Source organism: Dermochelys coriacea, chromosome 13 (genome assembly GCF_009764565.3).
Source record: "Dermochelys coriacea isolate rDerCor1 chromosome 13, rDerCor1.pri.v4, whole genome shotgun sequence".
Lineage (NCBI taxonomy): Eukaryota > Metazoa > Chordata > Testudines > Dermochelyidae > Dermochelys > Dermochelys coriacea.
The window spans coordinates 7,933,689-8,005,777 of NC_050080.1; the positions used below are offsets into that span (position 1 = coordinate 7,933,689).

Below are 72,089 nucleotides of genomic sequence, written 5' to 3' on the forward strand. Positions count from 1 at the left end.
GGAAAAGTGTTTTTCTCAAATATAAAACAGTAATAAGCAAAAAGTTTTTGATTATTTTTCAAGGAGAATCGATATATGGTGTGGAATTTTTAAGACACCAATTTTTTTTGTCAGTTTTTTTCCAGGCCTATGTTCCTGCACAATTTTCCAGCAATGCACTGGAACCAAATTTCCCCTTTGTGCAGAGTTTTGCGTCATGTAATTTGGTTACAAAAAAGATGAAAGAATTGTTGGCATAATTAAACAACGTGGATTTTTTTAAAAAACAGGGTTTAATACGTCAATAGTGATTTAATATCTGTCATGCTTGGGTTATTTTTAACGATAGATATTCAAACTTGGTCTTAACGCCAGATGAACCTAACAATCAACTCATCACAGTGATTACTGGAGCTTCTTAAAGAGGCAACCCCATATCCAAAATATTGGTGAGGGAAACTATATTCCTACACAAGGTACATTTGGAACACAAAGTCAATTTGAACATAGCTTCAACAGTGCAGGAAGCTTTTAAAAAGTTGGATTTCTTCCAGATCTTAATTTATGTGATCATTAATACAAATGTATTCCAAATATATTAATCATTTTAAAAAATGTTATGGCTCTGATTCAGGAATGAATCCCTAAGAACATACTTTACTTTAAGTCTTATTGCAGTGCCTAATATTAAGCATCCTTCCTAAATAGGGATGCTTTCTTGTATTGGAGACAAATTATCAAAATGCAGATTCAGATACAGTATGAGTGCAGAATCATATATGGGCCAGATCCCAAGCTGGTGTAAATTGGCGTAATCCCACTGAAGCCAAGGGAACTTTGGTGTTTTATACCAACTAAGGTTCTGGCCCATAGAATCCTAATGGAATCTAATTCCATTAAAGCTGGAAAAGTGATCACCCAGCTGTGCTCTCTGCCAGTGCAGGATTATTCCTAAAGTACAATTTCTCCTGGGATTTCCAGTTTCAATCCCTAAAACCCCAAAATATCAGCATTAAAGCCAAATATTTGAGAACTGGGGTTTAAAAATATAAAATACTGAAAACCATCAAAATTCACAGCTTTGCAATGTTCATATTTTGGGGAAAAGAGTAAACTGAGAATATAAGCTCTTTGGGGGCATAGACCATCTTTTCATTAAAAGATTATATGTGTGTGTGTGTTTACAGTGCCTGTTGCAGTGGGGCCTTGATCCTGGATTGGGGCCCTCTAGCAGCTATCACAATATAAATAATAATAGCTGAAATACCTAATGTTGCTTCTTCCCAGACAGAGCAAAAAATTAGTCCCCTTCTGGTGTAAATTTCAAATCCTGCTGCTGTAATGTTCCATTTGGGACACATGCTGCCATGACCTCAGAAGGGTTATCCTACAGCGGGAGTGGGAAACCCTGGCAGTTTTGACTCACACTTTCCCTGGTATTCCTCCATTAGAGGGGTTGCATTTTCCCCAACTCACAGAGCAGACAGGCCTGGCATTTGTCAAGTTCCTGAAACCAGCGCAAGACAGCCCTTCTGCATGGATGCTTTGAGTGTCCTCAGTGCCTCCTAATTTGTTAATATCACGTCTTCTACAAGAGTGGTGCTCCCATCTGTCTCTGCCTTCAAACACCATTCCCAGGAGTTGGTGTAGAGGCCCTCACTAGATGCAAGGGAAACCAGAGGCTGCTGATATTGGTACTGTCAACATTAACTCAGACCCGAAATCCCCATGGGAGAAGGAAGAGATGTTGCAATGGGTAACCTGGAGAGCAGAGTGAGAAAACCCACCCTTGAAAACAATCACTGTCCAAGATGATTATTGGTGTATTTTCAGCAGGGAACCATAAGCTGTGTACTTGCATGGCAATTTCAGGAGAACAGAGTTAATGTTGCCACAGAATTTAGGGGTTGCTGCCATAGACTTGGGTTCCATTGTGCCAGAGACCAAAGAGCCTTGCATATAGTGCTCTGTTTATAATATTTTTGGTCACCACTCCATTACAACCGTATAAATCCAAGCAATTCCGCTGATCTTAGGGGATTCACTCTGGAGATGCCCTGATACAACAGAGAAAAATGTGGCCCTTAGTGGCAAGTGTTTGTTTAATAATATGAAATGAAATATTATTGGCCCTTCCCTGCTAGTATTTGACTTTGTGTCACCATCAGTGAATAAAGCCAGTAATTTGTTTAACCGATTTCAGGAAAAGTCAGTAAGGAGTCTAGTTCTTTTGTCTCTAGACTGAGAGCTAAGGGAAAGCTATAATAAAGCCATCCAGAAAATGACAGGTTACAGGGCTGTGAGATTTGGAAACTGATTTCTCTTGAGTTGACTTATTGTCATTTGCCAGTGGCAGAGATGTTGATGTGCATCCTCTGTTGTATTTTATATCAGGACCCAATTGAGCTTTCCTGACTAGGCACTCGTGCGTGAAACTGGAAGACTGACTAATGCCAGCGATTCCATGAGCCATGTGGCCTTGAATGTTAATACTAATTTGCTTAATACATTGCAAAATAAACATCCTTTGGGTTTTTTACCCAAACATACAACTCAAAAGGTGAGGTAACCAGAGGGAGAGTGACCCTGAATCACATGGCTGACTCATTATAAAATGAATGGTTTTTTTCCAGGAGGTCGGGAGGAAAGAATGACCAAAAACATGCTAACTTGTCTTTTGTGCATGTTCTCGGATGGAAATCTCTTGTGGTGCATCACTCTTTGCATTTTGCTTCGACTAGAGAGACATGAAATCAAACATAAATAACATTTACTTTTATTCTTTATCCTCCAACCTGTCCCAGAGCACTTGGAGCCTTTACTAATATGGCTGTGTCGAACTTCTACTGCAAGCCAGAGAATCATAGAGTTTAAGGTCCCTGTCTGGTTGTGCCAGTGTTCTGAAGAAGTTACTATCTCGACGGAACATCCACTCAGTGCTAGCATTTTAATCCCCTCAGTCCGCTGCCCAGCTGTTTCACAGTGCTGGGTGAGGCTAAAGCTTCATCCTTACCACTGGACCTTGGTATGTTCCTGTGCAAAGGGGGCTCACAGCATGGGGTGAATTTCTGTTGCCTACTGCAGCAACTCCAGGTACATGCAATCTAGTGACATGAGGACAGGATTTTAGCCATCATGCGTTGCAGTTTCAGCCAGCGCCTTTAATGCTGGTTTTTTTGTAAAAAGAAAAGGAGTACTTGTGGTACCTTAGAGACTAACAAATTTATTAGAGATCTGATGAAGTGAGCTGTAGCTCACGAAAGCTTATGCTCTAATAAATTTGTTAGTCTCCAAGGTGCCACAAGTACTCCTTTTCTTTTTGCGAATACAGACTAACACGGCTGCTACTCTGAAACCGGTTTTTTTGTAGTATGTGTGTGTGTATGAAGAGGTGACAATGAGGACAGAAAGGGCCCAGGCCTCATGCCTTGTGCACAGAACCTGAGTAAATGTATTTTGTGCAGGGTGGCTCCATACCAGCAGGGGAATAGAAGACAGAACTCCCCTCCTAACCACCACCGTGGTTACAGAATGACAGGAGAGCTGCTTACTCTACAGCCCAGTGCTCCCGGCTTGTGACTGTTGCAACCTCTCCAGCTGCTGTAATCCTCTTTCCCTTTTGTGTGTGAGTGCAGATTAGTGCACCCACATGCTTACAGTTCCACGGGCCACCCCCATTCCATCATACCTATCTGATCCCTCTACGCTGCTGTTAGTGGGGGCCTCCCTAGAGCAGAGCTCCAGACTATTTAAGGGGTGAAGGAGAAGAATCTCTATCTTCTGACTCTCCACCCCACTAAACAGTGCTTTCGCTATATCCGGGGCCTTCTGCATCCTGCCACTGGGCTGGGAGCTTTGTTCCTTTCGAAAGCAGTAGCATCTTCTTATTCCAGTGCAGTCCTGACCAAAGCAGCTGGTTCTCTCTATTCCCAGCTCAGTTTTTGTTCAACGTTACCAGGCAGAAACTTCATTTTTACTCAACAGTTCCTGCCCAGTTCAGTGTGTAATTGGCTTTCTACTTCCCTTTTGGTGACTAAACAGTGAACATTGTAACTAGTGTTAAAAAAAAAAATCTAAATCAAACTGGAGGAGCAAAAAGACACAAACCCATCCAGCGTTCCTTCCATTGACTCCCTGAAACAGAAATGATGCCTCTCTCCCATTTTTATCTCCCAGCTGCCACAGCCCGGAACCTGAAGCTGCTTCCTCCAGCATATTGAGTTTTGTGCCTTTAGCCCTGGTGAAGGGACAGTAGACAAGGGTCCTGAACCTCAACTGGTGTAAACCAGCATAGCTCCATTGACTTCACTGGCCCTCTTTGCTCGGCAATTATATTCAGTCATTCTTCTGGAAGAATAACAAGCTTGCTGCTTCATTTTTTGCTGCTCTGCATGTAGTTGGTTGTGTTTTCATAACAGCTTCCTGCTTTCATTTGTTTTTAGTTCAGATCTGAGAAGACTGCCGCTGGGACCATAGAGCATCTAGGAATGCTATAGCACAGGACACACAGAAGGACACCAAAGGCAAATGTAACTGTGCCAGGGAATTTGGGCTGAGATTTTCAAAGTTGTTTAAAGGATCTGAACACCCAATTCCCTTTAATTGTAATGGGGAATTGGACTTCTAAATTCAGTCAGAAAATTTGAAAACCTCAGGCTTTAAGCAAGTAAAATGTCACTGCACAAGCTGGAGCTCAGCCTGGACACATGGCTTAGGACCCCAACTCTTCCTTAAAGTTCGGTGTGATCTTTAAGAACCACTGTAATCAGGACCTTCGCTTTACATAATCCTCTACTAGAACGAAATTCCATTCTGTGTATATGACGGGACCAGGGCCACTGGGTCAAACTACCATTTATGTGGGGTGCTGTTTTTCATATTGGCTTTAAAGTAGTTGCTTGGCAAAAGCCTCTCATGTACTGTGCCATGCTCTCCTTCACTTCACTGCATTGAATTATCACTTTGTCAGATTGAAAAGAACAACCACATATAGCCCAAGAGCAAACTGTCTAAGCAGTTGACTCTTTCTCCTGCAGTTGCTGCTAGGAGTCACTGCTCCCACTTGTGCAGAACTGTGAGCCTTAGTTTTGTCATAGTTTTCCATTAAATGTGGTGTCCGGCACTTTAAGGCAAAGGCTGGCAATTCAGAGCAATGGAAAGGTCAGGAAAGTTCTTCCTCCTCCACAGTCTGCTTCTTAAACTCACCCATCAAGCATAGCACTTCAATCAATAATAGAGGCAGGATAAAATATTGGTACATTCAATGGAGATTCGGCCCAAGATTTTAGAATACATTTTATTATTGGATAAGGGTTCTAGGACCCTGTGAGATGGGAGAGACCCGGAGCTCAGGCTGCAGCCTGAGCCTGAATGTGTACATCGCAATTAAACAGCCCATTAACCCGAGCCCCGCAGACCTGAGTCAGCTGGCACAGGCCAGCCATTGCGTTTTTAATTGCAGTGTAGACATACCCATTGAGTGACATCCTGGCCCCATAAAGTTAACAGCCGTTTTTCCATTGACTTCAGTGGGCCAAATTTCACCCTTCTTTCTTCATTTGTTTTGATTTGCGTTATTCTTCCAGGGCCTGATCCTATGGCCCATGAGTCCTTTACCCACTGAATGAGACTACTCAGATGAGTAAGGGCCCGCTCCCATGTGAGGTTTGCAGAATCAGACCTCTATTTTATTTGTTTATTTTTGCTCTCGAAAGCACACAAGAAACTCACCTCATGGGCCGCATACAATAACTATGGGGAAACATTTCAAACTGTTGTGATTTACATGCTTGAAAGGCCCACAGTGCTTTGGTTCAGCTGGCATCAAGGCAGTATATTAATTCTGCAAGGGTCCTGTCCAAACTTACATTGATTCTGATTTTGTTGAAAATCAGCCATTAGCTAAGAATTACTACCAGCATTAACGGAAATGCTGTAGTGATCATTAATTGGAATTAATGGATGGGTAGTTTTTATAGGAGATTTGAATGAAGGCAATATTCCCCTCAAAAACCATTTTATTAGAAATTGGCTTGCCAGCTATAAATGTGGTGCCACAACAAGCCATTCCACAATGCTTTATCCATGGCCTGATGTGTTTTTAATTAAGGAAGAGCAAAACACGTAAAAATGTTTTCATAAAAAAGAGGCATATAACAAATAGCTATTTATTTATTGCATAATGGGAGCCATGAAACAGACAAAGAGACAGTGCTTGGAATAGTGATGAAAATGCTGCACCCGTTCATACAGGGCACCCCAAATATTTTTAGTGTGGGAGCCCAGGAAATATTTGCCTCCCTGAAAAGTGCTTTATCTATTTCCACTCTAGATGTTTGAACAGGGGGAAAGAAAATACTTATCTCTACTACCCTTAGGACAGAAGATAACCCCTTTACCATCACCAGCACCACTATACACACACTCTTGGCCAGATCCACAGCCCCATCTCTATCATTTCTAGGGTAGACCACAGCACATGAAAGAATGGGGCTAACTCCTTAGTTGGTGTAAATCATCCAAGCTCCACTGAAGTGAATGAAGCTGTGCTGGTTTACACCTGCTGTAGTTCTTGCCTCATGGCCTTTCTCCATATTGCTCGAAGTGTATTACAAAGATAGGGCAGTGGTATTATCCTCACTTTGCACTTGGGAAAATGGAGGGATGGGTGGTTAAGTGACTTGCTCAAGGTGACAGAACAAGTTAGTGGCAGAGCCAGGAGCTCAGCAACCTAAGGACAAAAATCCCTCAGGGGAAAATAACATATTCAAATAATCCCTGCAACGTTTCATTGTAGCCTTTAAATGAACCCAATTGTCTTTTTTCTTTTTTAACCCTTTGAATGCTTCAGCTAATCTTTCTAGCGGCTTTCTGCCCTGGGCTCTCTTTTGATCTGGGAGCTCATTCATTGACCAGCTTGTGTTTCCCATGAAAAGAAAGACTTCCACTGTGCTAAAGGCAACAGCTGTATGCCACATGTGACTTCTGGAGATAGGAATCCACATGTGACACACATGAACTTTGCATGAGGATTTTATTTGTCTCATTGGCACACGTTTCAAATGTGATGTGCCTGTGAGTTTGAAAGGACGAAGAGTGAAACGTGTGAACCACATGAAGAAGATGCATGACACATGAGGCAGATTTTAGAAACAAAGAGGGCCAGAACAAGTGAGGCATGCAGTTAAAAGTGCAAATCGGGAAAATGCATATACCAGTAGTTAATTATGGCAATTTGCACGTACATTTTAAGTGCATAGTTGCACATGCATTATGCACAAACTCAGTGAAAATTTGGGCTTGTAACCTTCATACTGGAAATTCACATCAACCAATTTCCCGGAGCCATGGTTTATGGTAGAAGGTAGAGATAAAAAATTTTCACAAACCCATCCCAATCATGTTCAAGGATGTACAAAACACTGGGGGTCTATTTTGAATACAAATCTCTCCTTTTCTCTTTCTGCTTGGTCACACCCCCCCATTTACTCTGTACCACTGTACTGGTTTTGGAGTAAAACACATACACATATATATGTAAATAGCAATGTGTATTCAGCTAATTAAAATCTCCAGGTTAACCTAATGTAACCGGAGACATGCAGACTAAGGTAGGTTTCTGCAAACATACAACTGCATATGAACATCAGATATGAAAGGGATATGAAGAACACATTGCTTGCCCTTAAAAGAACTGATGGCCTGGGCAGGGCTGGAATTTTCTTGTGGGGCTTCCTTCAGTAAAACATTAGCAGTTGCCACCATTTTGATGGCTCCCCCAGCAGTAACAACACAGTGGCACAGAAAGACAAGAGACATACCAGATGCACTCTGTCTGTCCCCGGCACTGCATTGCAGCTCCACCCCGCATGGCAGTCATTCGCTCCTCTCTCTGTACAAAAGCCAGCTATGTTTCAGGCAGAGAAAGAGAGCACAAGAGAAATAAAACTGTTCTGTGATCAGAATCCTCATTAAGGACAAAATATTGGAATATGCCATATTAGAAATGCCATTACCATTAATACCGACACTACAACCCTGGGGAATTAGGCAAGTTTACATAGCAGCTGTACATAAAATTTGGCTCAGTGAACTCCCTCTCCACCTTGTTTGAACATGGTGATGACAAATTGCTTGTGTACTGTACATTGTTCTTGTTTTTTTTTAATCAAGCTATTTGATCCAGTGATTTATTTGCGTGGCAGGAAAACCACACAAAGTTCTTGGAGCTGCAGACTGAAGTTAATAGTATGTTGTAATATATTTAGCCAATGATAATGCAAAAACCACAGACAAACAAATATACACGGCTGACTTGTAGCTATATCAGGAAGAGAGTTTGGATGGAGTTTCCCCATGCAAGGAAAAAGTATAGTCCAGCATATCAGACGCTGGACCAGGGTTGGGAAACTTGGTTTCTACTCTATTCTATTGTATGCCATGCTCATCACCCTAGTATCTGAAGTTCTGTTCCTGACTCTTCCACTCACTTGCTGTGTAGTCTTATGAAAGATATTTAATCACTCTGTGCCTCAGTTTCCCTATGAGAGATATGGGGTTAATCATGCTTGCCCATCTTTGAACAGAGTTTCGAGAGCCATCAATGAAAAGCACTTGAATAGAGGTGATGATAGAAATAATACAGCTACATATTCTGTGATTGTTGTTGTTGTTATCTCAGTTTGTTCGGGAAGCTTTCTTTTAATGCACCATATGTTTTCTGGATGAAGCATTACCCTGTCAAAGGCAGCCTGCAACAAGAACAGTCAATAAGTTCCCTTCCCCCACAGCACGCACATGTACACTCTGCTCCACATTCCTGATGTGGAAGTAAAAAGGCCTTTTGCGAGCCAAACTCTCTCAATGGAAAAGCAACCTCACAACGAGACATGTCCCAGGAAAAGGCAATGGTGGTGGAAGGTGCAGTGATGTCCAGGGTGAGATGTTCAGGGATGAAACCTTCTCATTGGATAACACTGAATAAAATCTTGTGGCCACAAATTAAAAAAGACATTTGAGTGGGATAACAATGGGAAAGTGACATGAAAGCAGGTCTTATGATGGGATAGCAGAGGTGAACTCTCTTGTGGTAAAAAGAAAAGGAGGACATGTGGCACCTTAGAAACTAACAAATTTATTTGAGCATAAGCTTTCATGAGCTACAGCATAATTAAAACCTGCTCTGTGCATTGAGCTGCATCAGCCAAGAAAGTGTCTGATTTACATATAGTCATATGACATCACAATGAAGCAGGGGGGCTGGAGTGGGACCCTACTTCAGACCCAGGCCCAAAGAATGGCCTTTGTGCCAAGAATAATATTAACCAGTCATTTTTAAGCCTCTAGGCTGGATTCTGCTCTCAGTTACAATGGCATCAATCTGGAGTGATCCCCCTGAAACCAAGGGACCTGGTAGTTTAAATTACACCTGGCATGTAGGTAGCATGGAAATGTTCTTGGTGGATGTATGTGGTGAAGCAGTGAGACTCTCACTGACCTGGGGTTCCATGGGTGTATGAAACTAGTGTAACTTGCATAATAAGGAGAAACCAGGGAAGGCTGTTGCACAGGGGCTCTCAAACTGGGGGTCGGGACCCCTCAGGGGGTTGGGAGGTTATTACCTGGGGGGTTGCAAGCTGTCAGCCTCCACCCCACTTTGCCTCCAGCATGTAGAATGGTGTTAAATATATATAAAATGCATTTTTAATTTATTAGGGGGGGTCGCACTCAGAGGCTTGCTATGTGAAAGGGGTCACCAATACAAAAGTTTGAGAATTACTGCACAAGAAAGCTACATAGGAAGAGATAAAGCAGCCCTTGGGCTCTAGTAGGTTGCTTTTCCTGAGGCCTGCTTGCCTGCCTGCCCCTCCCTTATTGGTGTGAGAATTGCACTTGCTTTCCACACCCGCCACATGCCAAATGGCACAGGTCAGCACTCAGCCACATTCCCACCGAGATTACACTGGTGTGGTCAAGAGCAGAACTCAGCCCCACGTGTGGCCGTGTAAGTCACCAGTGAATCTGGCCCATTCGTTAGGCTTCTGTGGGGTCAGACCTCCAGCCCAGCATGTCTCCTCAGCCACTTCCAGCCCACCTCTGTGGGATTCTATCCCCATTATCACACTGCTGTTGTCAGCCCCGTTCTATCTTAAGCGCCAGTGATCCTGAGCTGGTTTGAGCTGACCTGACAGATGGAGACATTGATATGTCACTCCTGGCCTGGCTGCCCTTTCTCTCCCTAGACAACTCTGCTGGGAGCTGTGAAACTCCCCCAGTCTCTGCAGCCTTCATCCCTCCACTAAAGCTCATTCAAATAAGCCATAAAATGGCACAAATCCAGTGGGATCAAATGCTTTTTTAGTGTCAGCCTTTGCTTTTAAAGTATTACAATGACAGAAAGACAAGGGTACACTGTGTGGTATTCCAGTGCCTGTCAAGCTGGCTGCTATCACTAGAAAGTGCTCTCAAGTTTCTTGGCAAAGAGGGGAGGGGGTGGCCAGCAACAGGGCTAAGGGTGGGATCTTTACCACCAGGATGATTAGCTGATTTAGAGCTAGTGTTTCTGATACATCACTGTTGACAGGGATGCACAAGGAAGTGGACTGAGACAATCAAAGCAGTTTCACACAGCCACCTATGAGCACTGAGGTGGGAAAGCCTTCAGTTACCACTGCCCTGGACTGGACTCAAACCTGCACTCTTATAGCTAAGAAGCTGTGTGTCCAATTACCGATTTACTACCAGTCCTCCCAAGCCGTAAGATGGGGAGGAAAGGAGCCTCTGGGGATAAGGAGGGTGCTTGACCGGTGATGGGAGAAGAAGGGAAACATTTGCGGAGGGACTTGGGCTGTACTGCATAGCAGTAAATGGCAGCAGCCATTTTACTATTGGTCCTAATAGGTATATGAGAGGCAGTGTAGCCTCTAGTGGATAGAGCACTGGAGTGGGACTCTGAAGACCTGGTTTCTGGGTGACCTTGGGCAAGTCATGGCCTCTGTCGGTGCCTCAGTTTCCCCATCTGTAAAATGGGGATAATGATACTGACCTCTTTTGCGAAGTGCATTGGCATGAAAAAGTGCTCCATGAGAGCTGGTTATTATTTTATACCATATTAAATTTTGGAATGTGATTTATATGAAGAATACAGCAAAACTGGGAGGATTTTGTATGATCAGATTATGAGGTGTGTGTCCATCACAGCCCTAATGTAGGTGTGTACTGTGTATATAATACAATGTACTTGATTGATCTTTGCAGATTAGCCACTGGGCCAATGGGGCCTTTGCTCAGGGGCCCCGGCCAAATGGGGGGACCCCAGAAAAATGGTCGACCCCAGGCCCCGACCCACTCCATTTGCTGGGTGCTCCTGCTGAGGAGTGGGGTCAGGGCACGGAGCTTGCCCCGCTCTGCTCGCCCAACCCATGCTCCAGCCAGGGAATGGGGCAGGGGTGTGGAGGCTTGCCCTGCTGAGCTCACCTGGAGCTGCAGATGAGGCATGGGGGCTTGTCCCGCTCCACCTGCCTGGTGCTCTGGCACGGGGGGGGCAGGTGGGCAGAGTGAGGCAAGCCCCCACTCCCCAACCCCACTCCCGAGCTGAAGCACCGGGTGAAGCAGGGTAAGCCCCCACACCTCGACCCGATTTCCCTGGCAGGAGCGCCCAGGGGAACTGCAGGCTGAAAGGGTAGGGAAGGGCCACCACTTGCTCTGGCCCAGGGGCCCCACAAATCCCTAATCCGCCCCTGTTCGTTGAATATGTTGGGGAAAATGTAGCATGATTGTTTTCAGCCGCATGACAAACAGTTTAAACATGTATTTTAAATATTGTTTTCCTGCAGGAAAATGGCTGAAGTAAATTAACAGCTGTGCCTTTAAAAACTCTGGTGCAGACCTTCATTTGGGGTAAATTGGCATAGATTGCTTGGCTTAAATGCCCATTTGTAACAGCTGGGGATTTAGCCTGCTATCTTCTGCCAAATGAGAGAATTGTAAATATATATAACGTGTGTGTATCTATCTATGAATAATGTGTCTTTCCATATCAAATGGGGAGCAATTGACAGCAAGCAACGACCTGGAAACCACTGATAAGAATGAACTGCGGGTCCAGTATTCCCCACACCCTGTGATTTATGAACTCAGAATTAGCTGCCTCCTGTTCAGAATGAATCAGCCAGCTTTCTTCTTTCTGAGCACTCCGCCAAAAGTGTGCCAATATCATACATGTTTCTAAGTGGTATTTGACCTGTCATTGATCTTTCGGGGCCAGGAATGTTTGCTAAAGGATTTCTTTTCTGGCTCAAAGAGGGCAGCGTAATTTGCGATCATGTTCGTTTTCCACTTGCTTTTCATTTGAGAGAAATGACCTTTCTTGCCTGGCTGCTCAGTCAGGGTCATAGTTGCAATGATGTCAAAGCTTCTGTCTGTTTCTTTTAGATCTGTCATTGGCTTTTGATACCCTTGACCGGGAGGCAGCTCCGGAGCCTAATGGGGGTGGATTAGAGTCATTCTTGAGCACCTTTGTTCCTTTCTGTCATAGGGCTCAACATGGAGACACACCTGATGGCCATTCAGTAACTTTGCTACAGGATAAAGAGACCCACTTGCTTAGATGTGCTTTTTGGGGGAGCACATTACATCTGGGCTCTGTGATCTCCACTGGCTCCCATTTTGCTTCTGAATGCAATTCAAGGTGCTGGGTTTGACCTAGGAAGCCATTAAAGGGTTTGGGCCCTGTCTGCCCTACATATGGTCTCTCTCTTCGTATGTTACTATGGCAAGGTCAGGCTAACAGCTTTCTAGTTTAAAAAGGGGGCTGATGGTAAGATACTTTTGCTGAGTTACCTTTGATTCTGGAAATTACTTCCCTTTATAGTGGACCATAAGCTAAATGTGTTACAAAAAAAGGAAATATCATTCTGAGGTGTATTAGCAGGAGTGTTGTAAGCAAGACACGAGGAGGAATTCTTCCGCTCTACTTTGCACTGATTAGGCCTCAACTGGAGTATTCGCAAAAAGAAAAGGAGTACTTGTGGCACCTTAGAGACTAACAAATTTATTAGAGCATAAGCTTTCGTGAGCTACAGCTCACTTCATCGGATGCATCCGATGAAGTGAGCTGTAGCTCACGAAAGCTTATGCTCTAATAAATTTGTTAGTCTCTAAGGTACCACAAGTACTCCTTTTCTTTTTGCGAATACAGACTAACACGGCTGCTACTCTGAAACTGGAGTATTGTGTCCAGTTCTGGGTGCCACATTTCAGGAAGGATGTGCACAAATTGGAGAAAGTCCAGAGAAGAGCAACAAAAATTATTTAAAGTCTAGAAAACATGACCTATGAGGGAAGATTGAAAAAACTGGGTTTGTTTAGTCTAGAAAAGAGAAGACTGAGAGGGGACATGATAACAGTTTTCAAGTACATAAAAGGTTGTTACAAGGAGGAGGGAGAAAAATTATTCTTCTTAACCGCTGAGGATAGGACAAGAAGCAATGGGCTTAAATTGCAAGAAGGGAGGTTTAGTTGGACATTAGGAAAAACTTGCTAACTGTCAGGGTGGTTAAGCACTGAAATAAATTGCCTAGGGAGGTTGTGGAATCTCCGTCATTGGAGATTTTAAGAGCAGGTTAGACAAACACCTGTCAGGTCTAGATCAGTGGTGGGCAACCTGCAGCCCACTGGTCTAGATAATACTTAGTCCTGCCATGAGTTCAGTGGATTTGACTAGATGACCTCTCGAAGTCCCTTCCAATTCTATGATTCTATGAAAGCCTGGACCTGTTGACTTTTGGGAAGGGTAAGATCTTCCTTTTCTCCCTGGTTTTAAAGAAAAGGATTGGTTGAGGAGGGTTTAAAGAGGCAATTGATTGCTAGTCCTGATAGTCTAGGTAAGAGTTTGCCATTTGATACTGGTTTGTGGTGTAAGATTTATAAGGGTTTTTATATTGTACATATGCTGAGAGTGAAGGTTAAGCACTTAGGTCCTCATCCAAAGCTCACTGAAGTCAGTGGAAAGACTTCCGTTGATTTCTGTGGGCTGTGCATCAGTCCCTTATGGGGAAAAAATCTAAAATAATAAAATAAACCCAAGTTAGTTATCCAGCATATGACTGTGCTGAAAAGATGCTCTCCTGGCACATGCACAAATCAAGATTCCAAGAATTATTTAAACTATCTTGCTTTCTCTAAAAGGATAATCAATATGCCCAAAGTCAATGCATCAATAGTTATCCGCACAAAGAGAGTACGGTAAAGAAATGTGCCCCAGGCATACTCACTTGTGAGATATTTTTTCTTTTGTTGCATAACATTTTAGTCTCCTACAGAATGTCTTGCATAATAATGGTAATTAAGTAGTAAGATGATGATGTGGAGCCTCCATCACTGGAAGTTTTTAAGAACAGATTAGACACACACCTGTCAGGGATGGTCTAGATAATTCTTAGTCCTCCCTCAATGCAGGGGACTGGACTAGATGATCTACCGAGGTCCTTTCCAGTCTTATATTTCTATGATTCTATGGTCTACTCCAGGAATCGGCAACCTTTGGCACATGGCCCATCAGGGAAAACCGCTGGTAAGCCGGAATGGTTTGTTTACCTGCAGCGTCCGCAGGTTCAGCCAACTGCAGCTCCCACTGGCCACGGTTCGCTGTTCCAGGCCAATGGGGGCTGCGGGAAGCAGTGTGGGCCGAGGGATGTCCATTATTATGCAAGACATTCTGCAGTTGGCCGAACCCGAGGACACTGCAGGTAAACAAACCGTCCTGGCCCGCTGGCTGCTTTCCCTGCTGGGCCACATGCCAAAGGTTGCCGATCCCTGGTCTACTCTATAGTGAAAGTAAAACATATACACATCAACAAAAACTCAGCCTCAGCTAGATTTGACCTCATAATCTTTTAACCGTATGGCAAAGATTTTATTCACTAGACTAAGGTTAACAGCCTTGATAATTTGCAGGTGTTAAATTAACCACCAAAGACGGCCCATTTCATAAGTGCCGCAGAAACATATTGAAAATTACACAGAATAATAATAAAAAAATTGAATTGAAGGGCTAGAGAGGGTAAGAAAAAGTATGTTATTTTATTCATGTAAAGCACTACATGTTCATGAAATGTTAGGTCTATTGGCATTATGTAAATTGGCATCGCTTCATTGACTTCAATGTAACACCAGCTGAGGATCTAGTCCTGTATATTTATCTTCTTCAACCAAAATCCAAGTGATGAAAAACAAGGAGTTTCCTACTTCTTGGGACTCTGTTCCTCTATAACAATCACACTAAGTAGCTAGAATGAGCTGTGTGACCTTAAAGGGAGCAGGTTTATGTAAACACCCATAGGGACACATTTTCAAGGAAGAGCCTTAAATAGCGGCCATTGTATTTGCATGTGCTCCTATTTGCATGCTCAGAATGGGTAGGCAGACAGCAAGCACAGGCAGACTGTAACTGCTCAGGTGCCTATACAGATGCCTTCTTACATGTAAATATTATACATGTAATAGTATAATAGTATAATACATGAAAATAGAAAAGTGTGAAAATGCAGTCTGTCTGAATGCCATTTGCAAGATTGGCTCAGAAAGGGTAAAGCTGCTAGACTGGGTACCATGAAGACCAATGACAATCCCCTAAATTTGCCCATCATACTCAGACTTGCATGAATAGTGATAGCAGTGCTCTTCTTCTAGTCTTTAAGTCTCTATCCTGACATGGAATACTTTTTCACTTTACCCATTAAAAGGTTTTCACTACCATGAATGATTCACTGACTTTTGGTCAGCACACTGATTCACATACGTGTGTGTGTGTTGCTCTATCCCTACCTTGGAGAGATTTTTGATGATGGTACACATCTGACTTTTATCTGGTTTATTGATCCTGAAAACTATTTTGTTAGGCCATCAGGGTTCCAGCTATTAACATATACAGGCAGCACGTCAGGAATCAGGACCTTCAGCAGAGCTAGTCTCTAGGCGGTACAGCTGGCCCGCAGCAAGCTGTCTGATTGGCTACAGGGGCCAGCAAGCCAGCCCTTAAACCAGGAGCACCAGCCTGCTCGCTGCTCTGTACTCATCAGCTTTTGCTCCTGCTTCTGACTACTGACACTGACTCTTTGTCTGACCCTCATCCTAAGTTCCTGATGCCCACTCTGACCACTAGGCTAGACTGCCCTCATCCTGGTCAGCTGACATAGCATCACCAACTAAAGGCAGTGCCAAGAGCATCTAAGGTTGCCCATTTCTGCCATAAGAATGAGGCTGAAGCACAAGCCTGCATGTCCAGTTCCTTCCCGCCCCTCCCCCCGCCCATTTGTTCCTGAGGTCAGATATTTATCTCCATTAATCCAAGACGAAAACTTTTCTCCTCAGGATATTCCATAGCATCCTTTTACAGTAGACTGTACCTGTTGCAGAGCTATCACAAAGAAATTCTGAGGCTTAATGAATTTTTAAGGCCCAAATGGTTGTTACTTGAAGATAATGATCTGGAGTGACTCTGGCAAAGTCTGAGAGCTAAAGCAGTGTAAACAAGATCAAAATCCAGTCCAATTATTTTATGTAGAGAAAAGAAATCCAGAGCTGTAGAGGCATGTATATTTGTGACTGCAACATGTCTGATAATCATTTATTCTACTAGAGCCAGCTGGAGTTTTATTTGAACAAACTTTTTTCTAATTGAAAAATGGCCTTTTGTGGAGGAATTATTTTTTTTAAATAATAGACAGTCAAAAGTTTTCAGACAAAAGGTGTCTATTTTAAATATACATAAAATATTTTATTTCATTTACCAAGCACTGACTTCCAAAATGTTGGGGGAGGGGTGAGTATTGAAAAGAAAATTTGTGAAATATTCTGGCAAATAAAACAATTTCAAAAAATGAAAGAACGGTGAGTATAAACCCTAAGGAAGGCGGGGTCTTATTAGTCTGGTGCAGACAAGTATAACTAGGGGTTACGGGATAAAATTTAGAAAGGGAAAACAGGCTGAATAGCATGGAAATATTTTTGATGGTGAGATATTAGATTCTGGAATAGTCTGTCCAAGTATGTAATGGAAGCCACAGTTAGAGATACTAAAAATTAGACTGGACAAAACACTGGAAAATGTACTGGAGAGAAGAGTCATGTCATTGCTTTTTTGGTCTTCAGTTTCCATGACTGCCTGCACACACAACCACAATATATAATATTTTCCTATTCCTTAGCACTTACTAATAAACCTGGAAGTTACTAAATTATTGCAATCATAATTACTACATAATGTGCAGCAGTAAAATGTCATAATAACCCTCTCCCTTACAGAGAGGGAAAAAAATAACCTTGTATTTTATTTACCCTGTCACCATGTGAAACTTGCCTTACAATGTAATTACATGGTCAGTAGTTACATTGCTCTATGGTTGACAGTCCCCTGTAAACAAAAAAATAAGACCAACAAATTCTACCTGCAACCATTCAGATACTAAATACAGAGGACAAGTCTTTCAAAACCACTAGAGCCTAGGATAGTGTGCACACAACTGCATGCCTAATTTCAGCGCCCAGTTATCGTGTTTGTGCAATGCAAATCGTCTACAATTGGCCCTGTGCAAATGGCTTCTCTTTACTGTGCAATTACCTAATTTACACTCTTAGTCACCATAACGATATGCATAAATTTGGTGTGCAATTGCTTGATGTTACTATGATTATCATAGCATCATCTACAGGATCCCACTCATTACGGGGCCCCGTTATGTCAGTCGCTGTATTTGCACATTAAAAAAGACAGTTCCTGCTCCAAAGTATATAGACAAGACAGACAAAGGAACTATTAGCATTCCCATTCTACACATAGAGCAATGAAGTGACTTGCCCAAGGCTATGCAAGAAAGCTGAGTCTAGAACTCAGATTGCTTGAGACTGAGACCACAGTCTTAAACACAAGACCATCCTTCTTCTCAGCTGTAAGTTTGCTTGTGGCCGCTACACTCCGTAAGTTTGAAAACCTGACCTGTAACATGCAGTGGGAATGGGGGGGGGAGGGAGTGAGGGATAATGAGGAGCTTTATTTATTTATATGACCTTAAAAAGATGACTCCCCCGGAGTACCGTAACATGACTGATGGAAGCTGACAGGGCAGTATGTCCTGGCTGGCATTTGCAAAACAAAGCAAAACTATCTAAAAATATCAGCTGTAAAATTACTTGAACCCATTAGTTTAATTAGTATCATTAATCAAGATGAGATGCTTGATACCTCATGTACTTTCATGAGTAATAAATGAGCCTTTTATAACCAAACAGCAGGTACCTCCTTCTTCCCCTGCTTTTCAGAACCAATGATGTTGCCTGGACACTGAGTTGATCCTGAACCGGAGTCTCAGGGCTGCCTGCTCATTTGGAATAAAGCCAGTTGTCAGTTCTGCTTGGAACAATCCAAGTTTTCCAGCAGGTAGAGTAACTGGCAGAATATTTCGTTTGTAAGATCTTTGGGGAGTGGGACTGCCCATTAATTTGTTTGTACAGCCCCGGCACAGTGATGGGTTCCTGGGTACTACCATAATAAACATGATTAACAATAATCAATCCAAAGGCTGTAGCAAGAGCCTTTCCGCAACTTAACATCCCTGAGGAGGGAGCCTTCATTGAGCTAGTTTTTAAAGCTTCCATCTGCTAATGGAATCTGTGGGTGAAATTAGCTGTAGCCCCACTGCCTGCCCTCTCCTAGGGTGAATTCCTGGTGCATTTGCCCCTTCAAGCACAAAGGTGTTTGCAGTTTTCACCCCCTTGAACCTGGCATGCTGAATCTGTCCATTATAATTATATGTTGCTTTTCATCTGAGGCTCTCCATGTGCTTTACACACATTGCCCTCACAACCTCCACTGTGAGTGGTAAGTCTTGACTACATCCCTATTATTATATACACTCACAGATGGGTGGGAGGAAACTGAGATGTAGAAGTGTAAAGTGACATGCCCTGGGTCACTCAATGAGTCAGTGTCAGAGACAGGACTGGGCTCTCAGGAGAGCTGTCAGGCTTGCACTAGACATGAGAAGGTGTCAGGCCAGGTGCTGGCAGTGAGGTGCTTTAATTTTCATGGCGCTATCTTTACTCGCCACAAATGGAAGCCAGTGCAATAAAGAATTATTGTCTTTATTGATGTTCCTGAATCAACTATTGTCATAAAAATCATTCTGCTCTACAGCTGAAAGGGCCAGATTCATCCCTGAAACCCATGAGATTGCATCGGGATCAATTTGGCTCTACAAGTTGTTAGATTGTTATTTATATAATGGTAGAACCTAGAACCCCCATTGTGATAGACGCTGTATGGACACCTAGTAAGAGAGAATCATTGCCTTGAAGAGCTTACGATTTAAATAGACAAGACAGAGAGCCTTGAAGAGAAGTGAATTACTTTTGTCACGTAGCTGGACAATGGGAGAGCCAAGAGTAAAACACAGGTGTCCTGTATTCTAATCCACTGGCCCACCCAGCCTCTAGCTTTAAAAGCTAGATCAGAAGAGAGTCATCCAGGGACTCAATGTGGGAGACTGCTCTGGAGAGACTTCTTGTGCTCAGGTATGAGTAAATTGTATGATTACAGATCTGAAAATGTCCCATGCCAAAATTCACTCCTGCCTTGGCTTTCCATCTTTTGTGGACAATGAGGTTTCCTCTAAGTCAGGGGTGGGCAAACTTTTTGGCCCGCGGGCCACATCGGGGTTCCAAAACTGTATGGAGGGCTGGGTAGGGAAGTCTGGGCCTCCCCAAACAGCCTGGCCCCTCTCCCCCATCCGACCGCTCCCACTTCCCACCCTCTGACTGCCCCCCTTAGAACCCCTGACACATCCAACCCCCCCTACTCCTTGTCCCCGACCACCACCTCCTGGGACCCCTGCCCCTTGGAACCCCACCCCCTATCCAAACCCCTCTATTCTCTGTCCCCTAACTGCCCTGACCCCTATCCACACCCCTGCCCCCTGAAAAGCCCCCATGGGACTCCCATGACTATCCTACCCCACCCCCGTTCCCCATCCTCTGACCCCCCTGAACCTCTGCCCCATCCAACTGCTCCCTGTCTCCTGACTGCCCCCCAAGACCCCCTGCCCCTTATCCAACCCCTCGGCCCCGGTCCCCTTACCATGCCACTCAAAGCAGCAGGTCTGGCAGCTGCGCCGCCCTGCATGAGCACGCCCTGCATGAGCACCCAGAGTGCTGCCCGCGGGGCAGCGTGGCTGTGGGAGAGGGGGGACAGCAGGGAAGGGGCTGAGGGCTAGCCTCCCCGGCCAGGAACTCCAGGGCTAGGCAGGATGGTCTCATGGGCCGGATGTAGCCCGCGGGCCGTAGTTTGCCCACCTCTGCTCTAAGTAGTTCGGTGAACCTGTCCCCTATGGATACCAGCACAACATGCTTTCACCTCTGTGCACACTCTGCTGCTGTTCGCTTTTTCCCCCCTCACTCCTTGGCATATAATTGAATCCACTGTTAGCCTCTTCGTAACAAGCAGTAGTTACAAAAGGCTAAATGCTTTATGCCCAAGAACGGCCTTAAAGATAAGAGTCACTAGCCGTGGCAGCACAATGCAGATATTAGTAAGAGAAATAAATGTCCCTTCATTTTATAACTGTCTTTCCAGCACTTTATCTGCAGTGGGCACAAACAGAGTCTTCAGCTATCTGTGTTACTAAATATATTAAAAGGCAACTCAGCAATTTCTGAAGGATATATTTCTATCAAAATAATCCAATGGTTTTTTTCTCCATTAAACGCACACTATTTAGTGGCCTTTCTCTTTTTAATATCCATTTTCCTTCTGTGTATATGTGCCCAAGTTTCCCCTGGGCACAGGAGAATTCTAGTTCATACCCAAGCTGGGAAACACTTGATCATCCACAGAAAAAGCTATGAGGAGACTGCTTAATTAATTTCATTATTGGACATTGTAGGCTCAGGGATACACATAATTACTTGAACAACTGGAAGAACGCTAGTGAATGTTTATAGGTATTTTAGTTTCATTCGTTTTTTTCCTGAGATAAATTCATGAGTTTGCATCTGTATTGCTTAAACCAATAAGTAATGCTGTACTGGAGAAGTCCAAGTCGCTTTCAAAGTGCTATACATCAACTTGGCAAGCAAAAGATCTGTGTGCAGCTTGTCACTTTAGAAGCAGGCTACCCTGACAATCTTTTACTTCTCCTTCTCTTTCTGAAGCTTAAAAGGCAGAGGCAGCTCTCTTCCTTGCTACTACCAGTGTTGTTCTTTTGATGGCTAGTAACCTGTGATCTTGCACAGGGCAATTGGTTGCTTGCTTCTTGGAGACCAATGAATGTTGGCCTTTGCTAGCTTACACTCTGGATGTATTTATCTTCTCTAGTTCTAACCATGGGTGCTGAGAGCATTCAGAGAGATGGGAGTCAACAGCAATGGGAAGGCACTCAGCGACATGCAGAATTGAGCCCTCAATCTGCAAGCCATCTATAGACAGCTGACAGATAATGTATATCACCAGCAAGAGAAAGAGACAAGTCATTTAATTTTGGTTTGCATTCCCTCCCTTATGTAAACACTAAAATTTCAAAGTGACCAAAAAGCCTATGATTGAGTTCAAGTTTTAATTTGCTATTAATTAAATTTTATTAACTTGCTAGTAAAACTGCTTGTACCAAAGCATCCGTGTATATGTGCTTCAGTCATAAGCAGTTAGTGTGTCACTAATTTTAATATGAAAAGGGGTCTCATCTGTCCTTCTCTTGAGCTAGCCTGTGTAGATATCGTTCTCTCAAAGCATTTTTGGCAATTTTCCCTCAAGATGCTGATAAGGAAAATATTTACAGATTTACTCAACTTCAAAGTATAGTTGAGTCCTTAATTTATGATGTAATTATATAATTCACTCAATTAGTCCCCACTAAAAATTTTATGTTACTGTAGCACATTAATGTAGAACCTTTGAAGTAAATGGAGGCTCTCACAACATAAGACATCTTCATCTTTTATGTGTTTTCCACTCCTTTGCTTGCACACATCACTAAATTGTGCCTTTTATTCTGTTTATTGGGAATGCAGCTTGCACTTGCGCTCAGAGTTCTCAAGGAGAATGAAATAGGTGTCCCTAGCCTGGGGCTGAATCACAAATCTTTTTGGTAACTTTATCTTGTTAAAGCTCCGTCAGCCTTATTTGCATGGTGATTTGTATGCATTCCCTCTGATGATTTGCACTGAGCTTTCTCCTTAGAACACTTTGCTGCACAAACACTGGCGGGTTTGCGGTTTTTTGCTTAGAGTTCTCAATTTGTTTTCCTTTGGCGTTGTTTGGGATACATTATTGGCTTCAAGGATGCCTGAATGGATCTTTGTTGTTACTGAGTTTGTTCTTTTCTACTTGACAAGCATTGATTTTTATTTTATGTTATTTTACTCTGCTTGTTTCTCCTCCTCTCACCCCCCCCCCACCACCTTCCAGAATGTTACAAACCGGTGAAACTGACGCAGCTGTTTTGTTCAACTGCTTTAGAGAAAAACCCGGCTTAACAGAGCCAAGCCTTGGCTTCATTGGGTGTTTGTGCAGCCAGTCCATGGACATGATGGAGGGCCTGGAAGCGGTAGCAGATTTGAGCTCCTGCTCCCCTGTCCCACTACCCACATGGCACTCTTTTCCAATGGATTCACACTAGCTGACATTCACACCATTGCAGAAGGGTAGTAAAGCTTTAAGTCATGCACAGATCTTGTGTTGGTCCTCACTCTCCATAGCTACCCCTCCCAGGCCACTCCTACTGCTACACCCTCATGCACTGCAAGGGACAGTAGCTGCAGAACTTTGTACTCTTTGGTGAGTGCAGGTTGCAGAGTCTCCAGGGGCAGGTTCCCTGCTGCCTGCTTTCCTACCCCCAATCTGCACAAATGCTTTCTGCTTAGTTTTGGGCCTTGTGCCCCCATGTAGGATGTCTCAGGATTTGCCTCTTGTTTCATACCTTGATACCGCAAAGGCTCATTGTGTATGCACCAACATTTCATTTTTTAATCATCAGGTACAGCATCAGTAAAGAATTTCCTGCAGCCATGATGAGGTCTTAGGGATACAGAAAAGATTGAAATGGGCTACGTCTTCAAAACAGATACCCTGAATTATTATTTATATTGATACTTCAGCAACACCTAGGAGCACTGAAAAGCCCCAATCAGGATGAGGGTCCCAGTGTGCTTGGTGCTGTACAGACCAATCCCACGGAAGACACTGCCTGCCCCAGACAGCTCACAATTTGCATGTCAGACAGGACCTGAGCCATGGACAAAACAGACAAATGGGGCTTTGGAAGGATCAGGTAGCAACACAGCAAACAAAGCTTAGCAGACAGTCTCTTAGCCAGCTGTATACATCCGGAAAGAGATGTGGTCTAAAAGTTTAAAATGTGTTAGGACAGCAAAAAGGGCATGATTTTCAAGCGTGCTGAGCATCCTCTGATATTGCTTAGAGTTTCAGATTCTTATCAGTTCTGAAAATCAAACGCATACGCCGGTGAAGTCACTGGGAGCCTTTCCACTGTCTTCAATGAACCTTGGATCTGGCCCATAATGTCTATTTTTCAGAGACATCAGGAATAGCCAAGAAGAAAAGAGAAAGGAAAGATGAAAACATAATTTTTCAAACTCTGGAGCTAAAGAATCATCCAGCAGTGCATCCAAAGACCTGCCAAAGCACCATCTGTCAAGGTTCCCCTCTTTGTTTTGTATGAGTTTTTTTCAGTGCAATGGTGCCAGCACTAGTACCAGTTCAAAGATGCATTCAAGACACAAGCACTCAGAAGATCGGCTGCTTATGAGGACCTCGGCCAAATGAGCTATTTTGAGTTTGCAAATCTTGGAGAGAAGTGTCCCAAGAACAGGATCTGGTACAAGATTTGTTGCTTCCAGCCAAAGAAGGAATATATACTCCCATATATGGTCCTCTAGCACCTCCACTTCCAGTGCTGGCCAACACTCAAATGAAATATTATGTTGAAAAAAGAGTTACCTGATCTTCTTAAAACCTCTGCAGAGACTCACTTCCACACAAAACTGAATATTTGGTTCAGTTCTTGGTTTTTTTAGCACCTATTCATCTATTGAGTCATCATGGCTTTGCATATAGTAGGCCAGATTCTGCTCACATTCATAAAATATAGGTTTCCAGTCCAACTTCTATTGGTCAATTGAAAGATCCCATCGACTCCAGTGTATGTTGGATCAGGGTTTAAATCAGAAGTATCTTCACTGAAGTTCATTCAACCAATATAAAGCTGGGGTAAATGAAGGCACAGTCAAACCCTATGTTTGTCAAGAGCTACTAATGAGGCACCAGGAGTAGTCCAAGTGTTTTTGTAGGGTCCATAACAACAACGTTTATTCTACTGTCATTCTCAAAAACAAAGTGATAGACTTAAAAATAAAATGTTATAAAGCCTCAATAGTTTGAAATCCAGAGAACATTCCTCATTGGATTTTTACAACCTAAAGGGAGGCCAGCTTTGTGGCCTAAAAACCTGTATTATTTCCATTTAAATATGTGTCAAAGAGCTGTCTAGAAAAGTAAAAATCAAAAGAAAGTAAAATTCCCCCTGAGTCAATGTGTTCTTTATGTTTCATTTATTTATTTTAGCCTGTGGTTTATGGTCCCATGAACTACTGCAGTATTATGTAGGCAACCTACAATTATTGAGGTGGCTCAGTGCCTATTAAAAAAAAACAAGTAATATAGCTAAATTAATGTATCTTTTACAGCAGGAGATCTGAATTTATCTGTCTCTCCAGTGAAATTAACTTAACACTCGAAGTTCCCCCTCATTGGACAATAAAGACACAAAATGAAACCTCCACACAAAGTTTTGACAAAATTCACACTTCTTATGCAAAAAAGGCCATGGGTAATTTACCACAGAACCTGAATCAGCCTCCTATGTCCCGATGCAGCAATGATAACATTTAGGAGAGGAAGAGGCTTTATCTCAGCTGCACAGTGGGTCATGCAGGTAGGGCTGGGAAGCCATAAATGTCCCTTGCAGGTTTAAAAGCCATGCTGATGTAAGAGGAATTGCTTATTGTAGGTAAAAACAATAATAATGATCTGGATACTTAATGCAGTCCTTGAATTGGAAGATGAATTAAAATAGTGGACCGTATTCTCAGACACTCCATTCCTGGTCTTGAGGGCAGAGATCGAAAGGGGTTTAGAGGTGGCTTTAGGCCACCATTGCACTTTTTGTATTCTTGGACTCTGCAGAGGCCTTCTTCTCCCCTTCCCTCCCCCCTCCCCACTGTAAAATTAGAGCAACCTCAGGGTTGCTCTAAATTAAGCTTTGCTTCCATGTCCCCCTGTGGGACTTGGTAGCAGAGCACAGGTGCAGAGCAGTGAACTCCAGCTATGCCCCAGACATGCCCTGATTTACCTCTTGCAACGGAGGCCGAGAACAGGGCTGGCTGCAAGATACTTCCACCCACTCTTAGGCTTCTTTACACTGCCAGAATAGTGTAAAGGGATCTGAATGTAACTGAGAATCCAAAGTCCAGTGTCTAGATCCTTTCATGGAAAGTGCTGTCCTGCACAGATGTACAAGGCAAAACTTTGACCTGTCACTAATTAAACATTTTTGACTGAGAGGTAAGAAGGTGAAGGGATCAATTTGTATCCAGTAGTCTTCAGTTCACCATTGATCCTCCACCTGGCATTCAGTTTTAACTTCAAAACAAATGTTTTATGGTTTTGCTGACGAGCTTTTCCATTTTACAGCCCAGCTCAAAGAGGGAACCTGGGGCTGTAGCAATCAGTCAGTATGTTCCACCTGGCTCCCTATTACTTAGCAGTCACAGATCTCTGGGCTAGAAAATAAAAATGCTTTTGTGACTGTGTGTGCTCCTACCAAACTGCCTCCTGAGGTTAAACTCAGCTAGGCTGGTGTGTTCTCACTTCTCCCAGGATCTGGGAGCAGCAGGCCGGACTGCTGAAAGCTACACGTTTTGCCCAGCCCAATGGAGAGAAAGATAAAAGCAGAAAGAATTTTCATTGTCTAGCAGCAGAATTTCATGCAGCTGGGCACAGGCTAACTTCAGCCAAATGCAACCAGCTATACTCTTGTGAAAGTACCTGGGCCAAACTGTGCCATGATAGACTGGGGCACTGCAAGCGCCAAGCAGATTGCTGGTGGCTCACTTGTGCTGACATGCACCCACAATTAATTTTGTGGGCACACAAGTGTGCTTGCAGTTTACGCCCAGGGAGGGCAGGCCTTTGAAAGTGTGCAGAATCGCTGTGCATCAGGCATAGGGCACTTAGGTCTCTCTGATGAAGGTGGCCTTCAAGGATAGATGGCTGGAGAAAGAACTTCATAGAGTTATTGTTGATTTTCGAGGGCCTGATTCTGTAGTTGCTAACTCACGCAGACTTCACTGGGACTACTTGCCTGCTTGACATTAGGCACATGCTTAAATATCTTGCTGAATCGGGGCCTAACCGCCTAGTACAGAAAGCTGGAAATTTCAAAGGCACCCAGGGGACTTAGCAACCGACTCCTTAAGGGTCCTTCCCAAATATCAGCTGAAATGTTTACACAAGGCTTTCTTTGGCAAAACTCCCCTTGACCCAAAGACTTTAGGGCTGATAGGTCCGGAATATTTCAATACTTTAATTGTTCACAAACCTGTAACAGCTCAAAGAAAGGCATCTGATTATTGACTTGGCCATTCTACAAAATTCTGTCATGACAATAGTGCCTGGTTTATGCCCAGCACCTGGGTTCTTAAAACTACTGGATAGCCTAGATCAGGAACACTCTGCTACATTTGTGCTACATGCTTTTTCAGCTGTCTCAAAGCTTCTTGCTGTAGCAGTCGCTGGTTGTGTGCAATCTGATCTCTGTGGCGACTTAAATTCTGGGTGGAGGATGGGTTTTCATTAAGGCTAAAGAGCCTGTTGCTTCTCCTCCAGAAAGTGAGGATGCCGCAGTGTGCTTAGGGTGTAGCATGTGGAAGGGGGATTTCTCTGCATGCCCCCGGGGGTGGGCAGGTGAACACTCCCCCGAACACCTCCATCACCCCTTTCAGTGGTCAAGTAGTTACACAGTGTTGCCAATTTAGTCGTTTTCCAACCCCCACCTGTAAATTCAAACACCCCCCTCTAATCTTAATTCCTGGGGAAGACTCTGCGGGCTAGCAAAGGGGCCACTGTACTACTGCGGCCAGCCCTTCAAGTCCCTGAAGATCATGCAAGACTGAGATGGGCAGAGAGGCTCTCCTCCTCCCTGTGCCATCTTCTCATCCCCGCTGTCTTGGCCACATTCTTCTTTTTCTCAGTCCTTTTCATTCAGTTTTTTCCTTCTCTGAGTGGCACTCTTATGGCAAAGTGTGAATAGCGATGAGATTGTCCCTGTCAGTCAGTGTGAGTGACCTTCCCAACCCTCCCTGGTCATTATGACTCCACCACAGCTTGTCTTTGCACTCTCATAAGCACAAGCTGTGCATTTAGCTCAGGGAGCATTTTACTTGGCATGATTATTTTTTTTTCAATCTGAGTTCCTGAAATTCTTCCCTTTGAGCAGTTTAAGAAGAGCTGAGCTCCCAGCCCATGGAGCTATTCTCCTTTTTGCCTGCTCTGTCATTTTTCTGCTAACAAAACAAAACAAAACAAAAAAGTCATTCAGCAAGTTACAGACAAGGGTCAGACAAGAAACACAATTCAATTAACCAAAAACCTCACCTGGGCTCACTCTCTATAGCAGCAGCGCCCCCGCAGCAAGGCATCTTCTTTACAAAATCAAATAGACAAGGTGTGTTCTTTGTCAATTTCCCTTTGGCATCTGAGACAGAAGGATGGAGCTCTGCCGAGGAAGCCCTGGTGCGTGGGAAAACAGGAGGTCAGACAAACGACTGGAACCATATTTTGAAGGACAAGAAAGCAAGGATTATTTCTGTCTAGTTTCTGATCCCTCAGGAGGTAGGGATACAATGAAGAATTAAACATATAGCTATATACAGCATGTATACAATGTACAGATACTGGCCTTATCTTTCTGTGTGTCTTTTTTAAATTTTCCCAGAACCTCTACTGTAAGATGATATTATATTAGTGCTGATTAGCAATAAAACTGGGAAAGGGCTATAAACTTTAGCATAGTCTCTGGGGCTGAGGGAGGTAATTGTTTGTTTGTTCTCTGTCTTTATGGTTTATCTGTGGCTCCGCCACCAGGAAACCTAAACCGGCAGGAAAAAGCTCCTCCTTCACCATCCTCTCACATAAGCCTCTCCTTTCTGCTGTACACTCTGAAAATAAAGCGGAGCAAGGACCTGTTTGTACAGAATGGTTTGCTGTTTCATGTGACGTGACTCTGACTCTGCTTAAATCCAAGGAATCAGAGAAGTTAGGGCTGGAGGAAAATCAACTCATCACCATTAAGTTCACCTCCTGGACTGAGCAGCAGGAAGCCCCCACTCTATTGTTGTGAGTGCGTTTTCTGCAGAATTCACTCTACCCACATCCCCCATAGAAGATAGGTATATATGTTACCTACAATACCTACCCCATGCAGAGGGTTTACCCCACAAAGGGAGAAGTTCCAGGAAGACTCCAGGAAGTCCACTAGAGGTTAACTATTGCCATTGATTTTACATGGAAGGTGCTTAGATACCATAATGATGGGCGGCAGGATAAAATCCATAGCTATTTTAACAAATGTTTAAAGTATTTTGTTAACAAGTATTTGTTAATTCAGAGCAGGGGCGTGCGCAGGAATTGAAATTTGACTGCTTTTGGAGAGGCACCTTCTGTGCCGGTATTGTGATCCCAGGGCTGGAGGAGTGCTCTGTCCCTGTCACAGCCCCAGAAAATCTGACTCTCCCTACCACATCCCCAGGGCCAGAGGAGTTCTGTGTCCCCACCAATGATTTGAGGGGCCTGTGCCCCTGCTTACCCCCCCGGTGTGCACCCCTTATTCAGAGCAAATGTAATTGCTGCCCTTGCTGAGTTTACATCTGTGTCTCCTTTTCCTCTTTGCCAGCAGATGATCTTGCCTGTCCAAGAAGCAGATGTCTGTCTGGAAGTTTTGTACTGGCTACCATCACTGTGGTCTCACACTAGTTAGCCTGGCAATATCAAGGTCCCTAGTGAATTTTATAGAGTCTCCAGCTTGTCTTTCCCCCCCCCCCAGATGCTAAAGAGCATGGCTTCTCAAGTGTAAGTCCTGCCCACCTTGAAGTGTTCTGCCTCTTCTTCTCCCTTCTGTGTCCTTCCGGGTTGCCAGTTCAGTGGGTATTTCTTTTCTAATGAAGACCACAGGAGTCAAACAGTTCTGTAGCTGAAAATGCCAGCCCCGTCTGTAGGGTGGAGGATAGAAGACCTGGGAAACACTGCACAAATATTTCCTGCCAGTATTCACTTGGATTTGTACCTGAATTTATTTAGGCTATGGTCACACCCCTCCTATGTTCCCTTTCTCCAGCCATTCATGCCATCCCATCATGCTGCCCCAGCAAGTCATGGAAAACAAAATTCAAAATCAACTCACCCATTCAAAAGATTTCTGCAGGCCTGAGCGTTGGAGATCCTGGTTCAAAATCTGAATTTTGGCAATGGCCTCTGTTTTTATAATGAGCTGAACAAATTGAAAGTGGAGCTCAACATGTGGGAGTGTGCAAGAAGAAATAACAAGCCAAAACACAACTAGTGTGAGCAACCCTAGTCCTGACATTTTCATAGCTTGGTGTGCAGCGTCACTATGTCCAAACCAAGCTACGTGTGATCTGAGTATCTTTGCACCCTTTCCTAGCAGGAGATTTAACAGAGATTATTTGACTCTGAGCAACAGAGCGGAAGATTGGAGAGGCAAGCGTATTGTCTGGATGCACTGGCTGCCATTGGTATCCATATTTCTTCAAATCTGGGCTGGATGTACATTGCCAGAATCTGGTGCACCACCAGAACCGAGGAAAGAAAAAGGTTTCACATGTCCTCAAATTCTTAGGTCTGCTAATTGGAGCAGTTGTTTCAGGTTGACTCGAAATAAATTTTTGGACATTTTCAGCAAACTGAAAAGTAAAAAAAAAAAATCATTTTGGGCTGAATGATACAGTTTGTTTGACCTCCAATGCTTCATTTTGATTTTTGAGCTTTTTTTAATATGGCTATGGCTATGGCTACACTACCGCGGTAAGTCGACCTACCCAAGCAACTCCAGCTACGCGAATAAAGTAGATGAAGTTGACATACCTTAGGTCAGTTACCACGGGATCTACACCATGGGGGTTGACAGGAGAAACACTCCCATTGACTTACCTTACTCTTCTCATCAGGGGTAGAGTACAGGGGTCGACTGAAGAGCGATCTGCTGTCGATTTGGCAGGTCTTCACTAGAACCGCTAAATCGACCACCAGTGAATCAATCACAGAGCGTCGATCCTGGCTGCAGTGTAGAAGAGAATTTCAAATCAGAAAGTCATTTTGAATCAAAATGGAAATGTTTATTTGGAACATGTTGAAATGAAATATTCTGACTTTGGGGGGAAGTGTGTGTGTGTGTGGGGGGTCCTTTCCTGTTTTGGTTTGGTTTGGTTTTAACTGAAGCAATTTGACAAATTCAACACAATTCATGAAATGTTCTGGTTGACCTCAGTCTGCACTCTACACGGAAAAAAAGTTTTGGTTAAAAATTACTCCCCATCTGACTGCTTAGCTCCTGCTATTGCTTCCTCCAGTTCTCCCACCCATTTCCTGTGAGAGTCAAACCATATGGTGTTATTTCTGCTCAATAACTTTCATACCCAGGAGGTGGACCTGAACAAGTGACTGGAGTTTAAGTGACCAATCACAGAGCTCAGAGACTGAACTGCAAATAGTGAATACTCTCAGCAAGCAATTTACGAGCAGCTCATGGGCTGAACTAGGCTCAGGCAAAACCTTCACTGAATCCATGTGAACAATGAACAAAATTCACTGCCTACTCTGAGGCTGTTTGCAAAGAAAGACAACGGCTTGATTCAGCAAATGGTTTGGTTGCTGTGAATCGTTCAGACAGTTCCAAACAGGATACTTTCAGTACAGCCTGCTGAGTGATGTGAGAATGAGGCTTTGTGATAGTTTAAATGATAATGCTAATCATGGATGATGGACAGACAGTTTTGTGGCCAAGACACTGAACTGAGATTTGGGAAATCTGGGCTCATGCCCTGCTCTTCCACAGACTCCCTGGGTGATCTTGCCTAAACTACTTAATCACCCTGTGCCTCAGTTTCCCAATCTGTAAAACAGGGATGATAAAACATCCTTTCTCCTAAGTTATGTCTATACTTGATACACTACAGCAGCACAACTGCACCACTTCAGTGTAGATACGCACTCGAGTGACAAAAGGGGTTCTCTCATCACTGTAGTTAATCCTCCTCCCCGAGAGGCACTAGCTAGGTCGACAGAAGAATTCTTCCGTCAATCTAGCGCTGTCTACCACAGGGGTTAGGTTGCCATAGCTACATCTCTGAGATGCGGATTTTTCATATCCCAGAGAGACGTAGCTATGCCAGTGTAATGTTTCAGTGTAGACCAGCCCCTACACTTTGTGTCCTCCCTACTTTGATTTTAAGTTCCTTGGGATGGGCACTGTCTCTTATTATGTGTGTAGTACAACACCCCACACAGTAATAGTAATCATAGGTTTTCCAGTGTGTTTCAAATTTAGTACTTGTCCCTCTGTGTATTTTGATGGGGATGAGATAGATTCAACATAACTCTCTATGTCCCTCTTAGAGGGTAAGAAACAGCAATGTAGTGTTTTTTTTTCCACGGTCCAGGGAAATAAAATGCAAGGTTCATTTAGCCGTGATTTAAAAGTTATATTAAGGACAAGTGTTGGATGAAGCAGGATCAACATGCTTGTAACTAGATAACTCCAAATCTGTGGAGTGACCATTTCAGTAAGTCACAGCTGTCATGGTGGCATGATTTATCCCAGATCACAGTCAGATGTACTGTAATACCATTCCATTGGTTTCAGTTTACAATAACTTTGTGTAGACCACATGCATCCTGGAGTGGAAACAAACCAAATAATACAGCCAAAGCCATCAAACTGCACTGCAGTCTCTACATACAGCCCACCTCTGAGACACATTAAAATGGATTTTAGGGAGAATGGTTTCCATAGAGGAATACATTTACCATATCTGTGTTAAAAATAGTAACTGAGGACTAGGGGGGAATGTGGTCTCTTGCAATGACCTTTGTGACTTCCAAGAGGGATTATTAATTTCATTTTGTTTTACCTTCATGCTGGCAGGAATTTTTTTATATATATTATTTTATATTATTTTTGCCAAACAGGAATTAATAAATGACCTGTTCATAAACAATTTATCATTGACTCCAACACACAAATCTGCATGTATTGAATTTCTTGTGCAAAAGAATATGAAACACATTTGCTAACAGAGAGGTGGGGAGGTGTTTGCCTTTAGGCCAAGAGATTCTGGCATTGGAATGTTTCACAGCTTTGTTCATTACACTTTCAAAGTATTTTTTAAAGCATGAGGTTGTGCTCAGGAAAGAGAGGCTGTAAAACCGCAGCCTTCTCTTTCAGACAGAGGCCCTGATCTTATTCTCATTTACACTGGTGTAAATCAGAAGCCATTCCACTGATATGGCTACCATTCTGCATGTGTAAAACCGGCATAAATGAAATCAGAATCAGGCCCATGATCTTGACCAATGACTTTGTTATTAAATTTTCTCCTTTGACAAGATTTTTTCTTAGCTGAGGGATCTGCAGACTCAGCCTGGGCTGGGAAAATGAAGCCAGGTGTGTGTCCTGTCTTCCTTTTCTAGCATCATTGGCTGCATGTAGTAGGGTGAGCACCCACTCTAGCCCCGAAGGGGTTGGAAAAGCCCTGCAGAGGGCTGGGGAAGGGAGTAAAACCCCAGCTGATTGGGGGAAGTGGTGGCAGCTGGGGGCCAAGCCCCAATCAGGGCCCAGCTGGCTCTATAAAGGCTTTGAGCCAGCACTGACTCTCTCTAGCTAGAGAGAGAGAGAAGAGTCTGGTTGCAGGGACTTAACGAAGGACCCAGTCTGGAGCAGGGCTAGGGAAAGGCCAAGGGAGCTGGGGAGCTCTGGCGGGGCAGGGGCAAACCCTCTTGCCTGTGATGAGTGGCTTATACTGCAGTCTGCCCAGGGAGTGGGGGCTAGTTGGTGACTGGCAGTAGCCTAAGACTGAGGTGAGAGGGGAATAGTGGGTGGGGGTTCCCCTGGGAGGGGGAGACCCAGAATTGTGGGGGTACTGCCAGGGGGCAGCACCCAAGACAAGGGCACCGGTGTCCAGGAGGGACATGGGGTGCCAGGGGCAGTGAGACACCAGCCTGAAGAGGGTACTCCAGAGACTGGATACTAATTCCCTGAGATGTCCAGCAGGTGGTTCTGCTGGTGAGTCTGCGCCTGGTTACAAGCGGTGGAGAATGTGGGCATGAGTGGCCTGCCCCTGATGCAAGGGGCAGAGTGAGGCCAGCATGATTATTGCCCAGGCGCTAGAAGGTGGAGGAAAAAGGGGATGATGGATCCCTGGTATGCTTGGGTTTATTATACAGAGACCCAGGTGCCATCCCAGGCTGGGCCCTGGGGCTGGTGCCCCAATGGAAGGGGGCAGAAGACCGGAAGGGACTCTGGGAGGCCCATGAGTGACTGTGTGGAAGGGGAAGAGGGCCCTCCACGATAGGATGGGGCAGCTGGCTAGGCCCTGTTACAACTCTTCAGAGAGGGGTGTGTGAGGAACTGGAGAACATGTTGTGAGGGGCTGAGTGCCGAGGCCAGTGGCAGAGCATCAGGCCTGCTATGCCTGCAGACGAATGGGGCACTTGAAATGGGACTGTCCCTATGGGGATAGGGGCAGGGTGCTGCAGCCCCGGCTGGGACAAGGAGATGTCCTGCGGGCAGGCCGCTGGGTTTGGAAACCAAGGCAGCTGACAACCTATTGGGCCTGAAGGCAGAAGGGCCTCATGCAGTGGGCCTGCCCAGGCCAGAGCATCCAAAAAAGGCCCAAAACAGCCTGGAGGCAGGGAATCGCATAAGGAGGCACGACCCCCTCAGGGGAACTGAGGAGAGGCTGGGAGAAGTGCCTGTGTGCCCGGAAGGGCCAAGAGGTGGTGACCAGGATGGAGGGATCTGGGACCATCACGGGGGCAGTTGCTGAGGATGAAACCCAGATGGACTGGGCCCGCCAGGAGGCCGGGACCCAGGTCAGGGTAGAACACGTGGCTGTGGGAACCCAGACCCTAAGGGAAGAGGGCTGGGGGGGATCAGGACCTATGGGCACGGTTAGAGGCCACTAAGCTGGCCAGCAGGAAGGCCGAAGCCCAAGTCTGGGAGATGGTCTGGGGCTGGGAGGCCACGGCGAAGAAGCGGGTGGGCCTGGAAGGGTGACCTTGGAGGGGTAGCCTCGGGGAGCCCAGGCCAAGACTCCCATGAACCCCAGGGGTGGGGGTTTTGGGGGGGTGAGCACTGCTCCAGCCCTGAAGGGGCTTTGAGCCAGAAGTTCCAGTAGAGAGACTCTCTAGCTAGAGAGAGAAGGGCCTGGCTGCAGGGGCTTAACCAAGGACCTAGTTTGGAGCAGGGCTGGGGAAAGGCCAAGGGGGCTGGGGAGCTCGGGCCTGGGAAAGCCTATTAGGTGCAGGGGCAGCCGGTCCAAACCCCCTCTCCTGTGATGAGTGGCTTATACTGCAGTCTGCCCCAGGGAAAGGGGGCTAGTTGGTGACTGGCAGTAGCCTAAGACTGAGGCAAGGTGGGGATAGTGGGAGGGGGAGACCCAGAACTGTGAGGTTACTGCCAGGGTACAGCACCCAAGACAAGGGCACCAGGATTTGGGAAGGACATGGGGGCCAGGGGAGGCAAGACACCAGCCTGAAGGAGGCGCTCTGGAGGCTGGACACTAATTCCCTGAGACTACCAGCAGGAGGTGCTGCCAGTGAGTCTGCACCTGGTTACACTGCACTATTCAGTTTTGAATAATTGTGAAGACAAGGGACCAGACTGTCCAAAAACTTTCAGTGCCCAGTTGTGTGCCCAATTTGAATTTGTAATCACCATGCCTGTGCATGAAAGTTGGGTAGATGCATGAGCAAATCGGCACTGCTGCTCCACTATATGTGCAATGATTGGATTTGTCATAATCCTGGTAATTGCATGTACAAATTAGATGCACAATTTCCTGCATTTTGCACACTTGGGCTGATTCTCTTCTCACACTGGTTTTCCACTGTTGTCAGTAGAATTATTTCTGATCTGTAGAGGCGTAAGTGAGGGGAGAATTGGACCCTTTTTTTAATGCAGCTCTATATTACACAACAAAGAAGGTAAATATGTAACACTTATTTTTTTTACTGTCTCTTCTTTCTTTTGGTATTTTTTTTATTGAACACACAGTAAAGAGCATATAAGAAAAACATTCTGGAATCGGAATTTGGGTGACAATTTCTTGACAACGTATGAGGCCAAATGGAGCACACAGCCTGCTATCCTGCAGGTGCCTTGACTTTACATTGTGGCAGTAAAAACTTGTTTCTGTCTAAGCATGTATGACCCAGAAGATATAGGGAGCAGGTAAGGGCAGTAGCACAGAGTCCCATTTAGCACTATTAAAAATGGTTAAGTAGACTTGCGATCCGAGATGCAGGGCTGAAATTTGAAAAAGCGAAGGGTGAGAGATTGATGGCCCATCAGTCAGTCTGATATTTAAATACCCACAGCACAACCTACATGTCATATGTTTTGCAGGTCAGGAAATTTTTATTTCCGCAAAGGCTATTGCATGATGAGAAACAATGGCTGGTTGAAAGGCAGGGTTTGGAGAATATCACAGTGAGATGGAGAAATGTCTTTAGCATAACCTCGTGGGACTTTACTAGTCACCACACTTGAAACAATAGACCTTTTCTTACCAAAATCTACTAAAGTATTCCATAGTAACGATCCAAACCCTCAGTAACATTGCTGTGTACTGTGGTGGTTTGGACCATTGCTGTAGAATACTTCAGTATTCATCCCTTTTTTTAAGGGTGAAACAATTCTCTACAGTTTGAGGCTGATTTTACTGTCAGTTATGAACCTGGAGGGGCCAAAGGAATTAAACCTGCATGAGATCTGGGCCTATAAATATATCTGACAGATCATTGTGGTTGGCCTTAGTGATAACTCTTGTTTGTTGTTCCTATTATCTGATGCCTAGTTGAGCTCTCCCACCCTAATACACCTTCACCTCAAACACACACACTGCCTGATTCTGCAGCAAGTTAGATCAATTTAACCAAGCACAACTCCTTTTAAGTCTGTGGCATTGCACTGACATGAAGGAGGCGCAACAGATGGGAGAACAGAAATGTCTCTGCTCTCCCAGTAGTAGGATGTAATGTTCAGGAGGATTACTATAGAGTTTAACCACACGGAAGAAACAGTTGTGATACACTTCAGCTCACAGTAAACTTGATCCAAAAGAAGGCAGTAATTCAGAAGGCACCAGGATAAAAGAGAAGAGTATCAGTTCTGAATGGCCAATGGCTGATGATTGATCTTGTAATAAGGGAAAATGAGTAGGCAGTGACCTTGCCAATTCTGGAAAGGCTCAAGTCCACACAGATAGGTTTTAAAGCTCATCTCTCTCCATATGCTCTATATAGTGACTGACCCTGCTTCTGGGTATCAATGTCGTACACCCATTGCTTTCAGAAATTCGATGGTGTGCTCGGCATACCACAAGCTGAGAGGCAATGCCAAGGACTACAGGCTGTAGCCCCCAGCCCTGGTGTCTTAACTGTTAATCAGCCTAGCATGCAACGTAGTGTCTTGGGTGGTGGTTTCCATTGTCTCCAGCTAGCATACGCCATAAAGGAGCTTAATTGCTTTTTCCACTTCTTCTGAATGAGAAGTGGCTAGCATGCCCATCAGCTTTAATGAGGTCTGTGATTCTTTTGTAGATAAAAAAAAGAAAAGGCGCACTTGTGGCACCTCAGACTAACAAATTTATTTGAGCATAAGCTTTCGTGAGCTAGAGCTCACTTCATCGGGTCCATCAAATAAATAAATTTTGTTAGTCTGAGGTGCCACAAGTACTCTTCTGTTTTGCAGATATGGACTAACAAAGCTGCTACTCTGAAGCTTGTAGATCAGACCTGCTTGATCATAGCCATTAACACTTACAGCATAGCATTACAATGGCTCAGTGGGATATAATAGAAATACACAGTAGTTCTTTGCTCTGCCCCCAGGGAGCCGTCCAATAGAGAGGTACAGGGTAACCTTGCCATGTGGCCCTTCTCAGGTCTAGTATTTGGGGTGTTCTTTTGAGCCCTCCCTTGTCCTGATGTGATTATTATCCTGTCCCCACTGCGGGCCCCTCTCCATTGTTCTCCTGTTGTCCCACCATAGCGGGTGCTAAAATAACTAGGTTTCATGCAGCTCCCCTTGGCCTTCCCTCCACAACTAGCTCACAGGCTTCTGCCTCCAGCCTGCTGCTCTCACACACTGGTTTCCTCCTCAGGCCTACTGATCTCAAGATGTCATTCTGCTTTACTGGTTGTTCTGGGTAGCACAGTGCCCTCTGTTTGCTGAACTGGTAGGTCCTTGTCCCTCCTCAAATGATGCACAAGCCAATCAATTCCCTATAGTTCATTCCAGGCTGTAGTGGGGCTACACAATCATCATTTTGCTGATACAGACTAACACAGCTACCACTCTGAAACCAATAATCACACAGGGAGTTTCACTGGATTACTGTATATGCGCTTTGTGTGTGCATTATTCCCAGGGACTTGGACACATTTACAGTGAGTCTGAATTTGGCCCATTACACTGGAATTCAACTATAGTGAAATTCTGCTTCAAGTGAAAGGGTGTGAAAGTCTTGAGTTGTTCTGGTGCAGTTCTCTTAGTGTGTGAAATTCATCCCAGTACGAAGGCCCCTGCAAAGCTGGATGCACCACATATGGATGAGTTAAAGGCTTACGTGGGGCATAGTTTCTAGCACACCCCTCTGCAGTGGGGATGGACTTCAATTACAGTGAAGCTTCCCTCTGCTTATAGAAAAGTTTTCTTCTACTATGCTTGGTTTCTAAGTTTGGCTTGTTTGAAGGAGCCCTAATAATCCAAAATAAGAGTCCCAATTCTTCATCATATTCAGCCAAGCTTCATTCTCTCAATAGCACAGAATGCTCCACTGTGATGCCACCAACCACTCAATGTCCGGATGTGACTGTACTGATGATGCAAAAGTCACCAGAGGGTTGAATTGCCTGTGTTTAATTTCATCTGCTGTTTTATTACAGTACAATGACAAACTGATTTACTGTCTGCAGTGAGGCAAAGTGCCTGCCCTGGAGAAAATATTTTTTTAATCAAGGAATGACCATCATCAAAGAATATCATTCAAATATTTCTAGATGAAAATACTCTAAACAGTATCCTTATGAAGATGTAAAGTCTCAGGTCCATTATAAACAACTTTCTAAGGTAGCTGAGGTTTAGAAGGTTTTGACGCTTGAAAGAATGAGACATGGCATAATTCCATGTGTGTCCAAGAACTGTGGACTTCTCCAGTCTTTTTATAGGAACTTTTGATATGTTTACTACAGCTGTCTTAAGTAGCATATCTTGTTGGTGGTTTTTTGCCCACCTTTTTATTGTCTCCCTTGTGTTCCACAAAACAGAGGTTCCCAGACTTTTTCATCATGTGAACCATGTCTTGATAGAAAGTGTGGATCTCCACTCCACCCATTTGTTATCATGCAGACCGCGTTCCTTCCCATTCACGGTCATGGAACATCCCTGTGGCAGTGTCACATTCTGGGGTGCAATTCAGTGAGCAGTTGTGTCACTGCCTGTACTGTAACCTTGGATACCTTAAATGCTCTGCTGCTGTGGCTCACAGCCCAGACACCAACAGCCAGCAGACAAGCATGCACGTCCCTGAGTGTCCATGCTGTGGAGTCCTGGTTCAGCACTCTGACCCTAACAGCCTGCCTACAACACAACAGCCCCACCCTGGTCTCCACCAGCCTTGGTTACTACTTGTTGGGTATCCCCAACAGACCCCCAGTCCCAAATTTCCCCCAAATCATCTGCCCTGAAGTATCCAGCCCTCTTCTGTAACATGCAGATAATTAATAAGGTTTCAAGTATCAGGGGGTAGCCGTGTTAGTCTGTATCCACAAAAACAACAGGGAGTCCAGTGGCACCTTAAAGACTAACGGATTTATTTGGGCATAAGCTTTTGTGGTTTGTGGGTGTGTTTTTTTTTTCCACACACAAAAAACCACAAAAGCTTATGCCCAAATAAATTTGTTAGTCTTTAAGGTGCCACTGGACTCCTTTGTTGTTTTAATAAGGTTTGTTGCTCCTTTTGAAGAGACAAAAGCACAGCTTCTTGCCTTAATGGGAGTTAATAATCATTTTAATTCAAATACAGCACAAGGTTGGTTTTGATAAAAGCAAAACAAGTTTATTAACAAGAGAGGTTTTAAGTGAATCCAAGTACAAAGGATAAAGATTAATTGATTACAAACAAATAAAAGTAAAATACACTTTCTAGTGGCTAAAACTTAACAAGCTATAGGCTTAGTTCAAGATAAAAAGATTCGTAAGAAATCTTTCCTGCCATGGCTGGCTGACTTTCAGTCAGGACCTTCCACAGAAGTACAAAGTGCTGGTTTCCCTTGTCTTTCAAGACAAAAGATCTTTTCCTAGGTTTCTCACCAGTTCCCAGAGACTTCATGCCCCTTGATTGAAGGACTCATCTTTATTAGTTTACAAGAGCTCTGACTCGTAATGTCTGTCCAGTGATGGGTGCCAATATGACTTCTCACTCCTTATATCTTCCCAAACTCACTATTATGTCCTGAGACTCAGGATGACCTCATACTGTTTTTCCCTTTCCCTTGCTGATTCATATGTAAATGTTCATTGTTTTGGTCATACCTTGCTTAATTTCACTGGAGACAGGTACATAGCTGCCTTCCCTCCTGTCTTGGATATAACCTGTTTCTTCCTTTGTTTGGTCACAAACTTAAAGCAGTGAGCATTCACAATTCCACATATAGTGTTAATACAGACATTTTATAATGATATGAATTACCAGAGTGTCATTAGCTTTCATAAAAGACCTTTTCTGATGCACTTTTATAATATTGTAATATTGAATACAATCAGGTGATCAATTACTTATTGGAGGTTCAGATCCCCACAAAAGGCTATCTCCCCCATTCACCAGGTTGATGGCTTTGTTGATCTTTTATGTAAATGTACTTTCACTGTCTCTGCCTGACGATCAGGTGGGTCAGACTAACAAATAGATGTTCCTATGTCTAGGGTAGAGTGGGCTTATGCATTGCTTGCCCAACACATTTTAAGAACATAATTCTAGCACGTATCCACAAGCCTATTAATGGCCAGTGAGTTATTAGTTCTGTGGTGACTTATTACATGCCACCTTTTGGGGATATATCATGACAACAGTGTGTTAGGTGTAATGAGTATGTCAGGCCTGGCAAGAGCTGCTGACACAGTAATGGCCTACCAATGGGCCTCTGTGTCCCAGGCAGCTACAGCAGCTGCAGACATGGAAATGTAAGAGTAGGAGAGTGTTTGTGCATTAAGCTGCCTTGTCCTCTCTGGGAAAAGCCAGTCACACTGCTTTCTTTTGCTCTTCATTTTGTGTCCCTCTCCAACATTGGCTGATCCCCTCTCCCCAGGCCCATCCTGCCTTGATGTCTGGAAAACATCATTCACTGCTACCACTGGGTTCCATCACCCAGTGGTCTTTTGCCCTTGCACCCCTGGACCTTCTGTCCAGTTGCCCCATTCCTTTCTCACCACTAGTGTCTGTTCCTACTGGTGGCTCCACTTCTTTAGGCAGACTCCTGTTTCCTCTTTCTTTTTATTTTTAATGTAGCCCCTAGAATAAATAGTGAGGCTGTCTCCTGGTGCCTATATATTTTACAACCCCCATGGCTCTTCATTGCCACCTGTAGAAGCAGCTGGAGACAAGGAGGGCATCCAGCACCATGTACTCAGCCAGCTGTCCACAGAGCACAGGTTGCATGAAGAACACCTTGGAAAGTTCTGTCCTTCCTGTCTAAACTGCTACCTCTGCTTCACTTCTCTTTCCCTCGCCCCCACTGCATCCTTACCCTCTTTGTTCACCCAATGCCATCCAAACAGGGGCAGCAAGTTTGTATAATTTTTGGTGGTGCCCAGAACGGGTTCAAGTCCCACCCCCACATACACACCTGCCTTGTAAGCCAATATTTTTTAAATAATGTAAAAATGGATTGGAAACAGTAAGCGTTTAACAGTTTCTCTATTGCACAATATCCCTATTGTAAGAAAAATGTATTTAACTAAGAATGTCAACTTTATTAATACTCTTTTGAATATGGAAACAACCAAGCACTCTTGGATCAAAAGCAAATACTTTCTAAAATTAAAACAGAATGCAGCCCCTTCTTTTGCGATTTTCTTCAGTAGGCAGCAAACACTTTGTTGTTGTTTAGTGGCGCATGGGGCTGCCCCTTGCCCAGCCTAGGCCAGGAGTGGTGACTGCAGGCAGAAGGGGCGTCACGACACTCACCCAAGCCCCAGCTACTCAGGTCCAGGAAGCCCCGTCACCTCCCTTCTGTTGGGTGCCCGGGGAAAGGGGGGGGGGCTGCCATCATGTGTGCATCTCCTCCCCTGCTGCTGCCCCTCACGGGGACTGGAGCTGCTCCATGCCAAGCATGGGGCAGCAGTGGTGACTGTGGGCGCGGCAGGGCAAGGTGTCACGAGTCTGACACTCACCCAGCTCCAGCTACTCAGGTCCAGATTCCAGGAAGTTGGTGAGTGCTGGGGGAGGGGAGGTCTCTTTGTTGTAGTCAGCAGCAGCACCAGCCGGCAAGGGAGCGCAGTGCGGAGCAACAGGGCAGCCGCCCATTGCCCAGGGCGCAGGCACGGATGCTCCGGGGGAGGCGCGTGGGGGCGGCAGGTGGAGCCGTGGGAGAGACCCAGCGCCAAACATTGGTGGAACCAGGCCCCTGGGCCCTGAATATTGCTGGAGCATGGGCACCACAGGCCCATATAATGCGCAGCCCCTGCATCCAAGTGATTGATCTGTGATTCACAGAATGATCCATGAGCTCTGTGGCTTTAACAAATACAGTATGAATGAGGCTGCCACAGACAGGGTACAGACGGTGTGCAAGAGAGCACCAGGCAAGGAGGGAATAGCAAACCTGGATTACATCACTATCTCTGGATGCCCAAATGCCAGAGACAATCTCAGAATTCCTGAACAGGAGGATGGGAAGGGGGGAGAGTAAGTGACGAAAGTTTTGTCTAAGTTATAAGCTTTCCACTGCATCTTTATCACTAGTAGTTGTGCTGTGTCTGCCGTCCACCCATCTGTTAGCCCCCCCCCACCACCGCCCCCTATTCTATTACAAACATCGTAATCGATCATCTGTCTCTTGTCCTTGTGGACTTGCCAGCACATTACTGGCCTAGTTTTCTCAAATATTTCACAATATTCTTCACTTTGATGCACTCTCATCTGTTTGTTTCCCCATCTCGCTATATGATATCAAGCATATATTGCCGCAGCTTTGCTCTCTGGCCTTTATCTTCCACTCTATCTTTTAAAAGAGTACTTTTCTTTAAACTTCCATGCCTGAGAGCACCCAAATTTTAAAAACATTCTATTAAGCAAAGCCAGATCTAGAGGGGTTACGATTTGGTTTGTTTTTTGGAAGTCTTGATCTGGTAGCTTTTTATGCCCACTTTATAGAGGTGTAAATAATGACACAAGGCACCAGGCTGTGAAGAATCAAGCCTTGTATTACTAAAGATGGTCAGAAAACCCACATTTTTCCCCCAGACAATTTTGTGGGGAAAAAAACTCCCTTTGAAATGTTTGATGAGATATTTGGGGGTTTTCCACTGGAATTTTCATTTAGCACAGCAATATGTGCCCCGCACCCGCACTCCTTCTTCCAGGCAACGCCGGCAGATTGGGAGTTACCACGTCCACATAGCACAGACAGCGTTTGTTCCCGATCACCCTCTGAAGCCACCCAAGCGCTGTTCTCTTGGGATGAGATTGGAGGATACTGGAAGAGGGGACCACACGGTGGGGGAGCTGCTTCTAATCCACAGACCCATGCCCAAGTTATTTGCTCCCCTTCCACATCTCCTCCAGAATTTGCTCTCCTCCTCCTACCTAGGGGGATGGCTGATGCACCAGGGCCTATTCACGTAGCTCAGTGAGTGTTCATCTGTATTGCTGTGCTGGAATAAAGAGGAGGCATCAAAGACAGCCAGAAACCTGAGAGGGAATTGGAATAGAAAAAATGAAAATGAAAGCAGAAACAGTTGATCTTTCTTCCAGAGCTCAGACCTCCTTTTCCAAGTGTCCATATCATCCTTCATGTTCTGAAATTTCTGCTTCAGAGCTCAGATCTGCATTGCAGGGGAATCCCCCCGCTTTATTCATTCTTGGAGCTTGGGCTGTGTCTGTATCAGCAAGGAACACTATAAAAAGAAAAGGCTGGGGGGGAGGGAGGGCAGGGAGGAATGGTAGGAAAGGACATTGTGCCTTCAAAGTGCTGCTTTACCATCTGCCAACACTAGGGTTCCTATGCGGGGAGAAAGATTTCCTGGCAGATTTTCAACTCATCTCTAAAGTGGCTATTGAAAGGTGTTCGAGAAAGGCAGATGAGGCAAGAACACCTTTGTTTTACAAATGGATTTTCTACTAGTAATAGAGCAAGAGAACCCCTGTGAAAGCTTTGGTATAAATAATTTATATTGGCCCTGTGCTGCAAGGCTCACCTAGACAGACAGGTACCTATTCTTGCAGAGTCATGCTACTGATGCATTCGCAGGCAAGCAATGATTAAAATCTTTCATCCCGGATTCAGGCTTTTATTCTCCCAAAGTTCTTCTTACACACACACACACACACACACACACACACACACACACGGCAAAGAAACACAATAAAACCTTTGGCAGTGTTTCTCTGTCGTGGCTCAAGATCGCAAAGGTTGAATGCCAATTTTTTTACTGCAGTGTAAATTAAAATGCCTGACCTAAGATGACAGATACACAGACTTGAACTCCAAATGGTCTTGTGCCCATTCCAAGCACCATTATAATAACAGACAAAGAATGATTGCTTGACACCATATTTTGATTGGCTTCAAAGGGAGTGGCTGTGGTTTGCAGCTCTCAGGAATGGACTCTCTATATGCAAGTACTTTGCAGATATGTCTCTTAAAGTGTGATTACACTCTGAAAAGTGACCTGGCACAAATGCCTTTGTTATGGTCTCTGAGGCCTGGTTAAAACTTAAATCAACCCTTGAGAATCACACTCCTGAGAGACACTATTAAGCTGACCTAAGCCCCAGCACAGACACCACTAGGTCAACAGAATTCTTCCCGCGATCTAGCTACAGCTTCTTGAGGGGGTGGATTAACTACAGTGATGGAATAACCCTTCTGTCACTGTAATAAGTAAGTGACTAAACTTGGCACTGTAGCACCATTGCTGTGCCATTGTAGTGTCTATAGAGTAGATGAGCACTTAGAATCTCTAAATCACTTTCCAGGTAGAGAAACTGAAGGTTTTTCTGACTGGCCACTCTGCAAACCTACCCTGGGCTCTGAAAGTCAAGTGGGGATGTGTCTCAAGATTGCAAACTATCACAGGTGATAGAGACTCCATCATCAGAACTTAGTTAAGACTTTAGCTGGGATAGAATCTAACCTCCTACTCCAGTCATGGCACTGGCTCTACTGTGCTAAAAGGAGTAAAATGTAGTAAAAAAAAAAAAAAAAAAAAGCCTTTTGTCAATAAAGGCAGCTGATCAGACTCGGAACATACAGATCTGTTGAGGATGGAGGGCTGTTTTTGCAGTCAATTTCTGACTATAACCCTGTTTTCATGTAATTTCAGTTTCACTTGATGGGTGACAAAAGTCTTGTGATGACACATACAAGCAACTCAAATTGGTTTCTGTTGTTTATGATTATGATTAATTTGTATTACCATAGTGCCTAGAAGCCCCAGACATGGACAGGACCACAGAACAAAAAGATGGCCCCTGCCCCAGTGACCCGACCATCGAAACATAAAATAGGAGATGATAGACATATACAAACAGACAAAGATGGGGGAGCACAAGGAAATAATGAGAGAACATTGGTCAGCTTGATAGCCAGTGATCTCAGTGTACCAGCAGCCTAAGCCCTGTCAATTTTTTTGTAGGCATCATGGCAAAGGAGTGTTTTAAGGAGGATAAGGAGGTAGATTTGCCGGTGTTTATGGGGCAGTGTGGGAGAATGCAGGAAGTATATTTGAAAATGTAGAGAGTGGGCTATGGAAGTTGGCATCATGGGCTGATTGGAGGCAGGAGTCAACATTTAAATAGCGAATGAATCACAGGATAGTTCTGAAGGGCCTGGAAAGTGAGGACAAATAGCTTACGTTGGATTTGATGGAGAAAGGAAAGCTAGTGGAGGGATTCACAGAGAGGGTGACATGTTCCAAGTGGCGGGCTGGGGAAATGATCTTTGCAGCAGCATTCTGAATAAGTTGCCGAATTTGTGTTAAAACTTAATACAGTACACAGCAACGACTCTGTATGCCGCAAAGGTAAGTGCAAACCCTATCAGCAAACAAGAGCGCCAGCGTTTTTATATGCGAGTCGTGTTTCATGTATTGTGCTCCAATTGAGTCTTTTCTTTGTACTGACTATTAGTTAGTTAGGGCCTGATTCTAAGCCTACTGGTGTCAATGGGAGACTTTCCCTGGTTTAGTGGGTTCAGGATCAAGCCCTTGGTGAGTTTACAATGCAGAGAGCCAGCACAAGGTCTAAGCACCACTTAAGTCCCACTTGTGCTGGCTTGATGCACAAAGGTGAATTTCATCCCATGGGACTGATCCTAGAACAAAGATGTCAATGGGATCTTTTCCACTGACTTCAACAAGACCCAAGGCAGGCTCTAAAATGCAACATGAACCTTGCATATTTTCCTATCATTGTATTATCTCTCTCTCTCGATATAATTTTTATTGGCTTAACTCTGATGTGGGTCTTTTTGTCTTGATTCCAGTCCCTGTCTCACACACGCATTACTAACGGGAGGTCAGCAAGTGAGACAATGGTATTTCTTTCTTCTGCTCTGTTCCAGCAGCAGCTGCAATTGGGGCAGCAGGCTCACATTCCCAATGAACTGTAAAACCAATTTAAAAACTACATTTCATGAATTAATGCAAACACACTGCAATGCCCCTTTGCTGGGTTGCTGAGGAGGCAGATTCCGGCTCTGAATTTGTTACTTGGCTAGGTTATCCTCCACTTTGGAAGAAGCAAAAACATCCTGTGATCATAGCCTCACCATAACATGCATAGTCTCAACATAACACCATAACCAAGGGGCAGGTTCTACCATGTTACTTATAGCCAGACTTCAGTCCTGCACCACACAATTTCAATTCATTGCCGGGATATGGTCCTATTTAATATTTCCTCTCCTTACTCAGGTTAAAACTTCCATTGATGATAATACCCATATCTTGTATAGCAATTTTCATCTATAGATCTGAAAGTGTTTTACAAAGGAGGCCTCTCTCACTATTCCCATTTAACAGGTGGGGAAACTGAGGGACAGAGTGGTGAAATGATTTGCTCACTGGGAATTGAACCCACCTCTCATGATTGCTAGGCCAGTGTACTATCCACTAGACAATACTGCCTCTTGCTGGAAACAGGAGGGCCTCTAAGTAAATTTGCTCCTGCAGAAGGGAAATTGTATTTCTGCCGCAGCAGCCAGGGCACACAGATTTTTAAAGGCATTTAGGCACCTAAAGATGCAGATAGCCACCTAGTGGAATTTACAAAAGTGCCTGAACATGTTCGGCCCTTAACCCCCATTGATTTCAGCTGGGAGTTAGGCACCTTCCAATCTTCCTTCCCCCATCAATACATGCCCTCAGCCAGGTTTCATACCAGATGCCCCTCCAGCGATGAGATCCACTTCATTTTGTATGATACAGCAAGGCAGTAAACACCACCTGTGTCATGGGCCCAGCTGATCCTCACCTCTGTGGCTCTTGCGTTGAAGTTGTTGGTGTGTGTCCTTGGTTTCTTGTTGTTTCCCCACACGCTAATCTCAGAATTCAGTGCATGGACATACACACAGCTGCAGGAGCTCTGGATGGCTAAATTGGGAGGCAGTGCAATGGGTTAATGCATTAGCCTTTTTACCCAAGCAACATGAGTGGACATTTAAGTTGGGTTAGAAATGTGGCACTGTCTGTTAGCAAGCACCCAGACAACTCCCCTCCCAGCTACCATAGTCTCCCATGTCCTCTCAATGACCAGTGCATTCATTCACTACCCCAGGTCCTATAAATACTCTCACAGGCTCTGTCCCAAATCTCCCATGTACTCTGAACCCATCCTACCGCAAACCAGCCCTTTTGTCATAATAGTGATGGACCCAAAACAACCTTTGCTGTCCTTGCTCTGTCCACTTGTTTACTTGAGACTATTCTCAGATGCCTCGTCATCTATTCATTGTCTCCATTTGCATTGCTTTCTCCTCTAAAGAGCTCTTTCTCTCTTCCCGGGCATGTTGTTTGTACCACCAAAGTGGAAAGATGATAATCCCATAATGTACTATTAAAGTCAATATGCCTGGGTGGCTCCCTTAACACAGTGAATTTATCCCACTGACTGTTGGCAAGAAATGGAAGCCACGCCTCCCAGTGCAAGGTTTATTTTTCAGGTTTGTTGGATGCGAGCAGGGAACATGAATGGCTTCAGTAACTGTAAAATAATCCATAAGGCAGGCTGCTTCTCCTCATCATCTTTCAGAGGGGTTCATTCAGCTCAGGCTTTATGTATGATACAACGATGAATGGAATTACCGGGAGTTCTACAAAGCGACATTATTTATGGAACATTATCAAATAGCATCCAATTTCTTAGCAGGCAATTTTGGTACCAGGTGGAATTTTGAGATTAAAATGAGATCCCATCAGATCATTAAAATTCATCCCAAATATGAACAAAATAACCCTAACCCTGAGACAGAAATGATGTTGGCATCTCCGCTAAATTATTCTTAGGAGTGCTAGTGACTTGTACAAATCTACATCTATTCTAAAACCAGAGGAAGCCTGGGAACCCAGAGGATGTTGCTTATGAGAAAGAAAGCTGTGTATCATATATATCTATAGCCTTCCTTTCTGGACAAGGCAGAAAGAGGCAATTTTTTCTTGACAGTGAGATCTCCTGTGTTGTGGAATACTCTCCCGTAGGAAGTGGTGGAACCTCCATCAGCGGGGACTCTGAAAACTAGAGTGGGCCAAGATCTAGTAAATGTCCAGTAAGGAACAATCCGGCTTTGGCCAGGGCATGTACTAGGTGACCAGGTCTTTTCCATCTCTTAAGACTCTTCAATTCTCCAAAACAAGTTCATTAAATGAAGCTGGGTCGCTAGACAGCCAGTTACAAATTTTCTTATCTTAATTTGACTTTGGGAATCTCCCAACTTAAATGCATTACCTACTCTCACAAATTAAACTTGTGCTCCAAGGTTTGGTTTTGTAATATTTGAGTGGCTTAGCTGAATAATATTGGTAATGTTTTACACAGCTGTCAGAAAAGGATTTATCAATATGCAGGTTCACCCGGTCTCATATTCCCCCTCCTCTGTATGACAAGGGGGCCAAAGGAATCATCATTGATGGTGGTTCAAGGAAGTACTGAAAGGACTGGGGCTAATGCCCAGGGTGCCTAAAATAAAACCTAGCTACAGTAGACAGGGACTAACTCTTGCATGTGTTTGCTCCCCGTGTACTGATGCCCGGGCTCCCGTTGCTACTACTAGAACACAAGAAGAGGAAGGCTGCGGAAAAGGCCCCAGAGCTGGTGTTCACAAGACCTGGGTTCTGTTCCTGGCTCTATCATCATTTTCCTGTTTGGCCTTTGGACAAGTTATTTTGGCTTCTATGTCACTTAAGAGCTTTTGAAAATTTTACCCTAAGTCCCACTGACTTTCACTGAGACTTAGGGTATGTCTACACTACAGCCGCTATTGTGGCACAACTATGGCACTGCAGCCTAGTAGTGTAGGCATTTCCTACTTTGATGGAAGAGAACTACATCACACAGGGTGCAAAATTTTTCACAGCCTTGAGTGACATTGCTAATTTGACCTCATTTTTAAGTGTAGACCAAGCTACATGGTCCTAAGTGGCCTAGGACTTGTCTACATGAACATTTATCTCATGGGTGGCTGGGGTGTGACTCTACCCTGGACTAGCCTGTAAACTAAACTGTCCGTGTGGACCCTGCTGACACACAGTAATATTAACAACTTGTGCTTTAATTAATAATGCACTTTAATGGAAAGATAAATGTTCATGTAGAAAAGCACTAAGACACCTTTAAAATGGAGCATAAGTCACTTACACACTTGGAAATTTTTTCTTTAGTCTCTCTGTGCCTCAGGTCTCCCATGTGCAAAATGGAGGTACTAATATTTCCTGCTTCCCTGCAGCAGTGTTGGGAAAAATCTACAAACACCTGAGAGGTGTGCAGAATGATGGCATACATAGATGTACTGAGATCATTAGAAATTTGGAAAGAATTGTTCAAGGAGGAGAGCGGGTTGATAGAGTCAAGGACAATCACAGTACCATGAACCAAGAAAGCTCTATATAGCCAGCAGCAATGAAAATAACATTTACCTTCAGGATAGGACAGTTACACGAGTTGTACTTTCTGTGCTCAAGACAATGTGTAGGACCACAGTTTGCTCACTCAGGGCTTCTCTACACGGTGCTACAGTGCAGTCTACAGGGATGTGAATTAGGCTCTAACGTGCTTTAACTGCCCCGTGAAGACCCTGCTGACGCAAACTAAAAGGTACCTCATGTGCATTAACATAGTCCCGTGTGGAACTGTTTATCCTGCTCAGGTAAAGATGCCCTCCCTAAACATGTATTTTCTCCTCTTTTTTTTCTTTCTGTAATTGAAAATTGGCCTCTCAGGGTCCAATTGTAGTATCATTCAAGTTGGTGATTACTTAAGTGAAGTAGAGTGTGATGGGGTATTCACCCCACCGGGGTTAATGGAGGCCACATGGGCCAATTATCCTATTAGGCTACAAGATGGGGGAATTCTGGCTGAGAGAGGAAAGCCCTAATTAGGGGGAGCTCACCTGTGTAGGAACAGGTAGGACTTCTATAAAGCCTGGGAACTGATAGCAGAAAAGGGCTTCTGAGAAGTAGTTTGCAGTCACTTCCTGGAAGAAGGAGTTGAACAGGTAAGGAAAGGGCTCAGGATAAGACAGTAAGGTCCAGGAGGGAACAGACCTTGGCTGCTGACTAGAGGGTCCCTAATCTGGAATTTGGAGTAGAGGGTGGGCCTGGGTTTCCCTGCTAACCACAGGGGAAATGGCATCTGAGAGGCAGGGAATAGGAAGACTGCTAGTGTGAAGAAACAGGTTTCAGAGTAGCAGCCGTGTTAGTCTGTATTCGCAAAAAGAAAAGGAGTACTTGTGGCACCTTAGAGACTAACAAATTTATTAGAGCATAAGCTTTCGTGAGCTACAGCTCACGAAAGCTTATGCTCTAATAAATGTGTTAGTCTCTAAGGTGCCACAAGTACTCCTTTTCTTAGTGTGAAGAAAGACTACCTTGGAAGAGGGGGGAAATATGTATAGTGACCTGGCTGAAGAGCCAAGTCACAAAAGAGGAGCACCTGGAGTTGTACAAGCAGAGAGAGAGACTGGCAGCAGGGTATGCTGTGAGCAGCAGAAGGGAGCCATCCACCTGGAAGGTGTTAATCCCCAGAGCAGCCAGGAGGAGGTACCGCTAGTGATGAGTGGACCCCATGATGAGGAGTCAATGAACTTGCTTTGTAAATTGAAGTGAATGGTGTTATGCCAGGTTTATCCAGGTGTAAATCGGTGTGATTTGACCCACTGATTTCTAGGAATGGAACACCCAGAAGATGGTCTTAAGTACCCTGGTTTGCCTCCATGTTTTGATACATGGTTCTAATACAGCTGCTCATCAAGGCACTGAATTCCCCAAGCTGCTTAAGCATGGGCCTATCTTTAAGCATGTAACTTGAATGGCACATGCTTATGTACCATGCTGAATCATGGCCCATATCTGGCTGAATTTTTATTAAGGAATCCCTCCATGATTTAAGTTTAAAGACTTTTAAAAAGTCTCAGTTTCCAAATTCCTCCTTTGCTTTAAGAAAAGGAGTATTTGTGGCACCTTAGAGAGGTGCCACAAGTCATCCTTTTCTTTTTGCGAATACAGACTAACACGGCTGCTACTCTGAAACTTGTTTGCTTTGAAATTTACAGGATGGCAAAGATAGCAAATTTGGATGCTTATGTATAAGGATAATGGTTTATTACAATGCTGACAAGTGTGTGCAGAGGAGAATGATTTGGTCACTGTGGAGTAGCAGCTTGAATACACCCTGAATTTTCTTTCTCAGGCAGTTCTCCTCCTTTTGGTCATTTTTAATAACGTTTGGGTTTTTTTTCTTTTAGCCCCCTGCCTTGTATTTTCAAATACAAACTTTTGGTAGGAAGCTATTCTCCCCCGCACCTCCCCCCCCCCTTTGAGCTTGGAGCACTCTTTCACTCTTAGAGTGAAATCCACCCACATGTCAAAGGCTGTCCCAGGACCTCTTCTCTACTTCTGTCCCACTTAAGGTCTCAATGGGTTTTAAGTGAGACTTGAAGCTTGGTTCTGACCCTCTGCACAGGGGCTATTTGACCCTTATGTAAATAGGCTTTTCTTCCCAGATATTTTAATACAGCAACTTTAGGAACCTTTTCTGTATTCAGTGATTTAACTGAAGAGTTCGCATTCCTTGTCTGACCCACTTTGCCATTGACTTCAGTGGGAGCTAGAGGTGTGCAATATGGGCCCATCATATTAAGAAAATTATCTGCCATTAGATCCAACAAGCAACTAATAGAGTTGTCCTCCTCCTGTCACCTTTAAACACCTGCAAAAACAAACAAAGGCTCCATGAGTGCAATTAGCATCCATGGAATGCTGAGTAAGCTAGATTAATCATTCATGAACTAAACAAATATGTTCTAGTCCCATTAACTGACAGACAGCATCTCCTGTTAACTTACTTCTGCTTAAAGTATAGCTATTAACCCCTTTTAATCAGCCATTATTCTAGTTAAACTCTTTGGTGGGCTTGGTTATCGGAGACAAGTTCTGCTCTGACGAGATCAAATTAAGAGTGCAGAAAACTTGTGCCAATTAAAGAGCACTGTCTGTAATTTTGTTACAACCTAATTAAAAAATTGAGATATGCTCCAGAGAAGCACCCAGCAACCTGTTGGCTCTCCAGTGCAGCCTCTTTCTCTCTGCTGAGTTTTTTCACTGTTGAATTCTGTCAGGCTAAACTCAACCAGACAGGTGTCATAATCATCTGCTTTAATGTGCTTGCCTTCTGACATAGGTATCTTTTCTGTGTCTTTTGTACCTACGACAGAGTCCAAAATCTAATTTTTTTTTAAAAAAAAAAATGTGAGTCACATAAAGTTAATATACTTACCAGTTTTCAGCTCTCCACTTAAAGTCAATTATCTGAAGTAGATATGTAGGTTACTGCAGTTCCACAGCTTGGGTATGATTCCAGGTTGCTTTGTCTCCTTATTTAGGAAGCATGCTGTCTAGTGAAAATTTAATATTTTAGACTTCTGGTGGAGTGTATTAAATTTTGGGATTCCCGAGGTCATCTTCAGCAGGAAACATTTGTCCACGCACAGAGAAATTGAGTCTCTTGACTTTCACTTAGAACACATACTGCCTGGTTTTACCTCACCAAGAGGCAGAGATGGCCTGCTGGTGCTGGGACAACTGAAGTTCTTCCAGCCTGTGTGACATTCTAGCAGCATTGTCCTGTAGAGGTCTCTGAAATACCCTGACTCTGAACAGAAGGCTGGTAATGAGGCCCAAAGATATTATAAATGGCTCTCAATTGTCAGACAAATAATTCATGGTTCCAGGCAATGGTAAATAGTGCCCAGGTCTGTCATTGCTTTACAATGACTGGCTGAGGCTTTAACAAGATTGAATCTTCATGAGACAATAGGATGAAGAGAAACACACAGAGCTGGATTCCCAGAGGGGGTTAGGCACCTAACTGCCACCTTAGGTGTCTAAATCCAAAATGTAGGTCCTCAGAATTCCTGCCTAATCCTGTAGGTGGCTAAACTTCCACCAATAAAGTCTCCAGGGTGCCTAAATTTCTGCCCCTGTGCATGTGCCTGAAGTGCCTGAGCCCCAGTTGGATGCATAAATTAGGCATAGCCCCTCCAGCTCACCTGCAAGGCCCAATCAGGGTGATGTGTTCAGAGGCCATCTACCAGGCTGGGCCCCTCACAAAATGCCTCTGTGGCCAGGGGAGTTGGTCTCGCTCTTGTACTCTTTAGCCTAGTGATTAGAGCGCTCCCCAGACAGTGGGACACCCAAGCTAAAAATCTCCACTCTGCCTGATGTAGACCAGGGACTTGAACTTGGGTGTCCCCTGTTCCAGGTGAGTGCTCTAACCCCTGGGCAAAAAGTCATTCTCCTAATGAATAGTGAAATAGTCACACAAGGTTCAACAGGCACAATTGAGAGAATACGCCATAGCTCAGTGAGTGGGGCGTTCTCATGAGATGTGGTTCATATCCCTGTGCTACATTGTGGGGAGGGGATTTGAACCCAGGTTTCCCACATCCTAGGTGAGTAGTCTAACTGCTCTACCTTATCAGGGACGGGTGCACCAGCAGCATCTTGTGTTTTGTGAGAAGAGGCTTAGGCACCAAACTCCAGGAAAGCGTTGATGGCTGTGAATCCCAGGTGGAGACAGGTGCTTCCCTCTGGCTCAGACTTAGGTGCCTACGTCCCTTTGAGCCCTTTGGGGCTAAGCACCCCCCCTTGTCAGCTTTCCTATTGGCTAGCTTAGGCATTTCCCTGTTCAGTGCTCTGGCTTTTGTGGATCCCATTCTTAGGCACTTAACTCTCCCTATGTGTTGTACTGGGAGTCTGGTTGCCTCACTCCAGGTTGCAGATTCTCTTTGGCAGATGAGTGCCTAAACATGTGGCATTGCAATGCTGAGTCACAAAAGTTCCTTTTGTGGACCTAGCCCTCCATAGTGTAATCAATGCAGCTAAGTAACTGTGCTGTCGTCACTTTCTTTGCACCGTGCCTATAAATCTTCCCAAATTCGGCTCCCTCCGGAGACCACCCCCAGCCATTTTGTTACCCCCGTTGCTGCAGCCTCTTTTGTAGAGATGCACATGCTGTGATCTCCTGTAGAGACTTCACTTTGGTTCCTCCTTGTTTTTTTTTCTTAATCTAAAAAAGCTAAATTGATGTCTGCTTCGTGAGTCATAGCAGTGCTGCTCTGAGGCACTGGCAATCCCAGTTTACCCAGTACATGAGACGGCCATATAGACTCCTAGCAGCAGTATGTCAGTTTGACTAAGGCCTTTTCTAGATGTGGGGGGGAAAACAATATAATCTAAGGTGTGAATGTAAACCAATATTGTTCTACTGGCTTCACCACCAGTAGGATATTCTGATCTAAATCAGAGTATCCAAAAGTGATTCTTTTGGGTTTAGTTTATGCCCCTTGGGAAGTGATTTATTCCTTTCTTCTTGTGGAATAAGTGTCAACATTGCAGGGTTATAGCTGGCAACATTTTTCCATATAGACAGGGGTTAAGGTTTGGTTAAGGAAACAGGGAAAAACTCTTGTAGCTAAAACACTTCTTCATGGGGACTCCAACAATACTTACACATGTGTCTGAGCCAGCACAGGGACTGTTGGAACCTACTGCTGGGATAGGGAAATAGAGTTTAAGGCCAGAAGGGACCATTGTGATCATCTAGTCTGACCTCCTGCACATCACAGAACCTCCCCACCCACTCCTCCTGCAATAGGCCTCTAACTTCTGGTTGAGTTACTGATGTCCTCAAGTCTTGATTTAAAGACTTCAAGTTACAGAGAATCCACCATTTAGAGTAGTTCAAACTAGTAAGTGACCTATGTTCCATCCTGCATAGGAAGGCAACCCCCCGTTTCCCCCCAGGATCTCTGCTGATCAGTTCTGAGGGGGATGTCCTGAGGTAGTGCCGATTACACACTGCCCCTTGCCTGGGGCCTGTGGCTAAAGTCCCATGCTAGCCCAAATGATTGATTGGTAGCCTACATTGGAGAGCAAGAAGGTTTTATTTAGCATTAATTCAAATAAGCTGTGGTAAAATAAGACATGCCATGGCAGTGATGACACAGCTTTCAAAACCAACGTATTTCTTTTTCATACCCTTTTGTGTTTAAGGATCTGCACCAACTGTAAGGAATCACTGCCACATGTTGTGACTGATGTGTATGTAATGGAAAGTGCCTGGTGCCCAGTGCACATACAGGACAGAGTGTCCTGTGCTATCTTGGACTTCCTTGCATTTTGATAGTCAATGCACAACAAAACCAGAGAGAAATGACCATATCCTGGGGAAACAATAAAATTGTATGTGAAAAGAATACTATAACACCAAGTATCTACAGCATTCTTGTTGCCAAGTGTCTCAGGCAATCAAAATATCATACATTGTTGCAGCTGATGTTCTGCCCTGCACCTGTGTTTAATTACTCTGGAAGCAGAGCTAAACAGAAGAGCAATTTGAGAACTGCTATTAGGAATTGCTAATTTCACAGCTAGTTAGGTGCTCCCTGGCTTCTGGGGATTTTTTTTTTTTTAATTTAACTGGTTAAGAAAATCTAAGGTCAGGTCTCATTTCAGAAATGTGCTGGTACAGTAATGTTGGTTAGTGTTCACTTACCTTTTTTTTTTTAATGACCCTTCCATGCTGGAAAAAGCCCTAGTGTCCATGCAGCTTATACCAGCATAAAAGTGCTTTTGCCATTATAGTTTGGTTTGCTTGGGGACCTGGTATAAGCTATACCAGCAAAAGCACATTTTTGCTGGTGTAAGCTGCATGGACATTATTATAGCTAGAACAGCAAATCTCTTCAAGGCCTAAGTGGGCATCTTGGGATACTGAAATCCCACAGAAAATACCCCCTATCGGGTGACTAGGTAACATATGCCTATGCAATCCTCACTGACTGGAAATTTTGACATTATTCCTATTCAGCCTTAGCCCAAACTTCGCAAGATTTTATGCGGTGTTAACTCTAGGGATTCTAAGCCCAAATACTGCTGCATGTGCCTTTTTTTGCCCCTTTTTTTGGCAATTTTTCCCTAAAAGTCTATTCTGACCTAATAGATAATTTGCTGAGGCTCACCTGTGACAGCTGCAGACTTCTGTACTGATCTCTAGTCAATGCAGGACTGATCAATCAGTGCTTTCATTGCACGTTAGACAACTAAATGTAAAAATGTCAGGGTAGTTTTAATACTACTACAAACAACTCTCAGATTAAACATTATTTTAAGGCAATTCCACCCTGAATTCCTCAGTAAAATAGGGAGGGGATTACATGCTCAGAAAGGAGATTGTTGGGCTTAAAGCTTACCAAAAAGCAAGATTTGGAAAAAAGTCTGGTTTTTAGCAAATGGGTGCAATCATTAGTAATACAGGTATTTGGTGTTTTTTCTCAATAATGGCAATGTGTTGGGTTGACTGCCACAAATAGTCAGCAGCATAAAATTGATGCTCCAATTGTACCAGGACAAAAATGCCAACCTTTTTAAAATACAACATACTGAGCCTGGTTACAGTTAGAGGGGGCTTGTGAGGTGGAGAAGGAAACAAAACATAATCTTGGTCCATTTCTCTGATTGGATATCTGAAGTGAGATCAGAGAAATGAACCAGGATTATGATCTCTCTTACCCCAGCAAAAAGCTAGTGGAGGAAGGTTGATTCTTGACATTAAGGTCTCAGGATGGGACTCGGGAGATATGAATTCGATTGCTTGCTCTCCCAAACTTTTTATGTCACCTTGGGCAAGTCACTTATTTCCTCTGTTCTCTCTCTGTGACATGTAAATAGTGATGTCACTTGATGGAGGATTCTCTGCTCCTTGAAGTCTTTAAACCATGATTTGAGGACTTCAATAGCTCAGAATAGGTGAGGTTTTTCACAGGAATGGGTGGGTGAGATTCTGTGGCCTGCGTTGTACAGGAGGTCAGACTAGATCAGAATGGTCCCTTCTGACCATAGTATCTATGAATCTATGTCCTTTCCCCCAGCCCTTGGTCTGTTTTTGTCCATTTAGATGTGAGGCCTTTACAAGAGGACAGTCTCTTACTATGTATATGTACAGCACATAGCACTGGGAGTCCCTAATCTCAGCAGGAGTCTCTAGGTGCTACCATAAAGCTGCTAATAGTAACAAGCTATAAATCCACTGCTTCCAATGAAGTTACTACTGACTGCTGTTCAATAAATGCAGTAGTTTTCTGTCAGCAGAGGAGAAGATTGGTAAAAGCTGATGTAAACAACAAAACTCCATCCTGTTAGGTTCTCTTCCAGTTTTAGAATTGGGTCTGTACATTTCCTTTTGTTCTTTGCATCTCTAGTAATGCAGCCCTTAACCCATGAGTAGAACTGCAGTTAGGAGTATCTAGATTGCACTTGGCATCAGACCGGCTGCTCACTAAAGCCACTGCATCTCCTTATCCCTGCCTCTTTGCTGCTGAGAAATTCCTTAGCTGCCTTGATAACCTGGATTCCAAAGGTCAGGAAGATAAGTAGGCCAGTAAATACAGAGCCAGTAGGCTTGTTTCCATCTCAGTATTGATACAGCATTGATGGGAACTGTTCCTTTTTCCCCTAAGGTCTAGAAATAAAATCCTTAATCACAGAGGGAAGTGGTGAGATTACCGGTAATGCTGCAGGGATAGCAAATGAAACCTCATTACACACATCCAGACCAGAGCCCCACATGGATAATTACAGGTTGTCTACCTAAAATTCTCACTGTGTATTTTAAATTGGATATAGTATTCATCTCCTGTGCCAAGATAATACAGCAACAGGCACCCCAAGAATGCCTTTAATAAAATATATTACTACTCCAAACTAGGTGTAAAACCCCTTCCATTGCTGTAGCATCTACAGCTGTAGCACTCAACATGTAGACATTCTGTAATTCCAGCATTGAGCCCTGATCTTCTAGCTGATCCTTTTTTCTTTTTAAAAAAAAAAAAAAAGACCTCCCATCTTGATTTAAAGAGTTCAGGTGAGGGCAAATCCATCACATCCCCAGTAAGTTGTCCCAGTGGATAATCACCCTCATTGTTAAATGTTTCAGAGTGATAGCAGTGTTAGTCTGTATTGGCAGAAAAAAGTACTTGTGGCATCTTTCTTAATGCCCAAATAAATTTGTTAGTCTGTAAAGTGCCACAAGTACTCCTCATTTATTGTTAAATGTGTGCCTTCTGCAGATTGGGCAGTGCTTCACACCCACTTTGTAAGAAGCACTTCAGGGAAGGGTCTGTCTGCTTCTGTGTTTGCACGGTGCCTGGCATAGCAGGGTCCCATTCCTGGCTGGACTTTGGGTACTGTCATAATAAACATGACTAAAACAGTAAGTATAAATGACTGCAGTAGGTACAAGGTGCATTGGGGAATCAGGTCCATTGTGCCTTCCTGCTGATTGCAAGCCCACTTTGGGGAAGGGGGGTAGTTTGCCTCTGCAGCAGCCCTAAACCCAGGCAGTGGGTTAGAGCTAAGTTGTGGCAATATATATTGTATGGTTCTTAAAATATTTCAGGATCCTTTAGGATGTAAATTGCTCTAGGAGAAGGAGATTCATTATTATGAAATAAAAGAGCTGCTTTGTTCAAAATGTTTTTTATGAAAAACTGCTTTTTGTCAAAATGCAAATTTCTGAAATGTCCATTTGTCATAATTATGGGGATTTTCCTCAAACTGAAAATATTTTAGTTTTCAGAACTGAAAATTGAGAAGTTTTGGCCAGAATTTTGTTTTTGTTTTCCCAGCAAGAGCCTGAAGGCTTTCGATAAAATCTTTTCACTTTCATAAATTTTTGTGGAAGCATAAAACATTTCTCAACCAGCTCTCTGAATTAGCTACAGTAATAGGAAAGCAAATCTCTGCAAAAACCCCATACACTCTCTGTAATCCAAGAACACGTCCAGTCTGGCCTGAAATGTCTGGGCCCAGTTGCCCTCACTGGGGATACAATTAATGAAAAATAAATAACAATATATTATCTCTGTTATGATGACTGCTAAGACTTTCAAGACAAAGCCTTAACCACTCACCTCTGTGCATAAATACTGCAGCTTCAGGGACTGTGCTTTGTTAATTTAGGAGTTACTTGAACTTTGTTTACAGGCACCTGTGTGTTGCTGTTTCTTGGAGCAACCTGTCATAATTGAACCTGCAGTTCATTACAGGAACAGCATCTGCTAATTATTCCCAGAAAACTTAGTATAACTTTTGCATTATGCATAAAATATTAACTAGTTGTGCAGTTCCTAGATACGCAAGCTGAAGGATAAATGTTTCCCCACTTGAGGACTAGATATAAAATCAAGCATTCCAATTAGTTAGTGCAAACCCAGGTCTCATGCAGAGAGGGTGGTGCTGTCACCTACCTCGACAATCCAAGATAGAACTTTCTATCTTTAGCAATAAATAGCTCAAATTTCCTGCTTCTCATGTATTGAGAGTTGCCATGGGTCAGGGGAGGGCTTTTTGTTATTTACAACCAATTCTATTTTGTTTTCTTTCCCATCATGTCTTGGGCACTGAGATTTTGCCTGCTCTAGGCAGGTGACTATGGATAGCCAGTGATTACTGGCCCATGTTTCACTGTGATGAACTAAAATTACTTTTTTTTTTTAAATAAAAAAAAGTATATATGGCTATAACCCACTGTGGAGTGTTACAGCTCCCCCTCTGATCATGCTCCACGGAGGATGAGTCTGTTGCAACCTCAGGTAGGATACCCTGGGCTTTAGCTCAAGCTGTATCAGTTCATGCATTTAGCTCTAGAGGCCCCCAGTTCAACCACCTGTGTGTTGGCCAAGATGACAGCCAGCACAAATCCTGTCCCACACCCCCACTGACCCTACTTGAGATCCCTGTGCCAAATAGAATCTGTGCTTCTGCTGTGCCTGTGGTCAGTCAGGACAGAGAGAAGTTGTACATTGTTCATACTCCCTAGCCCTGGGGCCTCTGATGCTGGCACCCAGGAGTTGCAATTGGTCCCCTGCAGAGAACCAGAGCTCTCAGCCCAGCTGCTCAGGCTATGCGCTGGCTTCTGGGATTTGGCCCACAATCGCTTGAACAGATGCAGATCAGTGCCTGCTGTCCTTATTCTGCTTTGACACCAATTCATTTCAATATTTTTGCTTATGTTTCAGAGACAAAAATCAATAGAACAGAGGGAACAATAAAGTTTCATTGAGCAGTAATGAGGTAGACTGTAGCTATCACAAAGTGCAGCTAGTTGCTGGGAGGATTCCTCTCAATGTTCTCTTATCTAGAGATAAGAGCCTCCAGTTAGAGGTGGAATCCAGCTCAGCTAAGAGATGGGCCCAGCCTGAGCAAACCTGAACTGAGGGATCCAAACCTGCACATCCAGAGACAAGTTTCACAGCTTGTTCCTCCCCCACATGCATCCATTCTGTCTAATGCACTAAACTAACCACCAAAATCCACACACTCAGCTCAAGGGCGCTTGAAATCTCTGGGTCCCAGCTCTGGTTCAGCGCAGGCTCATCATAAGTATCCAAAAGTTTGTAAGAGTTTGAATTCTTCACACTCCTTGAAACCTCACAAGAATAAGCCTCCCTGTGAACTTTTTGACACTTCCTCTTCCTTCCCAGTCAGAAATGTGGTGGTAGAGCACTGTTGCTCATGGCATTTGGGCTTTCTTGTTTGCACTACAGGAGAGAAACTGTTTCAGACCCATGAAATAGCCTGGTTTATTGGGGGGGAGGGAAGGGTTGGGTCAAGTTGATTGATGAAATGAGTGAATGGGCATTGGTTCTTTAACTGTAAACTAGTTTTCCTATCCCTGTTCTTGACAGATGGGGAAATCTGAGAAATCCCTGATTCAGTATAAATAGGAAATGTATGGACAAGTTTCCCCAAGGATTGCAATGAAAACTGACCTCCCTCAACAATTAGTCTCTCAAGGTAGATGACTTGAGTGATCTTTGGCAACATGGATGTGCTCTGACTGCTGCATTCAGTATGACAACTAGGCTGTAATTGGTAGGCAGATAATCAATCAAGGCCTAGATTGTACATTAATGCTGGTCATCTGAGTTTAGGACAGGGATTTGTCACATAAAAGCTTTTCATGGGGAACCTTGATACTCTAGTTGCAAACTGTCACTGATGCACTTCGTAGGGTGAACAGGCTGAGAGCTCCAGGAAGCAAGTTATACTTAAGAAAATTCCTGTTTCTGGGTCCTCAAGACAAAGGAAATCACCTAGGGCCTGAACCAAAGCTCACTGAAATCTTTCTCAAAAAGAAAAGGAGTACCTGTGGCACCTTAGAGACTAACAAATTTATTAGAGCATAAGCTTTCGTGAGCTACAGCTCACTTCATCGGAATGCATCCGATGAAGTGAGCTGTAGCTCATGAAAGCTTATGCTCTAATAAATTTGTTAGTCTCTAAGGTGCCACGGGTACTCCTTTTCTTTTTGCGAATACAGAGTTACACGGCTGCTACTCTGAAACCTGAAATCTTTCTGTTGACTTCAACCCCCTGGAGAGGATAAAGGCCACTGATCTAATCTGGGACTCCACATAGAATCAGCAGCCAATGCGAACTTCTTTCTTTTAGCCTTTATTTTTAGATCAACCATGAGAGGCTTTACTATTTGTTTGGAGACGCTATTTAACAGCTCCATGTATGTCTGGCTCCTCAGAAATCCTTCCTTCATGGTTAGCTTATCTGCATGGAAGGCGAAGCAACCATGATGACTTGCCATGATAAACGCAGCTCCAAGCTAAGACAGCGGGGCCTTGTCCACCTTGTGAAAATTCATGTCTGTTTCTCATCAATGGGGCAACTACAGGGGTACAAGCGCTAGTGAAGATTGAGCACAGGTGGCTGTGGCAAACAGCAGATCAACTGTGAGTTGCCACTTGTGAATAGTCAAATTCTGACTGCAGTGCTAGGTTATATAAGTCATATGGTGGTATTCCTGTTTCATGATTCTCTAATTAGCTAACATAGCATGAAATGCAAGCAGCAAATATCACAGTGTATAGAATTTGCTGTACTAGTTTAAAAAGTTATTTACTGGAGTGGTTGGTTGTGTATATCTAATCAGGGACCAGAAAAAATGACTTAATCAGTATGAATTGCAAATTGATGGTAATATTTGTCATTTACCAGTCATGTGGTACTCTTTCTGTTCCCTACCTGGATAACTTAAGTGTAGAGTGGGGGAGGAAACCATATTATTGTGGGAAGTTTTGGAGAAAAATGTGGTTCTCTAAATTTCCTGTAGAAACTTTTATTACACACAGAGCACAGGATAACTAGTTCTAACTACTAAATCTACTTTTTTCCTTGGATGTGCATTTTCAGATCAGTGTCTCTGTGGGGCTGCAACAAGCAAGGGAGTGCAGTGGACCTTAAGGTTCAGCATTTGTGTCCTGTCTCTAATCATGTTACAATTAACACATGTTAAAATGTGGTTTGTGTTTTTTTTTAAAAATGCCCATTGTGTGCTCATCCAAAATTGCATGGGTGTCTTACACACTTCACAAATGCAAACACCTACACAGGACTATAGTCCAGTATTTGTGCATTCACAAGTGCCACTAAAGTGGAAGTGTAGGCATTTGTGCCTGCAAACTGTGGAGGTACATCAGTGCATGTGCAATTTCCCACATGAAGTAGGCCAAGTAACTAGCCATCTTTTAGAAAATGCATTTAGCCTTCTGCCATGGTTGCGTTTCTTTATGTGGTGTCTCACACTGAGAGTAGTGCTAAGGCTGGGAAAGGGTGTGTGACACAGAATCTAATGTGACTGATAGAGGAACTCCTTTCTCAACAGCTTTTCAAAATGGTTTCTATCCAGCTTCACTGCATTGGCCAGGTGCTGCAATGTAACTTGCTGCAGAGGGTGATGGAATATGGGTTGCATAACAATGAAACATTGAACACTTGAAGAACTGCCTCAGCCTATTGAACCTAACCAGGTTAATTTGAGCTATTAGACTTTAAAAGGCACTTGAGAATCAGGGGGTGGAAAAAAGCAGCTAAAGAACGCAAAACCTACAGGCAGGAAGACAGGGGAAAGGGAAGGAAGAAAGATGCTCTCTTGAAAAGAAGAGTCAGTCATCTGCAGTGGAACAGCTCTCCAGGAAGGGAACATAGAAGGAGGAAAATTCTTATTCTGAAAAGAGAGAAAAATGAAAACAGTAGGAGGAAGAGAAGGATCAGACAGGAGATTTACTGACACAACCATGCAAAGGGAATGTAATTCACCCTGCAAAGAAACTGACTGTCTAGGGAGTAAACCAGCCAAAAAGGCATTTGTCCTGGGAAGAAACTCTAATTTTAAAATTTTAAGTCTGTCTGATCCCACTGAAATCTATGGTAACCCCTCCCCCCCTTTCATTCCAATGGAATCAGACCCATTGCTCTGACTTCATTCTGATTTCTCCCTTCTCAGGTAGGAACTAAACATGCTGTCAGTGAATTTGATGATGATGATGGAGACTTTAAGTCCAGTGGGTAGGACTGGCAGATGCCGAGATCTTTGGCTCTGCCATTCCATCTTGTTCCCAAGCAGGAACATCCTGTACTCCCCAATCTGATCTACTAAGCAGGGAGTGCCAGTTAGATAATACTACTGAAGAAACCCCTCCTATGACTTAAATCTGGGTATGAACTTGGTTCAAACAGGGCTGGTAACAAGTGCACTTGATCCACAGTTCAGCTGAGCTGGGTTTTTGGTATGGTCAGTTCCTGCAAGAAGGTCCAACCTCCTTGGGTTCTGGAGAAACTCCTACAAGCTGCTGAGTGCCAGTAAATCTCATTAACCTCACTGGTAGTTAATTAACACATTGCAGGATAAGGCATGAAGTACGGGGGTTGGATTCCTATCAACTCTTGTGATTTGTTCCATTGAGACAGTTTATCATCTGAAAATCAAAATTTTCCTTTTTTTTTTTCCAGTAAGTTTCTAGCTCTTATGGCAGCAGAAAAGAGCCTGAAACAAGTCTATCCAGAAGGCAACTCAATATCCCCACAAATATTAAACTCCTGTGGCTTTTTTATTTTATTTTTTTTTTTTTAGGCAACCTCCTGATTTTTGAGTGGCCCAGCTCATGGGTTTTTGATCCCTGGGGCTTGGCAATAATGAGTATCAGGGAAACCCATTCTCTAACCTCCCATTCCCACTACACTGCCAAGTACCTTTCAGTCTTAATCTCCAGTGTTATGTTTTGCCTTTCTTGCATCTGAATCTCAAGCAGCTCTTTAAAAAGGGACACATTTCATATATCATGATTAAAAATACCCTGTTTAAAAAAAAAATACAAAATCCCAGCCAAGGAAACCATATATATATATGCGCACGCACACACACATACACAGAGAAAATGAGCTACGATGGCTGCAGTGGAATTATTTATACTTTATCCTACCTCCAGAGAAGTCTTTAGAACCTGAGATAAGGTAGCCTGCTTCAGAATCCAGAGCCCTCTCTCCTCTGTGCTTGTACCCAGCTCTCTAATACTGTCATGCTGGCAAGAAGAAATATGCAGTCATCCTTGCTGCAAATTCTGGCAGGGTTATTGTCAACTTACTACTTTTTGACACAAAGCCAGAAATGAAGGGCATTTGCATCTTGCAATTTTGCTATTTGCTTGTCTCACTTCTGTTGCTCCAAATGACCTACAAGGAGTGAATAGCAGGCAAGAGAATACAGGAATGGAGAGAGATTGAAGCAGGAAAGCTAATATTTTACCAAAAAAAAAAAATCCCACCTTTCTCCTTTTTTTGGGGGGGGTGGGGTAGGGAGCGGGAGAAAACAATTAAAATAACACTTTCATTTGTAGATTTCTCCTGAGGTTGGAAGGGCTTGTCATGGGGAAATCACAACCACTACTTTTGGCTTTTGCTAAAACTATTGTATAATTGTGGATGAAAGTGTGCAGTCTGCTCTTGGACCAGTGCTGGCCAGTGACCTATTTATAATGGTGCATTGATAGCCATCTGGGTATATTGCTTTTTTAACTTATTTCATATCTTGGCAACAACACATTATACATCATAAAGGCTGTTTTCTTTTCAGTATAGGTCGGTAGCACTTACATGGATGTAATAATGATGCTGTACAATTATACGTGATTAGAAATAGCACAATGATCCTTTATATATTACTGCAATACTAGGATCCTGTGAAATACCAAACAACCCCACTAAAAGCAATATCTCCTTTAAAACATTTATATATAATTGTTTATATAATTGTATAATTGTTCCATACATGTTAAACAACTCAGAATGTACAGTGACTTCAAGGTGTCAGTTTCAACATTAAATGAAACTTTATGGTGCAATATGCAGTCATGGGTGCAATATTTGGTGCATTACACTCACATAAGGATACAGTTACCTTGTTGTGAAATGGTTAATTTTAAAAGGCTGGAAGAGTCACGCAGCAGCCATCAGACAGAAGCCAAATGTACATGCAAGAGTGCAGCCAGCAAATCACAGAGCCTTGGAGAGAAAGCAACAGAAATCAAATAAATCTGATATTGTTAGCTATATTAGGAGATTCTCAACACCCCCCTGGAGTTCATTTACATGTGCAGCTATGTAATACACACTGCAATATAATCATATTTTTGCAGATTGTGAAGCTCTTCTCCCCTGAGGTCCGCAAGATCATGAGGTTGGGCGAGAGTAAGGCCCATGAGGTCAGGGATTCATGCTTCTAACCTCCAGGCAGCAATGAAGGGGAAGTCTTGGGTGACCTGCCCAGCCCAACCCAACCCATCAGCCATGGCCATGCAGCAGGGCCACTAGTTCCCTGCCTTCTGTTATGCTTGGGGGGAGGGGAGTGGGGTTGTCCCAGAGCATGCCCCAGAGAGGTGAATTTGCCCTTAGACAGCATTAACTCTCTGGGAGCTCTTTCTGTATAGTGAATCTGTTTTTTGGCAAGGTGGGGGAAGGGAGGATGCTGCTTACTGATGCTCTTCCATTCCTCCTCCTCCTCCCATCACTAGTCATGTCCACTCTCTTCATGCAGCTCTGCAGAGGGGGGAAGTGTGGAAATGCTGGGGAGACCCCGTTTCCTGTTCGTAAGGGCTCAGTTCAGTTTTCTCTGAAGATTTACTCCCTTCCATACAATGCAGCAGATAATGTACAGATTATATATAAAGTTTTCCTAAAGTTGAAATGTGAACAGAATACCACATGTTGAAGAAAGGCCTCTACCCCCACACCTGTTATAATTATTGCTCCCAGATTCCTAAGTTAACTTCTAGACAGTTTGCCACTTTTGCAGGGGCAAATAAAATTTACATGCCCAAAATGATGCATTTACTGATATACTAGTTGACTACCCCTGCACACCAGAGAGCACAAATGACTGTGTCCACACACTGAGCATGCAGAAGATTGCACATGAACTTTCGTGTGCACGCGTGCATAGCTTGCACTGATGCTCCTTTTGGGGGAAAGTGGAGTGCAGGGCAATCCAGAACAGAAGACACCCCCTTCAAGGGGCCTATGTAATCTGGACAGCCCTCTACAGCTGAAGCATCAGAACAGCTCCTTGCTGCACTCAGGGGATGTGGGTAGGAGCTGGGAAATGGACAGGTGTATGGAACGCGTACATCTAAAACAAGTCAGCCTTGCAAGAGGGTTCCTGCAGAGAAGCAGACAACTTGCACCCCTCATTTACCTGAGCAATGCTGTCAGTCACTGGAGTTCTTTGCATCAGAAGAGAGAACAAGGCTTGAGAGGAGGAGAGCCATGGAGACAGACAGCATAGGCATAATGATTGGGGTGGGGGGGAGGTCGCATGGCATTCTAGTGTTAGACTTGGACAGGACCATGCTCCAATAGTCGGCTTCTTTGAGAACATATGTGTAACAGGGTCTGCCCCTCAAAGGGCCTGTCAATCAGCCCAGAGGGCCTGAGCCAAAGTTCAGAGGTCAATGGGGTGTTTAGTGGGCTATGCATTCTAGCTTTCAGCTAGCTAAGGCTGACATGAGGACACAAGGCAAGGCACACACCTTTACGGAGTGGTCATAAAAGATTCATTCAGGAAAGCTACAAATCTGAGATTCTTTCCTCGCGTATAAATGACTTTCTGTACCATCCCCTTACATATGTATGTATTTCAGAGACAAATAACTTTCAATCAGGGGAGTGAAGGGAAAGCCCATTTGTGTGGAAAAAGGGGATACATCTACACAGCAGCTGGGAGGTGTAATTCCTGGCTTGGGGAGAGGTGAATGCACTAGTTTGGCTCAAGCTAGCCCACTAAAAGTAGCAGTGTGGCCATGGTGGCATAGGCAGCAGCTGGAGTATGTACCTTGAATTTTGTATGGAATTGCACTGGGGCAGCTAGCCTGAGATGTCATCACTGCCACACTGCTATTTTTAGTGCACTAGCTCAGAGCTGGCACATGTACGTCTACCCAGACGGGACATTTAGCTTCCTTGGCTGCAGTGTAGACATACCGTGAGGTCCCTTGAAAGGCAGTACTTTTGAGTTATGCAATACATGTTCGAAGATCACCATGATCTATGTCTCCATGCACAAAGAACAAAACGTGTTAATCTAAAATGAGTTCTTGTAGTTGAAGGGAAATAACAAGATAGAGCAAAAGTGAAATTGCAAGAGAGCACAGTGTGTCTCTTTCTGCCACAGTCTGCGGAAACTCTGAGGATAAAATGGCTGCCTAACTCCACATGCAAGGAAAGTTTACACTTTTTTTTTTAAATGTGTGATAGGCAATTCCAGAAATGTGTATCCTGCATGACTAGAAACAATTACAGTTAAAGCTGAAGTAAAAGCAAAGAAAGCTATAGCTGAGTATACTATAGGTTATGGTATAGCTTGCTCATTCACAGGTCATTCTAAACCATAATGTATGAGTGTCCTTTCCAAGAACAGAGAGAGACAGGGGTGACAGTATGGGGGGGGGGGGAGGTGTGCACGCAATTATAGGAAGCAAGTAAAGAAGAGTCTCTTAGGGAGTTCAGTAATGCTGGAATGAGTAGAACATTGCAGGCAGCTCTCAGACAGCTGATCACTGACTCAGCGATTTCAGGTCACGAAAAGATGATTCCAGGAGGCTAAATTGATTGCAAAGGAGGTTCTACAAACCTGACAGCCTCAGAACAGCTCAACTTCATTTAAACTATTTCAAGGTAATTCCAGGAGGGCCAAAGCGGAGGGAGGGATGGGGAAACCAAGGAACGGCTGTCTGCTCTTAAAGTGCGCACACTGGTTTTTCCCCAGTCATTTTCTTTTCTGTTTCTCCTTCAAGGAATAATATTTCTTGCAGATAAAAATCTGTCAGTTTGTTTTGGTTTTTAACTGCACACTTCTTAAGGGAAGCCTTAGGGCCAGCTCCTCAGTGGATATAAATCACTGACTTCAATGGGGTTGGTGGATTTACACCAGTTGAGGATCTGGCCTGTGGATCTATACTGGTAAAACTGGGGACTGTCACTTTTTAGGAGATGCTGTAGCAGAACTTAGTAAGATCTATTTTTGGTCAGTAACCGGTACAGCACCAGATTCTAAAAGCCTCCCATAATAAGGCATTCTGGGACAAGTTGACCATGGAGGAAGCAGAAAATCTAATATTTGCAGCATATTAGAGGGAGGGAGAGAGGTGAAATTGGAGTGAAGCAATTTTTTTTTTAGATATTTGGAACTTGAGTCATCTGTCAATATTAGTGTAAACATTTACACTTGAACAGGAGTCCATATAGTCACTTGTCTATCAGTCACTTACTACTGAGTCTGCCTTGCTACCCTTGTTGATATTTACACTAGCTTTTTATTGGCTGTAAGAGTCAAATATTTATCAACTGCACTCGGATATCCATTGCACTGAGAATGTTTGGGTTCTGTAGCAGACTGAAATAAATGGTACAGTTTCCACGCTGGAATTTTCCTGCCGCAAAAACTAAACCATGAGAAGGCAGGGCTGGTGCATTATTGTTTCAACACAGTCTATTGCCCTAATTAGGATTATGGTCCCTTTTTGCTAGTCACTGTGTATAGACATAGTAAGAGATGGCCCCTGCCTGGAAGAGCTTACAGTCTAAAGGGAAAAGGCAGGCAAAGGATTGGAGATGGGGAAGTGAGGCCCAGAGAGACTTGCCCAAGGTCATACAGGGAAGTTTGTGGCAGACTTGGAAATTGAACCCTCTTCTGAGTCCAAGTGCCACAAGACCATCCTTCTTCCTTGTGTAAACTATACTGGTAGCAAATATACAAGTGGAAATTCTGCCATCCAGTCAGAAAGCAGAAACAATAGCATGTGACTTAAAGGTTCAGTCATACATCACTACCAACAAGTAGCAAGCAGCTGAAGCAAACAGTTCACAAATGATCCACTGACTTAAAATTGTTTATCCAAAGTATTGGATAGAAAGTCATGAATAACCAATACATTCCAGCTGTCGGGTATGACTTGCAGATGATTCCCAGAGGAAAGGGGCCTGATTCCCAGCATATGGTCTGCTCCCAATGAAACTCGTCTGAAACTGCCTAGAATCAAATGGATTTTCATCAGTACTGTGCTTTCTCTGTGGTGGTTGGATTTTTCTTTTTTTAAGTCAAAACAAAAAGCAAAATCCTTTTTGAAACTCAGTGATCTGAGACCTGAGTTTGTAACCAAACATGAAACCCAGTGAAATTTTGTCTTGTTTGCAACAAAGTTGGGAACATTTTGCATAGTTCATCATTCATGATGAACTCTCATGTCTGGCATCTCCTCAGAAGTGGGGTGTTTTGAACAGAGAAGAGTACACTGGTATTCTGTACAAGTCAACCTCGTGCTATACATGTCATGAACACTTAAAGTTTATTTCCATTTCTACACTGCATAATAAGATGAAGTCCTCTGTTAAAGGGCAGGTGGAGGAGCTCTCAGGGGGTGGCAATTGTAATGCCCATTGTTACTTACTTTCTGTTTTGTCCTTTGGCCACAGGATTATTGGCTTAACAAGGTGCAAGGAGTCACTTATTCATTAGCTGAGGGCGGATTCCTGGAATTTACACAATTAGCCACCTCTTAGTCCAAGGGGGAAACACAATATTTGTGTCTGGCTGCATACAAGAAATTCTGCCAACATTCTTCGTAAACATTCTACAGATTCAACAGACTTCTACCAGACGAAGTGCTTCAGGGTTCAGCTGCTAGGGATGGATGTTACACTGCACATAACCCCCCTATGAACAGTATGGGTTAAGGTCCTTGATACAGTAGAGGGGAATTCTGCAAATGGCTCAAGGAGGTCCCTGTCATAGGCTTTGATGGGGCATTTTCCTCTCCTTATGTCTTCTCTAGCCTTGCCCCGACCATAAAACTACATGGGCCAGGTTCAGACAGAGCTGCTTTGGTTTGATGTCACCCTCCTTTGAGAGTAGTCATATTAAAAATCTATGGGGCTAGTCATAGAGTAAGGTACTTCTCAATGTAAGGGGGGCAGAATCCAGCCCATGGCACACAACTTTCTATGTCCCCCTCTTCTGCTTCTCTTTTTCTGATTTCTCCCTCTTAGTGTCTTTTCTTTCCTTTCCTTCTGGCTGCTAGTGGCCAGCATTCTCCCCACTACCCCTGTGTTGACATGCCTGAAATATCTATGCTTCACTGGCTGGGCTCTTGGAAGTGTTTTGCGGCTATCACCTCTTCTAGAGAGACACATTCATTTGTCAGCTTATGGAAGGAATTTCTAGCAATCTGTGGCAACACCACAGGCCTTAATCTTGTTGCAAGTACCAACAGACCATTAGCATACAAGATGTTTCCCTCTCACATTGCGCTTTAAGGGCCTGAGTTCTTTTGTTTTTTCTTTTTAGAATCCTAAAGGAAAATTATGTAAGCATACAGTAGCATATGTCCTATAAATAACATTAAGAATTCATGAGATGGTAGCCATATGGAACCGTAACACTGGTATTGCTATTGCACAATAGTCAAGTATTCATTTTTCTAATGAATTCTTTAGTTGTTGCATACGTTTCTTTAGTATCAGAAATGCTGACACGACTCATCTCTGTGGTTTATTGAAACAATACAGTTCCCACTGGAGTTCAATGCCTATGCTATTGGCTTTGTTCTAATACTTTGTGGAGATGCTGGGAAGCCAAGGATAGGACTAAAGGCTGCTGTTTCTCAAGACTGCCCTCTTCTGGCAGTTAACCTAATTCTAGTGTGTTGCAACAGTGCCTTTATATAGGTGCTAGGTAGCCTGCAGTTGCTGATCTTGCATTTATTCAGAAAGAACTACAGCACTAGTGTGGTTGAGAATGATTTTATATATTTATCACAGCTGCTGTAAAGTTTAATGTAATCTAGATGTTTGCGTTAATAAACGTGTGTGTGTGTGTGTGAGAGAGAGAGAGAGAGCGGGCAAGGTGACTTATTGAGTGAATTGAAATCCTAGTAGCAATATTTTATCCAGTACTATCTAACCATACTCTTGTTCTGTGTAATAATTAATATCTGCCATGCTTGCTTTCTCATGGGTATAGCAATGCATGTCCTCATTCCCTAGCAAAATAATATTTCAGCATCGTTGAGTTAATTCTCTCATGTCCTCCTTTTGTGCCTTGTTAGTTGTACAGTTACTGTAAAGTTTTTGACCAAACTTTGCTGATTATCCCTTCTGCTCATTATCTCCTATCCCTGAACACATCCTTAGGGAAAACCTGTATATTTTGCTTTTCACATTGCCTGTTTTTTTTTCCCCAAGCAAAATATACAAGATCTCCAAAGACAGTGTTAGAATCCTTAGCACTTCCAGTGCAGACCTATCCCCATTGTATTGGTGAACATTTCTCCAGGTCACAAAGCCTGACTACAGCTT

At 43.8% G+C, this 72,089-nt stretch overlaps 1 long non-coding RNA gene across 2 annotated transcripts; it reads right to left on the minus strand.

The window, feature by feature from the left end:
* Positions 1 to 42,737: 42,737 nt before the first annotated feature.
* LOC119842345 lies at positions 42,738 to 50,191 on the minus strand. 2 transcript variants are annotated; one of them, XR_005288720.2, is made up of 3 exons: positions 49,752 to 50,191; positions 47,002 to 47,213; positions 42,738 to 43,311 (listed from the first exon to the last, which is right to left on the minus strand). It is a non-coding gene; the product is annotated as an uncharacterized LOC119842345 (long non-coding RNA). The 2 variants fall into 2 exon arrangements; XR_005288721.2 differs by having other exon boundaries at positions 47,095 to 47,213; positions 49,752 to 50,186.
* Between the last annotated feature and the right edge of the window lie 21,898 nt (positions 50,192 to 72,089).